The sequence below is a fragment of the Tenebrio molitor genome, chromosome 1 (genome assembly GCF_963966145.1).
Source record: "Tenebrio molitor chromosome 1, icTenMoli1.1, whole genome shotgun sequence".
NCBI lineage: Eukaryota > Metazoa > Arthropoda > Insecta > Coleoptera > Tenebrionidae > Tenebrio > Tenebrio molitor.
The window spans coordinates 41,046,907-41,102,435 of record NC_091046.1 but is presented as its reverse complement, the minus strand read 5'-3'; the positions used below and the strand labels follow the sequence as shown (position 1 = coordinate 41,102,435).

The following is a 55,529-nucleotide window of genomic DNA, read 5'->3' as shown; positions in this document are numbered from 1 at the left end:
CCGTGTGGAAGACTGTACTGGAAACACATGGGCGGCGCGTCTCGTTTCCCCGTTTGCTAATTTAGCTGTCATTAGTGCTAATACAAATTGATCTAATTGATGAGAGCATAACTTGAGGAATCAATTTTTAATGGGCGCTGGTGATGGTTTAATCGATACCACAAACTGGACAAGCCAGTTGATCTTCGATGTTTTTTCGAAGATAATTGGTCGAGGTTTGTCAAGTTTGCTGCTGGGGAATAATAAACTGGTAGTTTACATCTAAGGCGGTAACAAGGTGAGAGTTATAAATTATTTAGCTGCCATCCGAGCTTAGGAAGAATTTTTAATTAAAAATATTATATGTATTGATGTTATTTCTTTGTAATGTAATCATAATCATGAAAGCAATGACTTTATTCAACATGCTGCTTTGTACAGTCGGTAATGAATTGTTTTTTGTAAGGACTAAAAAAAATATAAATTTAAAAAAGCAATTATTTTTTAATAAATACTTAGTACATAATGTAATTTTTAAAAAAATAATATTTTTTTCCAATTCAGTTACGAAAAGCAACCATTGTGATATGTCATTTTAGTTGTCAAACGTGCTACATTTAATAACTAGTCAAAAAAGTGACATTATATTATCACTAGTGTTAAAAAGTGATATTAGTATTATTATCCCGGAAAACGATTGAAACAGCAGATTTAAACAGGATTTTAATTAGAATGTATGCTTTTCGTAACTAAATTAGAAAAAATCTTGTATGAAACACGTAGGAAAATGTCTATTTTTTTGCACACGACATGTTGGACCACTCGTTAACACTCGTGGTCCAATTGTCATGTCGTGCAAAAAAGACGCTCATTTTGCAACTCGTCGCATAAATAGCTATTTTACTTTCTATGCATAAAAAGTAATTTTTTGTAAAGTATATTTTATAAATGCCTTTCAAAAAATATATTATATCGGGTGTTCATTTAAATTTATCCTCAAAGTTTTCGATGAAAAGTCCGTCTGCCGAATTAAAACACAAACAACGCAAAAAGTGAGGTTAGATATAAGCAGCTGATCCATGATCTGATCTGTAATCCCTGGTGCCTTCACAATCGACTCTTCAACGCCTACTTTCAGGACAAACTTAAATGAACACCCGATATACCTATAGGTATGTCCGCCACTGGATGGAATATAAACATGTAATCTGCACCAAAAGATGGCAATTTAGAAATACAAATTAACATTGATTTTTGTCCAAAATGAACGACGTAAATTTAAAAAGATTTTTCCTTATTTTACATTCGCACGTAATAACAAATGATGTTGTTTATTAAATTTTAAAAACGTTCGTGAGCTCAGAAATTTTTTTGGAAATGAGTTCACATTCTCGTGAGTGATTTATCGAGAGTTTGACATGCACGAGGAATATTTTGGTGAAATATTTTCCTGAAAAAATATAAAACTCTAAAAAATAAATTTATGAATACCAAAACACATTCTTAATAAATTTTTTGTAGTACATTTCGTCTTTTTCTTTACATACTTAGTCCAATCAGATAATTAGATATCAAATTTAAATTTCAGACAGTGGAGTGTATTCATGCACTAGTGCAATATCATGATGCACTAATCACTAGTGCATGAATATTCATCTTCATTTATTTATCATTGGCTGAAATTCAAATCTGATTGGATTAAAGTTTTTCAAGGCAAAAATCATTAATATAATCACGTGTATGTCAAATGCAGTTCAGAAAATTTTCGAAAAGTCGGTTGTGAACGCACCACTCGTCGTCGCCGATCTGCAGAGTAAAAATACAAACAACGGAAAAAGTGAGGTTAGATTTAATGAACTGATCTGTGATCTGTAATCTGTGGTGCATTCGCAATCGACTCTTCAACACCAACTTCCAGGAGAAATTTAACTGAACACCCTATATAATAATAAATAAAACACTTTCTCAACACAGAGTTTCTATGAATGCATGGACAAAATCTAACTAAAAAAAATAATACAAATATTATTTAGGAGAAATGGATATGTACTTTATCACGTATTTATCTACATAATATTTTGTATTTCTTCCTTAGACAAAATTAAATTTCACGTATATAATATTAATGGAAAAAGTTAAACTACTGTCAATCATTTAATAAAGTTTCTGTGTCAGGAGGTAAAAGAATTTCCATCATGAATCTCGAAGGAGTAGGTGGTACATTATTAATATCTACCGACAATGTCTACAAACTTAGCTACCGACATCCAGAAAAAATGCTTTGAGACGAAATTATTACCTAATGTATTCTGGAATGCTATTCTTATGACAGAAATTCCTTCATTTTATCTGTTATACATTATTGCAAAGTTTTATTTCAGAAAAGAACATCTAATAAGTGGAAGAATGTTACTTGTCTTCTAGTCTTACATATTAATCTTAGTAGAACTTGTTGGGAATTCTCTTAAGAAAGTAATAAAAAATCCTGCTTAACTTCATATACAATAGAATTATCTGAAAAAGAATTCGAACTGCTTTCGCAGAAGTCGTCAAAGACTTCTGGCACGTGAGGAAATTGGAAGAATCTGTCACAAAATGTGACAAACACTTTTCTACTTATCATCACTTTTCAACATTCTCTTCCTCATCCACTGCTAATTGAAAATCAAACTCTAATTGTAATTATCAGATCTTTGACAGCAGATTTTAAATTTGTCTACAATTTTGTCCAGACCTGAATCCTCTAGAAGTCTAGAACATCCTAATATCTGTTGTTTCTCATTTTTGCATTATTACATCGTAATATTTGTTTTTTCTCATTTTAAAAATCGGTAGTAGCAGTGACAGATATGACAGGATCATTGTTTGCCGTCCTTGTTATTCTCTATCTCCGACTTTAGCGTCTGCTGAATAGATAATTGCACATTCTCCTTTCTGCGAACTCGTCCAGTGGCGTGTCCGGCATTTCTCCGCTCGCACGCCACTGCTCCGTCGAATTTTTCGCGGCAGCTCACTCGACACCATTACAACATGGCCCCCGCGCTCCCATTGGTCTCCCAAATTATCTCCGACTCGTACATTTCGCAGATAATTTTGAAATAGTGCATCGCGCCGTAAACTAAATTAAGCCCGTGCAGCCTGTCATTCCTCCACTTTCCAACAGTATTTTCGGCATGCAACGACTCAACCGTGAATTTTCTCCCGACGAGATTTATTCGCGCCTTCGGAATCGACGCGTCGTAAATTATACATCGAGCGGGCTTTCTCCGCACAAAAAACAGTTTGGTGGCACGCCCGGTGGCACTTCATTCCACGCCACTGATAAAATTTATATTAATGCCGATCCCCGCGCGGCCTTGACAACGAGACGCACCACAAATAAAAAGTCAGATTGTATCTTATCCCACTCAAGGTCTGTAGGGTTTGTGGAACTCCTCGGTGCTGAGCCATAAGGGCGATTCTTGAAGAGCGCGGCTCTTGGTTCTCTTTAGTTCCGCCAGCCCCGGCTTCATCGACTTATTCACTGTCTGTGCGTACGTTGACAAACCCGCAAGAACGGAGACCACACGATAACGCAATTACTACGTTCATGGACCGAGGACTCATTACTGCCCTAATTTGGGTACCGAAAAGCTGACGATTAGGTACGGTCAGTACCGATTTTATGAACGTACCAGCCATAAATGGACAAAACCAGACACAGTTATTAGTTATGCAATAGATAAGACAGAAAATATGTATAGAGCGTTCAAAAAGTTTGTGGCTCTGTTTTTGTTTCTGTTAACGTACTGCGTAGCTTCAGTAGTTCATTAGACGATAGATGTAAAACGTTATTTTTATCAACCAACAGTCAATTGTGCGAATGATTGTTTTTGCAAGAAACAGTCTTTTTCAGAACTGAGCAACGACACTTCCTCGTTTTCTTAATACTGAATAATGCTTTTTATTTTTTAAGTTAATGATTTAACTGAGATCGAAGCGAGATTATGTAAGGATATGAAGATTTTATCAATTGAAAATACGACCTACGTTTCGAAATGAGAGAAAATCATAACCTGTTTTCGCACAACATTTTTTGAACGCCCGTTATATGGAGTGGTATGAAAATTTTCAAATAAATTATAAAAGTAATTATGGTAATAAAGAAATTATGGTAATTTCCTCATATTACGTGAAGTTGCTAATAATATTTTCATGTTTCTGTGCCTTTCAAAGAATACATTTTTTAAATAATATCAGTTTATAAAAATAATGTTTTTTCGTGTAAAAATATATATTTTATGTCACCTTTGTGACTTAAGTTGCATTTCAAAGTATGTGTTAGTTTCAAGAGGCTTTCAATAAAAATATAGTTAAAGAGAATGAATTAATGCACATAAACCAGTGAAGAAAAATAAGAAAAGCAAAATGCAAATCACAATAACAATTAAAATACAGAGAATAACACAGGAGCAAATTTCAATGGACTTGATATGATGTTGAATCACTGATTAAAAAGAAAATTTAGGAAGGGAACTAAAACGTAGGAATAACTTTTGAAAGATTTAAAAACGCAGTGGTGCGTTCACAATCGACTTTTCAACGCCAATTTTGAGAATAAATTTAAATGAACGCCCGATATAAAAAAAATTACGTTTGGAACGCAAAGATCAGTTAATATTACTACAAAAAAGTATTTAAAAAAATTGTCAAAAAAATTGTAGCAGAATGTATTTTAATGGAAATCCTTCTTGTTATTGCTGTAACTGAAGAAAATTTGAAGAAGTAGCCAGATTGTTGATTGAGTTTGTTTTAAGTGGTTTTTAAAGGATTTAGATTTAAGTGATTTTATAAGGAATCAATTCATTAAAGGAATGATAAGAAAGGTAATAAATAATAATGATCGTAAAGTGGTTTAATTGCGATTTTTTGTACATTTTTGAATGGTTTAAAAAGGAATTTAAAAAACAAAGAATTGGGTAGAAGACATGATGAAATGCATCAACAAAAACGGACAAACATTAAAACATACAAGAGGTAGAAAAGAGAAGAAAATGACCAATTGCGATTATGATAATAGAGTACTCAAGAAGTTCCTTCACATTTTTAAGAAAATTTTTAATCAGAAGAATAAAAAGAATGTTTTTAGTTATTTTAATTATTTCTTGTTTTCCTTTTTCATCTTTTGTCGTTATTTGTGGAAGACTGAATATGTAAATATTATTAGCTCAAAAAAAAAAACATTTTCCTTGAGGAATTTTTATACTTCGCATTTTATGGAAAATGATCGGATAAAAAAGCTCTTGTGTAATTACAGACGATTATTTCCCACATACATCAAACGTGCGTGTTCAGTCAATCAGAGCGCTTGCTTTCATCCAATCAAAAATTTTTATCGCGATAAAAACGTCCTACTACTCCTGTCAGATTGTTTTTAATAATTGCGTTTTTAATAACTGTATTATAAATAAATAATTAACGTTAAAGTTTGTATTCAGCCAAAAATAACACGACCTTTGATTGAAAAATGTATCCTATAAAAAAATTAGATCTTGTTATTTTATCTTCGATAAAAATTCCTTGACCTGATTTTCACATGCCGACACAGGAGGTGTGACAATTTTCACCTTGTGGTTGTTATTTTCTTAATATAAAAATAGTAAACTTCAGGAAAAGCTTACCATCAGGTCTTTCCAATAAAAAAGAATGACAAAAAGTGAGCGTAGCTTCCTCAGCTGTCTAATATTTCGAGTCAATATCAGAGGAATAATATAAAATGAAGGAAACTTCTAATTTGTCATTTATTACAACAAATGAAGGTATGGTGAAAATGAGGTTATGTATTTATAGGATTTGTTAATTAAGATGACGACTTACGTTTGAAAGAGATAGAACATCACGGCCTGCTTGACTACAAATTTATTTGAACGTTCGTTATTACTTCGAATTTCTAAATTTAACATAACAGAAGGTCAAGTGGCAACATTTTATGGTACAAAAGGTCTTATGAAAAAAGAGTAAAAGAATAATATTTTCCGATTTCTTCTTGTTGTGCAAGATCTATTACCATTTAATTTAATTTATGGTTTATTTCCCGGAACAAGATCTATGTATTGTAATGTCTTATTATTCAACAATGATGAGTGGTGCTTTTCAGTGTCGGTCTGGAAGAATAAATTCCTTAGGACATATCGTTATAAAATTCAAAATTACTGTAAATAGATCTTAGGTGATGGTTTGGGGTTGAGGCGACCTTGTCTATACCACACTCGAATACCTACATTTCCCGGTTTAATAGAGTGATAAAACCGCGTCGAAGGACAAAGGGTGGAGGATGTGCATAACAATAAGGAAAAAATCGAATTCTAAACATACCAAGCCAAGGTGTGTTTATGCTAAGCACGAGCGATTGAATTTATCTTGATCCGATAGAAACTAGGTTTTAGCTTTTATCTCCGCATGAAAACAATCACACAGTAATGCTAATGCACATTAAATATTTCATAAAGCGTTTCCCGACACATATTCATTTAGAAATGGACGTGCATCATTAAATCCGAAATCGTGACGTGCGTCAACGTCTGTTCTCTTTTCAACAACAGAGACAATGTCGGAAATTACGATCAAAATAATAGACTTACGGAACAAGTTTATTTCATTGTGGAAGTGCGACGTTTATGACAATATCACCGATTTATGAACGAATTCTGATAAATCCAACTCAACCACACCAATGGACCAGTCCATTATTTCGCCATCCACATTGTGCCCTTTCTTCTCGCAAATTGGGCAATGATCAATTTGCGTGCAAAGACAATAACATTTTTTTTGTATTGGTTTTTTGGGCAAGGGGGACGTCCGCGCAAAATTTATGTTGATGGTTCTTTTGTGCGAAGACTTGTAATGGTTTTATGGTCGATGCGTTGCTAATTAAAGCCAACCCATCATTTGCCACGCCTGTGTGTTACAATTTGGATAATTTAATCTGAAATGTCAGTGTTTAATTACCTAATTGGAACTGATGGAAAAAATCAGAAAGCGCAGAGGCGCCATCCAAAACACTGCTCCAACAAATTGAAATCTGATTCGATAAATTTGATTTATTACTCTCAATCATTATTTATTTACTGTTGAATTCAACAGTCAAACCAAATCATGTCGTTTAATTTACGACAAGAAGCCTGTACGCCTGTGAATGACGTCATTTTTTTAACACCCGCAGTGTTAGATGTAACTGGTAATTTCTGAACACATTTAGAAACAAGATTTTTTGCCCACACATAAATTCGGTGTTATCAGGTACGCCATGTTTATTGCTGACGTGGTATCACTTATCATTTGCAAAATACATTTTTCCACCCATTTTGATACTCTTCCGTTCCATTTTAATATGTATTTAAAAACCTTTTAGCGCCAACGAAAGTTTTTATTGCTGTTAGCCCACCCATCTAATAATGACGTAATTACGATTGATTCAATTTAAATTAAATTAATTGCGAGTAATAAGTTCATTATATTTGAGCGATTCTGCTGCAGCATAAATCTATTTCTACCTTGAAATTACATTTCGTTGGCGTTTGTGAAATCAGTTCACTGTACATAATTTACTGTGTAATTTAATTAAATTAGAAACTACGGTGCATTTCAGAAATGAAATAGTACAAAATGAAAATAAATGTTGGCTGATGGCTGTCGGTAAGTGTGTTATTTTATTAAATGGAGTGGGTAAAGTGGCGGCAAATAAAAGCAAATATTAGATCACGTGGTTGTGTAAAATATTAATTTACGCATTGTATTGGCGTTGTTGAAATTAAAAATTAACCAATTAACATTTATTAATCTAATGGATAATGTAACTGGCAACTGAATGTAATTTTCGTTGTTTGGATAACAGCTAGTAATAACTGTTGTAGTTATTACGATAGAATAGATAGAATAAATTGAATAACCTGAAACCGCCATATTGTTTATCAGTTGGTGAGTATCTAGACTTTTGTCAAATTGTCAATTGTCAATTAAGTCAAATTTGTGAAACTGTCTTTGTTTCACAACTTCTGCTCTATTTTTGTTAAAAACAGTTTTTATTTCAAGACTAACCGAGATCCAGGATTACAAAACGGGTTTATTCAACTGAACAAAAGGCATTTACGACGAAAGTTATTTTTGCAACGGGTGCAAGATCAACAGCGAGTGGGTTGTTACTAGCTAAATGTAACATATTATGCCAGACATGCGTTCCTAGAATTTTTCAAAGCACACATATTTTTATTTGGACACTCGATACGCATACTCGATACCTTATCAAGAATGTCTTTAACTAGCACACGGAGAGAAAAGTGTGTCACTTAGCTAAATGTAACATATTATGCTGGACATACGTTCGTAGAATTTTTCATTTTACCGACCACTCTTTGTTATTAAGGTTATACAATCAAGTAATAACAACTTTATCTAGTATCGGTACGTAATGTCAAATTTTATGACACTCATTTGAATATCGTAATGACATTCAGGCGCGAGCAATGAATTTTGGCCATCAATGTCATTTTATTGTTGGTATTGTCACAAATTAAAATATCAATATCAATAATACATGGAATTGTTACTGTACTGTTTCTTTTGTACCTGAACAGACCCTAAATAATTATTTCTCACGAAAATAAAAATTAAACGTGATCGTATCGTGTAATAGGTCGTAATAGGTACTCGATGGGGCATCCAACTCGGCCACGGCCTTGGTGAATTATTTTTTTCTTACTTATATCGTGATAAATAATAATTATTTATGCAACATGTGTATAAAGCACTACTTTCTTTACAAGTGGGAAGTTTATACACACCAGTGCAGTGGATGTTGCTATTCCAGGTGTAAAAGCAGTGCGTATGCATAATTTTTTGTAATATTGTCTGTGTAAAATAAAAATACTAGGAAAAAATAAGTAACAAAACTTCGAAGTATGAATGAGTTGGCTGTCATTGTGTAACTTACGTAATCGCTCTGAATGAAAAAAAGGTATTGTCATGTTGAAATATGTGCATTCTTTCACAATTACATATTTCCATAAAATTAGTGAAAGTGATAATGAAGCTCTGTCAGACATTCCACCAGAAAGAAACTCTTTTTGTATTATTATTTTTGAACCAAATTAAGCAAAACTTGGTTAATTGCAATTACTTATTATACAGGGTCATTATAAATTATTGTTCCATCGCAGTAAGCGTTGGTGACGTAGTCAAATGTGCCGAAAACCTCATAACATGAGTGAGACTAGTATCGCCGATAGGTGGCGCTACCGGCGGTAGTATAAATCTGTCTACTAATTTGTCTAACGTTGCGAGGCTGCCGGCACATATGGGTTTTCAACGCCAACTGCGATGGGACAATCATTTATAACGACCCTGTATTACAGTGTGTAATATAGTTCCCCAAACTGTAAAATGAAAGATTTCATCTACATATTATGAATACATAACATAAAACTTTATGACATTTATTTGGTACTCGTTACCACACGAGTGTAGTAAAGTGACACTTAAGAAAAAGTCCACTTTAGACGCATGATATTGATCAATAACCAACTACATTTTTAATGGTGGTGTAACAACATATTTATTATTATTTTCAATATATTAAATTAAGCATGATTTGCAATATCAATTAGTTCCATTACCGATATTTCTATTTTAGATGCATACATTTGTCCATAATTCCAGCGCTGGTAAATGGAAATGTCAAAATAATTAGGTCAAGCCACTTTTAACTTCGTCGACGTTAATTCGTCAAAACTATATTTGCAGGACGTTAACATCAGTTTGCACTTAATTATTATTACTATTTTATAAGACCTAATTTAACTTAACCTAACATGTAATCTCCTCTTAATTTTATACACTTGATACACCGGCCACAAAGTACATAATTTCATACTTTGTAAAAAGTTATTCACTTTACAATACAGTCATTATCACTTCATTCGAAGAAAGCTTCTTCCCTCTCAAATATTTTTAGAGCTTTGTAACTACATATACGAATGTCTATTCAAACCCTAGTTCATTAATTTTTCACAACACAACCAAAGAGTTGTGGGCAGGTGCATTGTCCTGTAAAGAGACACCTTTGGTAACTTTTTCCACAATTATTATCAGGAAGCTTCAAGAATAATACACTCCTATCACAATTTTTTCTTTTTCTGTTGCTTTCATTGTATTGTAAAGATGAATCGACGTTTCATCCACGCGTTTCAAAAACAAACATCATTTTGTACCCAAATCTTGATGCACAATATGAAAGACAAGGTCATACGATATGTTCAAAGTGTCTAAGCTTAATTTGATCCTTCACAATCATGTCATGCGTAACATCGATATTCCGTGGAGTGGACACAGAAATAGATCTTCCAGAACGGCGACCGCCTATATCTTCTCCTCCTTCACTTTTTATAGCGGCGTAGGAAGGACATTGGTCCTTTAATACATTAAATACATCTGCATAATCGTTAACAGACAAAGCTATAAAAAATAGGAGTATATATAGTATTTTATTGCGGACCAATACTTATAACTACCAACTTTTGGTAAGTACTTCCTAAGCTGGTGTCATTTTAAGCAATTTCTACAAGGTGATCAACAATAAAACAAATGAAGCATGAACCATGCTACCTCATCTTTTGTTTTATCGAAACGTCTGTCTTAGCTTGATCGTATAGATTTGTATACTTGCTATGCACAGTCGTTTTACTGGTTGCCTACCTCTCAAAAAATCTATTAATTATTAATTATGCTTTATCTTCAACGGTAAAATCTATTTTACCACTTATTCTGGGATAGTTGTTGCTTATATAATTACAGCTTAGAATTGACGTTTCTTTGACAGTTCACCGTAAAATCTGCTTACTGCAGTGGCGTCGCGTTTGGAAATAAAACTGGTAAGGTGTTAAAAAACGAATACATAAAATTTATCTACCACTATATTGGAATTGGTATTCCAATTTTAAAACTTGATACAACTACATTTTGTGATTTATTACATGTACGGTATTGTGTTGTTTTTTGATAAAATAGAACTACAGTACGTAAAAAAAAACCAGAATTGCTGTAATAATTTTACGATAAGTTCCCGTACGTCAGCTTTGGACAAGCGTAATTTCCGTGCTAATATACTAATATGTATTCCACTTTGCGATAACAAAAATGAAGTAATTTACGACAACACATTTACTTAACCTCAAGTTTACAACAAACACTATTGAGTTTCTGCATTAGAAAGAAGTCCCACGTTTGTACACACGAAACACTATACTATCTACACGATTATGAATTTTTCCGACTCGTATTTTATGAGTATAATAACATCGACAACATGCAAGGCGTTGGCTGAACCGTCAGGAGTTACCTTCATATTCCTTACAAAATACCAATCGTGTCTTTATACGTACCATAAGATAATTGCCTATTTTCATATTGTAAAGGTTACCGCCACACAATGGCTGAAAGGTAAAGGAGTAAACATTCTAAATTGCATTTTCATAAACGCCTCGTTCGATTGTTGTGCTGTGTGCCGAAGGTCCATCTTGTCGACAAACAGGAAACGGTGCAAATTGCAAATGCAAAATTGCAATTCAATTTCGCCCGATTGCTCCGGTTGGTAGCGTAGCCATAAATTTTCACGGCGTTCTTTGAAACGCTTTCTATTAACTTTTCAACGTGTGTCAATAAATTATGTAAACAGAAGGAGAAAAATGATGAATGTAAGCAAAGGAGTGAGATGCGTGTCGCCTATCAATTTCAGGAAATCCATAACAAGACGTAAACCGTCCCATTATGGAGTAGCCAGAGGTCGCCGTTTACGCAAGTTGGCTTTAATTAAATTTTGCATCGGTGCAATTAGTTCCGGCCCATAAAACAATTTAGGTGTTACACTGTGAGAAAAGATAACAACAAGACCTTGCACCGAGAGTAATTAATTCCAGTGCGATCATAAACCGCTTAACGACAATAACTGTTGGGATTTTGTTAAAATACGCCGTCCCCAATAAAAAACGCATTAATGCGGCCCCCTCCGATTTTACGGTTTTCAGAACAAAGCCTAATTAAGGTAATGACGGTTTCCATTGTGCCCTTTCGTGCCAGAACCGATTCCTGATTTCTTAATTAGGCTCTCACGAGCCCGTTCAATAATCTTATTTTGGAAAATCTGTCGCCCTCCCAAATCCTGTTAACAGCTGAGGGAGCGCGTCCTCCTGGAATGCGGACCTTATGTGGGAAACGCATTCGCGCCAATTAAATTAAGAGGGTCCGAAGAGGGGTGCTGCATTGGAAATCATGATAATGTTGCGGAGTCATATTCGCCGAATCGAGGCGAACATCGTGCGTTTCACCACCGAGGACGTTTTGCACCAGGATAATTGAAATGGAGCGCCGGACTCGCCCCATCTATATTTCACGGCTCGTTCCTTGTTCAAGGCTCTTTTTGATTTAATTGTGACAGAAGTGATGTTCATTGAAGCAGTAAATCCTTCATATACATAATGTCATAATGACATTCTTTAATCTTTACCGCACAAGTGTGGTAAAGTACACTTTATTTTTGTCATCATTTCGCTGATATCAAAGTTGCAATAATATTTCTCGGTCTGTATTTTCTATACTTTCGCAGTGGTGACAGAAGCGTAACAAAAATAAAAAATGTATTCAGTCTACTGTAACTTCGCATTATGATACTTGACGTGTTATTTAGCTCAGCCGATGGCCTCGTAGGACAATTTTCCCACATTATATCGTAACTGTTCTTTCATTCCACTTTACACACATGATATTGATTAAAAAACAACTATGTATGTATGTACTTAATTTGACATTCTTTACGGCACGAGGGTGGTAAAGCGACATTTTTCCTTGATCGTGTGTATTTTCGCAGTGATGACAGAAATAATAAATGTTTTCAGTCTATTACTTTGGTTCGTGTAATACAATAATTATTTCTGATGATAGTAATTGAGAGTCGATAATAAAACGTACGATATTCGTATCGTAACTTCATATTACGATTCTCGATCGATTTCTATTTCCCGGATTTCACCACGGAGACATTCTGCGCCCCAATAATTGAAATATAGCGGTGGTTTGCGCCCCCAGCTCGCCCCATCTACATTTCACGACTCATCCCTTGTTCGAGTCTCTTTTTAATTTAATTGTGACAGAAGTGATGTTTACTGAAGGCGAAATCGTTCGATCTCACCGACCCAAATTGCATCAATTTTAGTGTGCATGCGGTTGACATTTGGGTTGGCCGGAAAAATTGGGCGAGGCTCCGGAATTGGGTCCCGCTCTGAGCGGACTCCGGTATTTAACTAATGGGGGTAATTATTATTATCTCATCGTAGCACATATTAATCTTGTTTGCATTTTATTTAGACAATGTTAATAAGTTATTTGAGGCCTTGGCCTGGCGTGGTTTAAATATAGAAACTGGTTGCGATTCTTGTGTAGACAAAAAGGTTACAAGTGACTAAGCTCTCGGTGGAAAATTCGCCAATTCCAGATTTTTCTTCTCTTTTGTACGAATGCACATTAAATGGAATTTTAAAAGCTTCCCAGAGAGGGAGAGGTTTTGTCTGTGGCACTGTAGGAAGTGCGTGATTGGTAACGAGATGCGTCTTTGTAGCACCCTTCACAACTTTTATCTCTTAAGATTCTTTGATATTGTCAGGTGATAAAGCGACGATAAAGTTTACTTAAAGGAAAATTGTTAGCTTTGAAACTCGAAAGTCTTGGGTATTGATTTTCATTTGTGTCGGACTTTCAAATTAGTGTTTATCCAAAGTTGTTACATTTTGTGGGTTTTGTGGACGTCTGGTGTGAATATAAAATGAGACAGGTGCTTGCTCCTGGTCAAGGTATTCATTTTGGAGTTATCGATTTACAATAAAATATGGAACAGATTTTACCTTACCCAGGTTATCGATTACTTTTAATTCAAACGAATGTAATTGTTTATAATTTCATTTGGATCCCTAATCTTCGACAATTTATTATTCGTTTAATGATTTACCACATTTCAACTAAATACCCAGGTTTTAATCTCGATACCTCAACCCTAGATACTCGTAAAAAAATCCTTAAAAGATGTTGTCAATTCTTTCTGCGCTGATTGTAGCGCCACCCTTGCCTGCTTGCAAGAACCTTCCCGACAACCCTCTTAAAAACAGAATTAACAATAATCTATTATCAAAAACACCTGAAAATAATTTTCTACATTTTGTAATAGCCTGGCCCATAAATTTTATGAAGGTAGTAAAATTTTTATCCGTCTTAAAAACATACATTTGGGAATATTAAATTGAGGCAGTTAATTAAATGGCAAAAATGATATAATACAAGGAAGATACTGAAAAATAAACAGACATGTTCGTTATTGTTAAAACATTAATGTTTTACTATTATCACGAGTAAATAAATGTTATGAGATGCACAATGACGTAAAAGAAATTCCTTGAGAAAACAAGAAATAACAACAGAAAAAGAAAATGATGGAATTGAATGATTGCTAAGAAAACGGTTCAATAGAACTGTAATTAGCAAATTCATGTTCATTTTAGTCTGTGGTTATGTATCTAGGTGTTGGATTTTCTCATGGGCTATGAGTCATGTCTGCGCAAACGACGAATATCGGTCTCAAGTAGGCGCTACAAACCGGCCGGAAAACATCGTCATTCCTTACGTTAGCGTCGTCTCTCTCTTTCGTTTATTTGCATCTAAAGTAGTCGACGTTTTCAGTTTTCATTTACAGATTTTTCATTGGTTTATCGCTCCGCCTTCGCGCAGATATTTCCAAGGTCACAGCCCATGTGAGAATCCAATACTTCTAATAACGTAAATCTACTCCACAAGCTTTCTGTGTTTTCTTTGGCGGAAGTTTTTTTAAAGCGTAGACATAATTTAATTTACTTGATTGGAGCTCTTCAGAACATCGACAAATCCACCGTTTTTGAACAAAATACCAACAGATTTATTTGCAAACAATTTCAGCTCTGATAAGCCACTCATTCGCATGGGCTCCTCTTCCAAAAACAGTTTTTTATCGGTCTGTTAATCACTCTTAATTACGCAATCGTTGCGATTTTTACAATTTCATTTTTCCGACCTCTCACGCCTGCCTGAACGAATTCAGAATGAACACAAAAGAAGATTAAACTTGTAATCATCTTTATGCTTATCATGTGTTAAATACAAATAACGTAAATCCCATTGTACACAAAAAACCATGAAAAACTAATCTATTTAAATTGAAAATTCCATACCCGTACACAGTTTACGTCCAGCTGGTGTGAATAAAGAATGAATTCCTGAGCTCCTCGACAAACTCCCACGATTTTCAGTAAATGCATTTCGTGATTCGTGATGATTTTTATCTAATAATAAGTTTTAGCAGAAACGAAAATAAGATCTTGATTACAAATATTATATTTTTCGATGTTATCGCGAGACAACGAAGCTCAGAGGGACGAGTTGAGCCTAATAAGAGAGAAATTTTTAAAATGTAATCTTCGTGTTCCAAAAGAACGACCATGTGTTACAGTTCTTGTTAGTAAGTTGAAGCAAAAAAAATCTGTTAACTTATTAATTTACTTTAATTTGTGTAATTTTCTTTAATAACGTTGTTAATATAATTTTTGGTCAATTAGGTAGCATTATGTGAATGCACCATTACCGGCTAATGCCCGTACAGCTATTATGTAAGGAATAACAATAAAGTAACAGTTTTAGCGAGTGAGGACAAAGCTGACCGCAAAACAAGAAGAGAAAAGCACAAAAATTGAATAAAATAAACGAGTCGCTGCTTGGCGGTTTTTCTTTACGATTTTCGTCTTCTCCCCAAGGTAAAGCTGTTATGCAGACGTTAATTTAATGTTTAACAGTCGACCAATTTAAATTTTAACGACTCCACATCACTGGTATTAATATGCAATTGGATGTGCTTGATGATTCTTAATTATGGGTGTGTCTTAATCAGGGGCGTCACAGCTGAAGGTCAAGAGGGGACAGGACGCCCCTCCACACTGGAAAATGATTTTTCGATTTTTCCGGAAAATCTGAATCCATCGTCGAGCGTTCAACTTGGTCCGGCGTCCCCTACTCGCACTAATTAGCTAATTGGGGGCAATTGCTTCTAATAATAATTTAATTAGAGGCAACAATGAAGTTGCGCCACAAATTTCAACGGCTCAGTGTTCAACCTGGATTCGTTACGTCCTGTGCCATATTCATATTCGATAAAATAAAATCAATTCCAATTTAATCCTCTCCTTGAACTATTTTTTGCGGCCGCGTGCGCGTTGCATCGTTTGGCGGACAGATGGCGCCAGAGTGGACGATCCGGGGAAAAGTAGTGCGGTTCGAAGCGCCAAAGTTCAAATGATTCGAAGCAGTTTCCTGTAACGTCACCATAACGCAATCAATACATTGGGGTCAGCAAATATTTTCGAGGTATAAATAAAGTGTCGAAATGCGTTTACATTTGCTAGTTAACCAAATCGCAGGTTAGTGTCAGTCAGTGTGGTCGTGTGGCAGGAGGGTGTCGTTTTGGTGGCTTGTTTGGTGGAACAGTCGGCGAAAAATCCTGGCCTGCTGCGAATCTAAATGGTTAATTTAAATCAGCATGAAAATGGCGGAAAAGTCTGTAATGCTGACGTTTCAAAATAATTGTGAGTCTATTAATAGCAATTGTGTCGAGGTTATAAACGAGGCAGACGAAAAAAATCCCAATAATGACATAACAGAGATAGCAACAAATACAAATAAGCCGGAAGACGAACCAAACGGCGGAATGACAGGTGACGCAACGCAAGAGGACGCTGTTGAGAAATTTTTAGCGGGAGAAAGCAAAACCGATTTCAACGACGACCTCCTCCTGGAGAACATCGAAGCCGACGGTATCGACTTCAAAAGCGACAATGTCATCATGGACTGCCCGGACCTGGAAAAGCCGGAGTTCTTCGAGGGCGCCGACGAGGACGACGCCGACGACGACAAGGTCGAGACGCTGATGTCGCCGGGAAATTCGATCGAGGAGGAAGCGGAAAACTCGCAATGGTGAGTTGCTATTTATAATTTGCGCTATTGTTCGCCCAATTGCGCAAAAGAGCTGCAAGACGACATGCCATGTGCATGACGAACCTGTTAAGACGCTTTTTCCTACCACATGGCGCACCACTGCAGTTTCTCAAATCGTTCATCGTGATAGACGCGAAGGCCGAACCAACATTTCCTCAGGAATGGCGACCCTGACCCGGCATTCTTCGCCACACAGCTCCTGATGGAAAGTTTTTGTTGGGCACAAATTAAATAATCTTGTTTATTGGATCAACAAGACGAAGAGTCTTGTCACTCGTAATGCTTCAATTTTAAAGCTTCTCAGCTTGACGTCTTCTAAATCAACGACAGACGGTTGGTGGTACCTGTTCGGCTCAAAGAAAAAAATTTGCATACATCTCTTCTCCAATCTCTTACCATTAGATACGCTCCATTAAGCGGACGCGATAAGTTACCACGAGATTTATTGTCCTGCTGCAGAAAGCTACTTCCATTTCATTTTTGACAAGACTCTTTATCACGTTTTATTCACGCCGGTTCCAGTTGATGTTCGCGTTTGCACAATCCAAGGTAGTTTTCTTGTGCCATTACTGCCGTCACATAAAGGCACTAAATATAAGTCTCAGCACCCATATTTGTTCAATACTAATGATTATTTCTGTCGACGTCTTGAAATATAGCGTTGCACGCCTTCTACAGCGAACTCCAGCAGTTCTCGATTTATTAATCATTTTTCTGCCTTCTAATGGCAGATTAAGCCGTTGTGATGGTCTCACTATTCAGAATAGATATGGAGTATAATGAGAAGACCAAGGTCTTTTGGTTTTTATCGACACGACATCGTGAAAATATTTCTGGATTTTTGACCGTCAACTTTGTCACCACAAGGTTTGGAGGTTTTGCTGCGTTTTATTTGGTTTGCAGTTTTGCCAGAAAGCTGACCTTGGTGCATACTTAATTACACCCGAAATTAGGGATTCATGTATTTTGCAATTTAAGAGGCCATACTGGGCACAGGCATTGACACGTGCAATTGTGTTGTTTACAACAAATTGCCGGCGTTTTGTTATTTGTTTACCGCAGGACATACGTTTTTTATTTCAGCATTGTGTTTTTTTTTCTAATATTACATTCAGTTAAGTTCTCGAAGAAAGTAAATCGCCCACAATAACAATTCTTTTATTCCTCATGAAAATTTCAGTTTTAGGAAAATCACTTTTCCCATGTTAATTCCTGTCGTCTTAAAGTTATTTCGTTCCATTTCATTTTTGATTTAATGTTGGTACAGAATTGAAAAAAAGATTGATGTGATCGCGGGAGAACATTGAAGGAAGCTTTACAAAGTTTTTAAGATTAAACGATGATGATAAATGATACTCGGAGAGCGCCTCATCTCAATACTTCGTTCTTAAAATACGAGAAGCGTTACTTATCGATTTTGATTTGGAATAAATAAATTTCAAAAATAAATCAATTTTAGTAAGCGATACTGTTTTTATTTTTGTGAAAGGCCATGAAAGCGTCAGTTTTGGTGAGAAAAAAATGCCATTATATAGTTATTGATCCCGGGGAAAACCACAGTCATGAATATTACCAACAGGATGGCACGACTCCGTACATTGCCCATCTTCCGAGAAAATATGTAAATCGGGTATTTCTTGTTAGACGCATCGATAAACGAAGCTCCATAAGATGACTTCTGAGGTTTCTAATTAACATACGCAATAGGCCACAGAGTTTGCAAAGTGCATTATTCGAGTATGCACGTAACAAAAATTTTGGTAAATGTTAAAAGCAGCCTTGAAAAGCTTTAAGAAATTTCCAAGAACCGTGACCTCATTGTCGGTCAAACAATAGGAACATTTTAAATGTCTCTTCCAACAAATTATTTTGTGGAAGCCCCAAGGACTCGCCGGAATTTTCGTAGAAAAAAACAAATTATTCACATCTGTAAAGTGGTTTCAATGGGTTCAAAAGTGATCATTTTTCGACAAAATCATGAAAAAATTTACTGTTTTTGGACACAACAAAGTTGATAAAAAAAAAATGAAAAACTTTAGGAAGGCTTTTACACGGCTTGGTTTGTCTGGTTCATATTTGAAAGGAAGAAAACCGTAAAACACGCTTGGGTAATGGATGTAAAGCAAAGGAAACCCACTGTTTTAGGTGTCCCGCAGGGTTCTGTTTTCGGTCTACCTTTATTTCCATTTTTATTACGGATGCGATATACACACTTTCGAATGCTTTTACAAGAAATCTTGCGCTGTTTAATGTGAGAAAATGAATATCTAATCTTAAAGATTGTTTTACAGCATCTCTTTCTAATCACTTCAAAATCGACAGTTCTATCATGAGATGATACGTTCTTGATTGAAATGTATTGTTTTCTTTTTTTATTTAATGTTCTTTTGTCGTGTTTACTTACCCCTAATTAAATTTGCTCTGTGGGTTCTCAGTTCTCACTGACAAGGCAAACAAAATGTATTTTTTTCTAAGAACAGGTCAAGGTTTAACTTTCCAGAACTTTTATTAAGCGAAATGTGACACTTGATCTTGAGAGAAGTTGAATTATAAAAAGTTTGAATTCTCATCTCTTCGACTTGTTATGTCAAATGCAAAAGTTATGTGAGTGAGAGAGGGGTTCAGGGTTACAAATTCCCGCTCTCCTGGGACCTATATTCTGTCTGATACGGTTTTTGAACTAAAAAAAAGCCACATGAGACACCTCATATAAATATCCATAATCATAAACACCGTTCACGTTGTTTTGGCATAATGCAAGGCCATGATTTATTTTTTAACGTTGGACACACTGTTTGATTTCCGTCACTGAAGTGCCTGACATGCGGACTTATCAAAATGAACAAAACATGTTGCTAAATTATCCGCGATGAGTATTCTTCTATTGCAAACTAGTAAAACTGACAACAGTGCACTAGACATTGGCGCTATTTATAACCTAATTCAACAAACAGCAACAAAATTTCCATGGCCTCCCATTATGCCAAAACAACGTGAATGCATTTTACACAAAAAAGCCTAAAAAACTATCGTTTATCGAGACATAAAATAGGAATCGAAAGTAGTAATTACTGAAATATCCGTGAGGCGCTAGTGTATAATTTCCTAGTACCGCGTGAGCAACTGTTTGAGTTGGCAATGAAACCATGGAGATTTTTTTGCGTCCATGTTGGCTAAATTTGTCACATAACCGGAAGTGACGTGAATTTGATAAATCGCCGAAAATTAGGTTATGTATGAAGCGAAGCAACTGTTTATTGAAAAATGAGGAGGTTTTAAAAACAAACAAATTAGAGCGAGGAAAAGGCATTTAATTTAAAGGTGCTGCTCCAAAAATCAGTAAAAGATTATAAAAACCAAGACGTTTACAGTTGAGTTTTATGTCAGCTGTCAATAATTACAACAAAACAAATGGAAATTGGTACAATTCACAGTCTTGCCAATTTTAAGTACATTTTTTTATTGTCAATTTAAACAGTACCTAATTGTTGCTCACGCGGTATTTTTGGAGATTTGTAAAATTTTTGAAAAATTATTTCCTCACTCTAGTGTACTGCAATTCTTCAATAGATTCGTAATAGTTGTTCCCGCATTGCCAGAATTACAGAGGAAAACCGCAAATTTTATTTCAACATGTTCCAAGCCTTTATTAATAATATGAATATGTACAGGGTGCGTCCTAAAAAACGCCGCAAGCCATATCTCCGTTATTTATGGCTCGATTTAAATAAAACAAAAACTGGAATAAATCATTTTAAAAACACTATAGGCACGATGTAGATAACTTTTTTTTCAAACAGTCATTCAAGGTCAGATGATAGTCAACTTTGTTTTTTTAAATAGCTTGGTATATTTTTTTATTATGATTTTGAAAGAGATTATTTTTCTGAATCCAACGATATGCCCCATGTTAGAATAAATAAATAAAATAGCATTATTGGAAATTTTTTGTTCGAAAATAATCAAGTATACTATGGAAAACAATCCTAAACGCAATATTTATTACACGTTCTGTCATATTATTATTATTTTTTTTTAATCTTCAGAAAGTATTGTTACTGCGTTTAGTTGTTTTCCATACTATATCTGATTTTTTTTCGAAGAAAAAATTTCCAATAATGCTAATTTATTTATTTATTTTCGCGGTTACTGTTAAATGCATTTTAACAAGTGGCATATCGTTGGATTGAGAAAAATAATCTCTCAAAATCGGAATAAAAAAATATACTAAGCTATTTGAAAAAACAAAGTTGACATTCATCTGACCTTGAATGACTTTTTGAAAAAAAATTAGTCTGTATTGTGCTTATAGTGTTTTTAAATTAATTTATGACAGTTTTTGTTTTACTTAAATCGAGCCATAAATAACAGAGATATGGCTTGCGGCGTTTTTTAGGACGCACCCTGTATATGAAGGCTGGTATTTGGAAATTTACTCTTGGTGATGTGACCTAGGCATTGAGATTTGACCAAATTTTCTGAAAAAAATAAATGCAATTTTGTTTATAAATAAAAAAGTACCTATCGCATAATCAATATTTAGTCTGCATTCGACATTTTTTCGAATCCTTTTAAACTCATAAACTTGGAAAAATGTGGCGTGACTTGTAAAGCAAAAGTCGGTCATCTTATCGGCGATACTACAAAACAAAACAAAAAAAAATTCGATTTAACAGGAGTAGACAACTTTTACGAAAAGCCTTTTTGGAAGTTGCATATCCTGTTCATAAATAATAAGCATCAAAAGACGAGAATTTGTTTACCCACATAAGTAGAACAGACAAAATGCAACAAAAGTAAATTTAATTAACCAAAATTATTTAATTACATATTAATTATAGAATGATTGATTGGTAACATTTATTTTCTTCTACAGCTACGTGCTACGAGGAAAATATGTCTTATACCTTCAACCACTTATGAATCAATTAATTGAAATTGATAGTTACTAATTAATTAAATGCAAGGAAAAAGCTTGTTATAAAATTTGCTTTATTTTCCATTCTCATTTTAAAACAGGTCTCACAGGTCTCATAATTTTAGGAATAAATAATTTTGATCTGGCGCAAAGAACGAGATTACTAACGCGCTCGCCCCGGTTTATTTCCGGCGTTTAATTTTTTTTGCGAATATTCGATTATCGCTCCCGCGAATTCAGACTTTGCTGACGTCATAGCGGTAGATATAACAACGGGACAAGGGTAAACGCGAGAGGGTGTCTTTTGTAACGCATCGCCGAAATCCCGCACGCCACAACGACCCCAACGCCCCTGTCCTTAGAGTCGCAATCGGCGAATTGCGGAGGAAAAGGGGGCGATGGGGCGGCGTGCAGGCAACGAATGCACCATCGAATGTCTAATCGGGTGCAGTGCGAAAAAGACCTTCCGATCGAGTATGCCCAAGTGTTTGGTAAAAACCTGCGGCAACTACTACGGCAAGACACGTGGTGGTTATAAGGTGATTTATCACATGTTGCCATCGAACCCCAAGCTTCACGCGAGGTGGGTGGACCTGTGCAGAAATAAGAAAAACGTGAAAGTGAACGCGTACGCTCGCGTGTGCAGCGACCACTTTTCAGAAGGCTGTTATCAAAGAGATTTGCAACACGAACTGCTGGGACTGCCGCTGCGGAGAAAACTAAAACCGGACGCCGTCCCCGACCTGAACCTGCCGCCGAGGCAGCCGGCCGAGGACGACGGCAGGTCCTGGAGGCTGCCCATGCGGTCCAGCATCCGCATCGCCCAGCGGAAGTCGATGGAGTTCGTCACCCTGGACGGGAGCAACTCCGAGAAGTTCGCCGACAAGGTCAGATTCATGGCCAGGCTGCTGCTCAAGTTCCAAAGAAACGAAAAGCCGGTCGTGGCTTTGCCCACCTACGATTTCGAATTGTCTTTGGACAAAATCCAGGAACTCCAAGCGGCGGATCCGAGGTAAGGCGGCGAAAACCCCGACCGACTGTGTCACTTCCAACTGCGAGAAATGACATTTAGAGGTCGCCGATACGAATGCAACGTGCGATTTTGTCCCAGTGTTGGCCTCGTGCCACTTTAGTTCGATGAAGCCGGGTTCAAGGTTTCCGCAGGATGTCGTGTCCTGCCGTCGCGACCTTGACAAAAATATTTTGTGTCTGGTTGTTTGTTGCAGCCTGCCATGCACTCGACTAATTTGCATATGCTGACACTAACAATGATCGCACAATGGCCACGCGAGGATTGAAAATGGCCGGGCAGGGGTGGAAATGGGGAAATTGCACGTTGCGAGGCGGGAAGGTATATTATTAGTGTTTCGCGGTTCGGAGCTGATGAAGGTCTGCGGCGTGGCAATTCTGATGCACGTTGGTCGACGACCAACGAGGTGATAATCGATTCGGGGAAAGACCGATTGATGGCTTGATTTGGCGGTATATTTGACGTTTGGGTGCACAGGGAACTCATCAATTGCTATAAGTGGCGGCAACTTCGGTCGATGCACCGTCTTACACCTCACTGAACTGACGCAAATTCTTAAAATTGCTAAATGAGGGCAATTTCCACTGATACGGCATCGTTTAGATAACACCTAACTGTTACGGGTAGCTGTTCTAAGTTCATTAACATTTGCCCAATAAAGCAATTTTTTTTAATTGTTTGTTTGAAGATTGAACAGCTTTAAGAAGTGGATAAGTTAAATTTAACGACAAGAGAAATAATTTTATATTAAAGTAACAAAGAATCCAAAAAATGTGCTGATAAATTGAGTAAAAACAATGAACAAGAGATAGTAAAAAAATTATTCAGAAAAAAAGGAGTTTTAATTAAGAAAAATCGAAAAATACAAATATATTCTAGAAGCAAAAGTTTTGCGAAGAAAGAATAAAAAAATAAAAGGACGCCAATCCTGCGAACAATCATTTACTATCTGACCAATCCCTGTGAATTGTTCTTAATAGGCACCACCCTATTCGGTAGCTGGGTTCTAAAAAACAAAAAAATAAGGAAAACAATACGATTTGAATTACACTTCAATATGTTAATACATGTTTTATTTTGATTTTATTTTTGCCAATAAAGCTTTATAACAAATTGGAATGATTTAGTTTATTTTCTCCTGGACTTCGAATTACATAACTCCATGTTGGGGAACTTATAAAATATTGCTCTTGGAAGATCCTCCCTCTGTCCCAAAATATGTACTTGTCACATCTCACGTGTTTTGTTTTGATTACATATTACGAATTTTAATCCAATTCACCAAATGAGTGCATCATACAAAGTGTCTATAAAAGAATTGTGAGGTTCCATAATTTTATTGGTCGGGCCGTTGAAGCCGTCAAATCAGATGTCAACTGTCAAATATAAAATTATGAAATTTTAGCGTCAGTTGTGCATTCGACGTCTTAGTTGTTTTCCTTGTGATTTTCTTCAGTTTTTCTATATTCTAATTACTTTTCCTCTTACAACAGTATTGATTAAGAACCTATTATTAATGGAACAACATAACCTCTGTTTTTCTATTTGGTACCACAATATGCTACAGAGCGGCAAAAATAAAATACATATATTTCAATTCCACAGGACTCTTGATATACAACGTGTAACAGAAATAAGTACATTAATTTTAACTGGTAATAGAACTCGTCAAAAGGAACAACTTTTCTATCTACCATTTTGCCGAAAAACGATGTTTAATTAAAAAAAAAAATTGGAGAGATTTTTCACTAAAATAACCATACGCCACTAAATACTGCAATGGCTAATTGAGATCAGCGCTAATATGAAAAAAAACATCCATTTTCATCCAGAAAACGTGTTTTAACGCCGAAATCGAAATTCAAAGAAATCTACCCGTATGGCAAAAAATCCACTTCGTAAGAATCTGGTTGTTTCACGTTTTTAGGTAGCTTAGTTTTGGAGATATGAACGGTTTTAGGAAAATCTTTCCTATTTTTTTAAGGATGAACTGGAGTAACATTGAAAAATGGCGAAATTTGCTTAAAATTGGTACAATAGTCCTTTCATCCATTCTAAAGTACTGTGCCAAATGTAAAAAAAATTGGTCGAGGAATTTTAAAGTTATTACCTTTTAAAGTTTCGGGATATTTTACACGTGTTCTTATGAGAAATGGAGCAATGGTCGCATAAAAATTGATAAAAAACATATTTCAAAAAGGCCAATTTTTCTTAAATTTTTCACACATAAAGTATCGATATCGTAGAATTTTCTAATGAATTTACAAAAAAAATTGGTGGAGGATTTTCCTTGTAATCGCTAATTACATGTGGAAAAACACGGTTTTTGAGGTTATGTATCTGTTTTAATTTCAATAAAAGTGAACAAAATGCATATAATTGACGTCGGTATGCAACATTACACTCATATCGCACGTTTTACTGCAGTTACGTTAAGAACTTTAACAGAAATCAATGAAAATTGAAATTCAGTGTGCTCTTGTTTACTTTCACGTACAGTCTTAGTCGAAAGATTGTAAAATCACATGTAAGTAATTATCTAAATATCAAGAAAATAAACACAAAATTTACTTGCAACTCATTACAATTCGTTTCCAAAAATTAAAAACTATTTTTTCAAATATTGATTTCTCGTAATAAACGTTTCATAGCATTATAAGAATTCCGCAACTTTTTGCTGAGATTGTTACTCCAGTTCATCCTTAAGCCACTACGCAACGTTTTTCGCCGAAATGGCAGAGAGAAAAGTTGTTCCTTTTGATGAGTTCTATTACCAGTTAAAATTAATGTACTTATTTCAGAAACACCTGTATGTGCGTTCTTTTATAGACACTTTGTATTAAACTACCACTAAAATTTGGAAAATCTAATTGCACAATTTTATTTGGTTCTCTTCTTTAATGTAAACTGGTTAACGTTTTGTGAAAAAATTAATATTTTGATGGTACACCCGCTGTAACTGGATAGTGTCAATTATCTTGTGCAAAATGAGTAAATAAAAAAATGTGAAATAGAAAAATATACCCGACGTGAAATTCTCCAATTTCTTCTGCAGCACTTTGCAAATGGCCGATTGCGACATGGCGTTGAGTGCTGCTTCAAAAAAAAATGACGTTAATCGCCGCACAATTTCCCATTTGTGAAAGCAAGCAAAGGAATTAAAAGCCTGTGGTAGCGTGTGATACATTGTGGATGCTCTAAAGTCTGGGAGATGTGGAAGGAAGAAGAAATATTATTCACCGAATTTCGAAACATTGCTGAATGTACCGCTTTTAATCAATTAGGACCTGAAAAATTGGACACTATTTTCTTGACGTTGCAAGTGTATATGCAAGAAGCAATGTTGTGTGGTGGATGCAGTGGTTACAAAATTGACCACATGAATAAAAGAAGAAATTAAGATGAAATGGTCTCCTCCCAGGGGGTACTAAATGTAAACCGGAAGCTATCTTAATGGCCAACAATCATCTTAATGGCGGCGCAAATATCTAAAAAGTCAATTTTTTTAGTTGTTTCTTAAATGTACATCCGTATTAATAATAATGTTGCTATCGTATTGGCTTTAATTTCCAAATTTTCACACAATGTGACAACTATTTTGAGACAGAGTATCATTTTAATGCCATCAGCTTTGAGCTTAGTAGCAAGAATCGATAGTTTGGTCTCTGGAGTAGACGAGTAGTACAGTTGCTGACACAGAATTTTAGACGTCAAATTTATGTCAATTCAAAAAATGTCAATATAAGCCACGCTTTATTGTCATTATGATTAACGTTTAAAACTATTTGACATTTGAAAGTTTCTTTTTGGCATGTCAGTATGATAAAAATTACAAAAAAAGAAAGTGAGGTTAGTTGCATCTAAAGCCAGTTTTACATTTTTATGTCAATCGAATGACAAATCGTCCAAGATCCCGTGTCCGCAATACTACGGTTGCGGGACAGTAAAAACTGGGACAAAAATGACAACTGTTCAAATTCAAATTTGGCAAATTTGCAGCGTTTAATTCAGGCTTGCTAACAAATATGATGACGTAAGACAAAAATGCCACAAAACAGTATTTTTGCTAACGTTTATCTGGTTAGCAATTGCTCGTATGGTAAACCCTCCATCCGGGCGTTGTCTAATTAGTGTTTTTGGAATTCAGTTAGATTCGGCATTACAGCTGACAAGATAACTGTCAACAGTGATTGTAAAAATCAGTTTTATTTTGACTTTATCTTGACAATTAAAAGCTTGATACAAATGTAAGAAATTTTGCGTGTCCCAGTTTTTTTTTGTCCACCAACGGTACATAGAAAAGAATGATGTTTTTTGGACTTTGGATACAGATTTTGGCTGGAGTTCGGATGAGACGTTTGTAAAATATATAATAATCCGTGTATTTAGTAATATTTTAGGAGACTTATTTCCTGAAAAAAAATCGCAGAAGAATGCATTTATGCATACGACAGTACACTATTATTATTTCTTAATAGCTTTAGGGCCAGGTTACAGAAGTGAGAGATTAACCGAACACGTGATCAGATTGAACCAATCGAAGTTTCGGATTCACGGGTTAATCGCGCATTAAAATTTAATTCTCTTTCTATAAACTGGCCCCCAATCTTTTTTTTTTTAATTTTGTCCAGTCAGATCTATGCCAAGTTGAATTTCAACCAATGACAAGCACAATTTCTCGTTTGGAATTAGTGAGGGTTAATAGCTATTTGTGCAATAAGTTAGGAAATGTAATTTTTTCCGTATTAGGCATGCCGTGTACGAAAAAAAATGGATTTCCTAGGTATTGCACACATAATAGTTTTTAACATTTACAGTTACGACGTTTCTCTCATAAGTAATACATAACATCATTTGGACTGTCCAGCTCCAGAAGCTTTATTCTATATATTTTAAAGAATTTATTTGAACGGTCTCTGTATTTTTTGAGACAGACAATTTATTAGCTGATAACAAAATGAGTTCAGGAAAAGTCGACAGCAAAAGTCGTCTTCAGGTCTTATCAAAATAATAACACATCTTAATGAAGGCCATGATGTGTCTGGATCCATCGAGCGAGGGCATTTGACGACGTGAATCACATACATAATTTTATTAGGAATATTGGAAAGCTAGGGTGTTACAATGAATTAATTCATACTTGAAGAACAGAACTCAAATTGTAGTGCCAAGAACAGAAAATAGTAAAATTATCAAAAGATAAAATGATTGTGACAAAAGGTGTACCGCAGGAATCAATTTTAGGTCCGTTACTGTATCTGATATTTACCGACGATTTTGTTCTACGCATACAGCGGTAAGGAGACGGTACAATTTGCCGATGATGCAAGTATTCTTATTCATGGGAATGCTATCTTTGTGGAATTATAGACGCATCAGTTGTGAGTGGCCTGAAGGAGGTGCACCGCTGGTTCAATGTAAATGATCGGAAGATAAATGTGGATAACCACGAATCGTTCATTTTAGTTTCAGAAATGATCAGCAACATTCAAGCTTAAAGACACCTGTTCTTAGAATTACACATTGACTCCATACTTGCCGAAAGCGTATCAGTTATTTACATAATTAGTGGGATAAAAGCAATATTACAGGACTTGAGTCTGAAGTTTGCAGATGATGAGGGCGTTAGCCCGAGTTCATCTGTAATCACACGAGTTTCCTGCAATATGCTTTAGCCCACCTGTTATGTACAAAATTTTATCTAAGACCGCCCCAAATTAAAAAAATAAATCTTATCTATTGATTTTCGCCAGTGAAATAAATGAGTTTCATTACCGCACTCAGTGGGATAAGAATTTACTTATCCCACTGAGTGAGGTAATGGAACTCATTTATCCCACTGAGTGCGGTAATGAAAATGCGTGAGGTAATGAAGTTCTTATCCCACTCAAAATTAGTGGGATAAGTATCATTTATCCCACGGGATTAGATAAAGATAATATATCTATGCTAGTCGCATATTATAGATCCCTGGGCCTAGAGCCCGGTAAGGCATTATTTTTTGGAAAACTAGATACTTATGGTTCAGTAGTCCTTTTCCTAAGTAGTGCAAGTTATTCTACACTGACGAAACACACTTTATTTTAAGCAGATAGAGAAATTGACTAACAGAGATTTCTCCAGTTACGTTTGAATCACTCCTTTATTTTTTTCCTATTAGTCATTTATTTATTATTTTTCTCAACTCAAATGTTTAGTTTTTTGGAAAAAAATAAAACACTTATACTAAGTCTGAAACATGGCAAAGTGTTTATTAAGACTCCAAAATATTTACACTTTGTGACTTTCTTTCATCACAGCGTCACAATTTTTTTCATATGACTCAAGAATCGCCTGTTGTGATCCATCTTCCACTCATATTTTCCTCAGTGGAGTAATGCTTTCAAAAGGGGAACAAAATTCGATTTATTCCACTCTTGAAATACCCCATTCCTTGCCAATAAATCCCTTAACGAACCGGCGAAAACAAAAACCCTCGAAACCGGATTGCTACAAATGTGTCCGTTTGATTGTTTTGAGAATTCCTGTGTAACAATTCAATTCCCACATTACCAATTTTCCATTTATGGCGTCCAAATTCCGTAATGCTTCACCCCATCCCCTTGGCAAATAACATTTTTTCCTATTACTACCCCGAGCTAGTTTGATCAATACTGCACCGAATTGTGGGGTTAGTTCAGTATTCTCATGTCTCCGCAAACCTTGACTGCCAAAATGAAACGAAATTTAGAATTTCAGATGTGCATTGTTTCCACTTGTCTTTTATTTGCCGATGCCATTTTCTTGAGGCTCTGTTCTTGATGACTGTTCTCGAGGGACACATGTGTTTACAGATCAGCAGATTTAGTGCAATGGGCGATATCTGGTAGAGCTTTCATCAATCAGGCCTCGAGATTTCTCAAGTGTATTCAGTCGTTTGTTTTCGGTCGATGGAAATAAAAGAGTTTCTTCCGTCCATTGAATCAGAATTGCTAATTGCCCTTCCCATAATAGCAGAAAGCTTTTATTGATTTGCATCGAAATTGTTATTATTCTGTCATAGAACAGTACAGTTACTGTGCAACATTGTGGCAAAGTTTTATTATCAATAATTATTATTAATTTGTCGATAAGCGTTAATAGTAAATTATAGTGTCTCAGCATTAAACGTGTACGAACGTACGAACGTAATAATAACTTTTTTTACCAATGTCATATTACATGATGGCCTTACACATGTCACCACTAGTGTAACAGTTGCCTTAACATTTCATAATTAATAATTAATTGAAAAAAGTACCTCTGGAAATTTCTGTTTGTGAAATAGTTATGTACATTAGAGAAATATACAAAACAACGTTTTTAGCTGTGTTATCTAAATATTTAATTTTGTTTTACTCTCATGGGTTCTACTCAAATAAGTTATAATCATATAAGTTTTGTAATTAGTTTTTAAATAACAAATTAATTCCGTAAAAAAGAAGCAAAGTGAAGTACATACACGGAACTCTAATTGTAGATTATATCGCGCGTTCAAATGAAATCCTGGGCTGAGTAGGCGTTGGAAAAATTAAACCGTCTAGAACAGTGTAAAGTTTGAATTTCCCGCCGTTTGACACGAATGACATTTGTTTATGTTTAATCGCAACATAATTAAACATGTTTGTTTTCAGCAAAGGGTGCCCTTAGATATTTGCTTCGAGAATAGGAATCGTTACGTTATTCTATTTTTGATGTAAAACATTGCAAAGAAAGAAAAAATGAAAAAATTTTTGGCTCTAAATTTTAGGTTAGCTGTCAACATGCTCCAATTAATCTACGCTTTAAAAAAGCACAACAATTGACGGTTTCCAACGCCTTCCCAGCCCAGGATTTCATTTGAACACTCGATATCATTAAGAGTAGAAGTCAGTCTTTTTGTGCAGAGATTGAGGAACGAGACGGTGTTGAGGTCGACAACTGGGCGAAGCACAAAAAAGCCTTCTACTGTGAATGATATATGCTATTTTATCTTCAATGGGATCATAAAAAAAGTCGGACATGAACTGCCTGTAGACATTTCAACTCCTAGGATTTGAAGCTTTTCAAGTCCGGTTACAAAAAAAGCCACTTCAATCTATAAAAGGGGACACGGCATCGAGGCCGGTTGATTTGTTATTATGGATATTTTTATTAAGTGTTTATAATTCTGTTGAAAGCGGTATTTATGATTATCATTTATTTTTCTGCGCCCACTTTTTACACGACATGCAGGTCAGAATTTGTGCATACGTCATTCTCATTACCGATTACAGACAATACTGAAATCAAGTAACGAAGTGTTAAAGTTCGAAAAGCTCGTTTTCCCGGGCGTCCACCCATCCAAACATTGAGCGCAGTCGATGTTGCTTCACCTCACTGATCGAATAATGAGAATATTTTCATTGTTGTAGGACCGCCGAATTTTTTTTTGCATTTTTAATATAAAAAAGTGAAACATGAATAAGATGTGAAATAACTCGATAATTGTACTTTTTTTTTCTTCGGTAAAAAGCTCACGTAACGCAGTATCAAAGAAACTTTGTGAATGGCGTTGTACAAACTTCAAACGAAACTTCCTGGGAACAGATAATCGTTAGTAAAACTGTTGGCAGTAGTTATTTTGTCCGAAACTTTTCGAAAATACAACATTTCGCGCAGGTCTTGGCCCTGGTGGGATCTAGGCCACCGATTCCGCCTGTGTAATTTGCGGACCAACAAAACCCTGAAACGCAATTACTCGAGATCGCTCCTGCGGCGAATTTTTAGGCGACTCAGACACAACAGACGTCTGTCGTTAGCAGACATCACAACAACAGTGTGTTGACGAAGCCAGCTCGATGATAATTGATGAATCAGGCGCAATTCGTGGACCATTTGCATCATCTGTTGTCGAGAAAACGAATTCTTCAAATTACCTCGGCAGGAGCCGAATCGCGATCCTAATTTCCCTAAACGATCATCAACCAGGACCAATTCCCGTCGTAACGATCCTTCAGCCTTCACGCACCTGCCGCCCATCACTCACCCTTTCCCGGACGAAAGTGAAACACTGTCAGCGGATTTTAATACACATTCCCGGGTCCCATTGAGCGTGACAAGTGAAAGATGATTAATCGCCAATTCGCGATAGGTCCTGGAAGTGACGGTGGTGGGGATGACGTTAACCTTTGCTGGTTCGAATAGGGCGGCGGGAGCACACGTGGGGTGTGAGGTTGAGGGCTGAGGATGTATTGATCGAGATGTGGCCCCAGACTGCAACAGCTCCGGCGTGACTCAGCAGACCCTAATTGCCGTCCAACGGACATCTTTGCGGGGCATCTGCGGATCTGGGTTCGTTCACCCTGGTGTCAAAGAAGTAATGGGTTATCAGAAGGTTTTACCGCGGCAAAGCGTCCATTTTGTTGGGAGCTTGTGGGGGTTTTTCAAAGCGAGGGGTTATCGAGAAGAGGTGAAGCGAAAAGAGAAAACTAAAAAAAGAATCCACGTGGAATATAGACGCAGCGATAATCGTATCAAAAATTACAAAAGCGATTCACTGGGTTATTTCGTGTGTTTATTAAATCCATCTAGGCCACCAAGTAGAGGACATCGCTGGCTCGTTACCACAGTCTAATCTAGACTCTATTGATATTGTGATAAAAAGTCGCTTTCATTTCATAATGTTTTCTTAGCTTGAAGTTTGCGAAACCATTCATGGTATAAAGATTACCACCTGAAGGTATATGTATGGACTGACATCGTTAGGTATCGAGACTTCTTATTACCGCTCTTCAATAAATTCCACCAGGAGAAAAAAGTATACTGAGTTAGATTTGAAAAAATCTTTTTTCCGTCTAAATTTACTGAGTTTTCATTCGCCTAAATCGTCTTGAAACAGTGAATTCCATGCCTAGGCAAGAAAATCGTAACAGGAATTTTTCATGAAGGATTGTAGGTTGGTGGCACTGACATGTGGAATTAATGACAAATTCAAGAAAAATTCTGTTTCACTGTCTTGATAGTTATTTGTATCACAAGGCCAGAAATTGTCATTTTGCAAGTGCGGATATGGTTTGTGGTCCGAGGCGTCAGCCGAGGCTCCACACGTGCAAATTAACGTAGGTAGTTAAATGTCAAAAACACAAGCACTAAGTCTTAATTGATTTTTGAATTTGAAATTTTAATCATTTTTCGTAATAGCCGATGTTGCCAATGGGAGAAAAATAAATTCCCTGTCCGGTAATATTTTCACAAAAAATATTTTTTTGCTTGAAAAAAATTGTCGGCCGAAAAATGGTTGTGTATCACACGGTCAGAAACTGTCATTGCCTCGGCTGACGCCTCGAACCACAAACCGTCCTCGCGCTTGCAAAATGACAGTTTCTGGCCTTGTGATACAAATAACTATTGTTCAGTTATTTTTATTATTTTTCTTTGGAAGTTTGCATAACTGAGGACTCCCCAGAAAAGTGTCCACTTTTTTGGGGACATCGTGGAACACGATAAGAACCTCTTAATTTTGGTTTTGAATTGTTAGAAGCAATTTAGATTAAATCCAGAAATGGATAAGCAAGAAGTTAAAACAAAATTGAATTTGTTTCGGTTTATGTTATTTTTATGATAACACACCGGAGCTTACAAAATTTTAGGTGTTGTCATAAAGCGCAACATAAACATTTTAATTTGTCAATGTCAATAGTAAGTGAAAGTAGAAACTTGGTTTTTGTATATTCAGTTAAATATGTAAATAAATAAATTTCTTCTGTCTAAATATTTGTATTACTTAATTGTTTATGCGACTCCAGAATAAAATGTCAAAATATTTACTGATCTTGTCTTAGTTCCCCTTTAGAATCGTTCCTTCAAAAGGTGGAAACTCGAAATTTAGTTAGGAGAAATTCAAAACTAAAAAAAAATATTTATTTTAATTTTTAAGCTACATATTTTTAATTTCATTTTCTACCTAAATTTAGATAGAAATTTGCATTCCTCAGGTAAAGGTACAAACTCGAAATTTACAATACATAGTAAGAAAAACATATGTAAAAAACGAGTACACCGAAGTGTTTTTTTTTGGTCCAAATATTTCCTAATTTTCAAAATTTAATTTAAGTTTAAGATTAATTTTTTTTATTTAAAAACATCCAAAAGTTGTCTAAGCTGAAAAAATTATTCAAACATCAGAGAAAAACCATTAGAATGGTCGTACATTTTCTATCTGTCACATACAAAATTTCAAAATAACCTAAAATGCACTCACGTTGTTTTGGCATAATGGGAGGCCATGGAAATTTTGCATTTAATTTGATTGTAAAGCTGTCTATTGAATTAGGTTATGTTTTTATAAGTTTGAGGTTATAAATAGCGTCAATGTCTAGTACATTGTTGTCAGTTTTACTAGTTTGCAATAGAAGAATACTCAGCAACATGTTATGTTCATTTTTATGGGTCCACATGTCAGATACTTTAATGCCGGAAATGGAACAGTGCGTCCAACGTTAAAAAAATAAATCATGGCGTCCCATTATGTCAAAACAACGTGAACGGTATTTATTTTGAATAAACTTACTATATTTAATATCCAAGTGATGAAACAATAACTCACTTTATGCCAGATTTTGAGTTTTGCTAAACAAAATTTTGGAATTTTTTGGTAAAGTAAAAATTTTAAAGAGAGTTTTGAAAAATTTTGTCAACAGAGTTCAGTTCTACATGATTACACAGGTTGAAACACCGTAATGAAGAGTTATCGTATCGTATCACCATGTGGAAAATTATGACATTTAATAAAGTACAAATAAAAACAAGGACCGTTTATGATTTTTATCTCCACATTAATACTCGCCTAGTGTTTTAATATTATCGATATTTTATTATGTTTTTATTTTGAAATGATTTATATAAGGTTGTTTATCTCGTGTCAGGTTTTATCAGATCTAGGAACTGAAAATATTTATTTAAAAGGAAACCGTGAAGGAATTTTTTAGTACCCCACCACGTCCAGTTTTAACAGATAGCCCATTTCGGGACCCTCTTGTCGCCGCTCGCCACGTTAATGCGGAGTTTATGCACCCGAGCAGGGTCAGAAATGCAATTTGCATATTTTCGAGCAGCCACCTATCTCGTGCAGTTCCCACCAGAGCCGACCGGGGCGCCACCGCATCTCGCCGTTCCCTGCACGCCAATCAATGACCCTTTGACCTTTCCTGTGCGACCATGCGGCCCTTCCAGAGGTGACACATCGGGAACGCTTGGGGTGAGTCTGGATCCGGGAGCATCTCCAATCTAATTGCACAAAATCGATCATCTAGCTAGGCGGTGGCGGATAGACGCTCGTGACGTCACCGGTGCTCATTTGGTGGGGCGCGGCGCTTGGTCCAAGCTTGAGCTGAACCAGTGCGTATCCGCGGTCCCTCGGAGTAAACCGCAACAGAGGATCGGTGTTCTTGTAGTGAGTTGCAGTGTGTGCGGCGGTTGCAAGGGTCACGTGCTGCTCCGGGTTTAAAAGCGTGAGGTTCTCTTGGGTTTCCCCTTCTGCCCCGATTCGATCGACGCAAATATCGAAGACGGTTTCGATTCGGCCGGAAGTTGCTACAGTATCCGCTCAAATAGTGGCGCGCCCTGTCGGTCGCCTCGGGGAAGGGAATGGAAACGCGGACGTCTAGGAATTTTCAAAGGAATTTCTTAAACAACAGCTCGACTGCGCCTGATGTATAATAACGACATTTTTGTTTAATTGTGCCAAAAATAAATCGTGCCAAGGCGTTAATCACGCGAAGTCGTCGTCTGGAGGGCATATTTTTAAAGCACGCCCATTTTCGAAAAGCACTGAAGGTCAGGGGTCACCTCGTAAGGGCTGCTGGACAACCGACCTTGTTTGTCCACTCCGGGGTTCAGGGTTCGAATCGTTTGTTCCAAACTGGCGGACTTGACAAATCTATCGATAAAAAAATATTTGCACTGACTAATATTTATGCGCACAAACATTTCTAAGGTACATTTATTATCAAGAGAACCAAAAATTAACTCTTGTAAATATTTATTATTCTTGGCGCGGGATAAATCGGTTCGATACCAAGCACGAAAATACGAGGTGAGGTCAAAATTAAAAAAAAAAGCTTCAAGAACGTGGTGAAAAATTGTTTTAGACGTAGTGAAGAAAATAGAGGGTGCAGTTTGTAGAAAATTTTTGATTTTTTTTCAATAAGTTGGCTAATTTTTGTTAATGGGTTTTTGTCTGATGCATCCTGTATGGTTTCAGAGGGTTTTTCTGGGACATTGTAATACTCACCTAAGGTATTATTTGCCCCAAAACGTGAGTCTACAGACCTTCTGAAATAAGTACCAAGGACCAGTACTGTTATTGTGAACAATTTTCTTATCAGTAGGCTACGACTAATGACGTTTATAGTCTGAAACCATCGTGCAGCGAGCACCAAAAGACCGCGTGGTACTACCATGACAGTACCTTTTGGTCGAATTCGTGCAATCGTGATAAAATGATTTCGTGGATTGTTATTGTCAAAATTGTGCAACGTGTCTCCAATTTGCGTCTGTCGAGATAAGCGCGTTGGGAGCGACAGCAAAGCGCAAGACACCTCTTGTACCACTTCTTGCGCAAGTCGTGCCCCATTTGCTTCGCCCCTCGCACAGATACTACCTTCCCATTTTACCGAGATTAGCAATGAACCACTTATCAGGTAGCCGACGAGATTACGAGTGACGTAATCGTCGTGGTAAATTGGAACAGACGACCTAGTTCCTTATCAGGTTTACTCTTTGGCCAACACGACCCGATTACGCTTAGGTGAGAGCGGAAGGCTGTCGGATGACACGTAATTCCGTCCGGTTCTCGATTGCGTGGGAAGAATGACGCCGTGACAAAACGCACGTCCTTTTCCAGGCGCGTTGCCCAAGGGAACCCCATTGCGAATTTCTTGAGCGTAAAGAGTTGATGTGAGCGGACGCGATGCCTCAGTGCGCTGTGGTGGGTTGCAACAGTTCCCATCGGAAGACGAAAGGCGGCTCCATCCGGTACCACCGCTTTCCGGGCGACTCCGCCACCAGGGCTCGCTGGGTGCAGGCTTGCGGGAAGTACGTGCAGAATTGCTCCACGGCGAGGATTTGCTCGCGACACTTCACCGACGACAGCTACGAGAGGGATGTCCAGCACGAGCTGCTGGGACTGCCGACGCGCTGTCGCCTGAAAAAGGGGGCCACTCCGGATAGGAACCTCCCGATGGATTTTCTCAAAGAGGAGACGCTTCCGGATAGCGCTATCGCGATTTTGTTGGCCGTGGGGTTGGTGCCCACGGCCAAGATGCCCAGGCAGATTTCAGGAGGGCTTCCACAAGAGTAAGTGCCGGGAGGCAGGGCGGGATTTTTGTACATGCGGTTTATCTCTAAGATTTGATAAATTATCTCATATGTCCTCTACAGAGTGAGTCAGCGAAGTCGAATTGTCTGACACATCTCCACGTTTTCTTTCAGTACTCTCATAACTGGTGTTGCTTTTGCGTTAAAAGCGTTTTCCGGACGTCTAGAAGAGTGTTTTGTTTTTGCAATAGCTTTATATCCTGTACTTTTATACTTCCGGAGGATTCTATAAAAAATATCGTTTGGTTATTTTGTTGCAAGTAAGTTATTGAATATCCTCTGTAAATTTATTTGAGCAAGAAGGAAAACAGATTTCAAGCGATTCAATAGAAATAATATGGGTCAAGGTATTTATTGCTTGTACTAAGATCAAAAAACCACCAACGCTCCATCCTAACCTAAAATTACAACCGGCAACGCTGTTTAGGGAAAAATGAAAAAACAGGGATTTTCGTTACGTCATTGGTAGTCAGTAATGTCAGTTTATCACAAATTAACTAAACCTGCAATTCTTCGTTTGCCGATCATTTTTATCAACATTTTTGGATTTGAAAACATCAATTCGACTTTATATTTTTATTTTTTACGTCCATGCAAGTCAGCCATATAAATAATAATTTAGACAACTTAATTCGACAAGGGACGGTTTTTTCATTTTGACAGACTAAAATTTAAAATATAAATAAATATCTTTTTGGATTTTGTTTACTCCGTCACAATTCATTGGGTTTTCTTTTGAAAATCAATGTCAAAACAAATTTGTGGTTAAACGGTTTATTATTATTATTAGTATTTGTTTTTTGTTTCTTTTTACTTAAACAATTACCACGAAGTTCATTCTGTACAAATAACCCTTGAATTGGAAAAAAATTACTCAGTTTTGTTCTACGAATTGTCTTAACATTTTGACATATCAGTAAGTGCTAAGTACGTAGAAAGGACTTTCATTTCCTAATATTCACCGAAAGCTTTTGGCTTGACATGCAAGTGACAACAACAAAACAATGTATCGCGCATTCAAATGAAATCCTGGGCTGAGTAGGGGTTGGAAAAATTAAACCGATTAGAACAGTGTAAAGTTTGAATTTCCCTCCGTTTGATACGAATGACATTTGTTTATGTTTAATTCGGACATAATTGAAGTAATTGAACATGTTTGTTTTCAGTAAAGGGTGCCCTTAGATATTTGCTTCGAGAATAGGAACCGTTAAGTTATTCTATTTTGAATGTAAAACACTGCAAAGAAAGCAAAAAAGAAAGATTTTTTTGGCTCTAAATTTTAGGTTAGCTGTCAACATGCTCCAATTAATCTACGCTTTAAAAAAGCACAACAATTGACGGTTTCCAACGCCTTCCCAGCCCAGGATTTCATTTGAACGCGCGATATAATCATTTTGCTCAATACACCAAGTCTCAGAAAAGCACTACACCTCCATTTACTTTACAAATTAGCCCATAATGCAGGTGTAGCTTATCTACTTGTATTGCTGACAACTTGAAGACTGTTGTGTATATTTATTTTGAAAAGTGCTCATTTATATTTGTCAGCCACATCAAAGAGCAATTCCGGATAAACACATGTCTTTGCGATCACTTCTACGTGTCGAGCACACTCCTTTACAAACTCTAAAGCCAATTTGTAGTATTTACTGTTCAGCGTGTAAACCTCTTTGTTTAGCCGCTTTCTCACAAAATGAAAACTTTCTTGACATAATTGGTACGGACATCTGCCCAACTAAATAATTTTCTTATCAAGCAGAAACTCACAATGTGCAATTCCCGCCATTTTACTCGGGACAGTCGAGACATTTCTAATCGTGGGTATGAATGACACGCGATGTGGAAACACGTGTTATAAATTTTATTATGAATGCAGTAATTTATTGAGCTCAATTTGTTATAACAGTACTAATAACAATCGGCCTAGTAGTGTGAAAAGTGGGTAAGGTTTGACGTCAGAACCGTCAATTTTGATTTTGATCGAGGTTAGGACAAGTCCAAGAGCTCACTAGGTTTTGGTGGCATCCCACATCTCGGAGATTGGTGGTGGGTTTTTTTTTTCCGGAAAAAAACATCAACAAGACATTAATTTTGTATTTTTCATTGTCGCAAAACACATGTGCAAGTACTTATTTATTTATGTACCTGTTGATGTCTGGAGTGGTTGGATCAAAGGCTGGGCTCAACATAGCTCACTTAAAATGTCAAAATTGCTTTGTTTATCGTTTTTATTACTCATCGATCCCCGATTAGTTCCTCACTCGAGAACATTTCTTAATTTTTGTCTCTGCCACGTATTTTTGATTTGTTTTTTGTCTGTCAGTACTGTTTAAACCCAGACTGAGATTCTGTTGTGTGCGAGGTTCGTGAACCTGGTCGCGCCAAAGGATAGGAAACTTTTGTTCAGTGTCGTCATCTCCTTTGTCAATTTGTTCCCCACCCAATCTCGGAAATTGCTAAACAAATTTTGGCGTAATCCCGAAAGCATCCGGCTCGGAGATAAAAGTGAGTGGAAAAACTCCGGCGAGCTTCCGAAAGCCGCGAATTCCTCGGCGTCGCTGCAGTCGGCCCGCTGGAGGTCAGTTCCGAGAAGAGTTAATTCGGGGTTAAGACGGTTCTTCCCGGGCCGGCGCAGGCGGCCGATTATTCCATTCGCTCCGTGGGTATCCGCCATTTATTTACATCGGCGTAGGAGTTTCGCAAGCCGAATTCGAAGCGAGCGACCGGCTTTCTAAGTCCCCCTCTACGGTTCGGGCTATAGTTCATTTGCCCGAGGGTCCGTGACCGCGCGGTACCGACCTACTTCTCAGTACGCTGATATGTTCGCAGTGCTGCGAGTCTTTGTGTGGGTCTCCCGCGTTGTCTCCCTTCGGACCAGACTGACGCACGTGTCGCCCAACCGACTCCAACGCCGCCACCGTCTAGAGCGAGCGCTGCGCGAATGAGTTCCGGTGCAGAGGTCACCTCGCCCCGAAGGTAGCCCCGAATGATAACCGCGAATGCGACGGAAGCACACTTGCAACAGTTATCATTTGTAAACAAACACTTTATCGCAATCAGTTTGCGCTTAATCGAACCGTTTCACTTGCAGCCTCACTAAAATGCAGATCATGGAGGACGTGAGGGAAGGTTGCAGCGTCCAGCCGTCGTCCCCGGGACACGCCGAAGAACGCCTCAACTCCGACGACAAGCAGACCGTCGAACCCGAAGAGAACGGGTTCGAGGAGGAAGGCTCCGTCGGCAGCAACCAAGTGGAAGAGGCGCCGAAGAAGGACGCCGACAGCGAGGAAGCCAAGGAAGACAAACCTGCCGCAGAAGTGGAAAACGGCGAAACCGTCAAGGGGGAGAACAATCTGGAAGCGAACAACGTGAACGAGGAGAGCTGCAGCAACACCAGCTCGGAGGAGGCTCCCACCAAGCGGAAGTCGGAGAGCCAAGACTCGGCCAACAAGAGGTTGCGGATGGACATCCAAGACAACTTCATTTCTCGGGACAAGATCTTAAACGAGTTCATCGAGATGGCGGATTGCGGTTCGGTGGAACAGCTCCAGATGCAGACCGAGCAGATCCTTGCGGAAATCAGAACGCTGAACGAGCTTGCCAAAGAGAAGGAGCGCGAGTGGAACAACATCATCCACTTGAAGAAGATGAAGGAGGAGTTGCTGTTGCGGATGCAGCGCCGCAAACAAGTGATGTTGGTGAACAGCGACAAGAACGAAAACGGTGAAGTTCTCTTCGGTGAATCTCAAACTGACTGTGTAGGTGAACGACTGAAGAATTCCTCGAACCAAAGCATCCTCAAGGCGAATCTGACAAACCCCAACAAGACACTCAGAGTGCCCGGTTCGGGTGCCAACAAGCACCGGAACATCCTCCCCAAGCCCCAACAGTATTCGCAAGAAATGAACGGATCTCTCGACTACAGACAAAACAAGCAGAGGCCGGTCCTCGACGTGCAATCCATCATCGCCGACTACAGACAGCGACACCCCGAGATCGTTCCCCGAAGGGGGCGCCGAATACGCAACTCGCACCCCGACGGCAAGAACTCCAACAATCACATTCTCAACTTCTCCTCGTTGGCGTTGGGCTCCGGCTCCCAAGTGCACCACAACGTTCAAGGCCTGGACGTCAACAGCGAGTTGGGAATACTCCTGAACGCGATGGATGCGGTAAGTGTAGCGTGTTGGTGGAACCATCGATAAAGATTTGCTTGCAGAGTCGGAACGATTCTTCGAGACCCTCAAGTGCGGAGTCTTCCACCCCTCACGAACCCTCGTTCAAAGACATGCTGGTGCAGTTCGCTAAACTGTCTCAAAGTGAACGCCACGAGCTCATCCAGAACGCGATCAAGCCGCCGCCGCCGTACCCGGAGGTGACGGTGCATCCCGTTCCCACCACCAACACAGTCGCTCCAACAAACTCTTTACTCCACGGCATCTTGACAAAGGTGGGTGGCAATTCTTGTACAAGTCCATTTTTTTTAAATCAGCTGTCAAAGTGTTGTCAAGTTGGTATGAGCAATTGAAAGTGCATTTCACAATATAGGTTGGCAACGTCGAGCCGTGCAAGGTCACCGGCGCTGTCATTGCGCATAACTGTCGTTTGCGTTGAAAAATTAACACACAAAATTTGAAAAGGTGCCTTCGAAGTTCACAGAGAGTGAAAAAATGGCCTTGATTCGGTACTGCGAAAAGTTGAAAGGTGACAACCCTGAATTGAGTAAAAAGGCGATTTGTGAGGAAGCTTCAAACATATTCAATGTATCGTATTAAATACCTACTGTCTAAATTCTCATTTATTTCCGTAAACACTTTTCTAAAATAGATACGCTGGACGTCTGCAATCATATGTGATGGCTTTAAAACGACAAAATGTATTATTCAACCTTGAAAAAATTAATGTTTTCTTCATTGTTTAAACTGCAACTGTGTTTCATTACAAAAAATCGTCGTGTTCCAAAGTCCACTTCAATGTACCTAAACGAAAGTACCTACATGCTCTACAGAATACTCTTTAAATACAAGTATGTACCTACGTAAACCTACATTTCATTGAAACCTTAAACACTGACTACGTTCGACATAACCTCAATTTTGACGTGGGGGGAATTGTTATACAGTTGGTCGGAAAGTACAGGTTTTAGGGTAACACAGTCTGGTCTTTTACAAAGTTTTGACACTGACAGCTGATTTAAAAAAAAATAGAGTATAGTCTCACTAATCTCACGACGCACTTGCAGAGCCCCTCCAAAGCAAACACGAAGACTTCGTTCAGTCCCACCTTGGCTCGGCTTCTCACAGCTCCGGAAAGAGGAAACTCGCACTCCCCCACGACTGCAGCCATCGCAAATAATCTCAACAATGCAGCTAACATGTCCATCTCGGAGATACTTTCGACCAGCAAGGTACTGATTTAGATCGATGCGGTCTTGATGTTGGTGTGATTTGTTTTGCAGGCCAGGAACGAGATAACCATAACCCCGGTGGGGACTCAGTACGAGGCACCTCACAAAGGCAAAGCGGCACAGGTGAGGGTGAAATGTGGTTCACCACGAGGTCTGAGTGTTGTTTTAGGACGAGGACGAAGCCGAGGACAGTGCTGACAGACTGGTGATCGACGAGAGCAGCGAAGTGCTCGACGGCAGAGGAAGAGGCGACAACAGTTCGGACGCGGGGGACGAAGTACCCCAGTGCCAAGGATGCAACCAGAAATCAGCTCTCTTCGTGTGTGCGGGTTGTGGCAATCAGTGGTACTGCAGCAGGGACTGTCAGGTAGATGAGGTGATCGTTGTCGAGAGTGTTTTACCAGTGGGTTGTTGCAGGTGTCCGCATGGGATGAACATTCAGAAGTTTGCTCTGGTTAAAATTCGAAAACGGACTATTTTTATACTTGCATGGTAACAAAGTTATTTATTCTCTAAGAATTGAAATTTGCACCAAACAATTTGGTACCTGTATTTAAAAGAAAACTTGATGCAATGAGATTATAGCATTCCTTTGAAGAAGATTCTTGCCTTGAATTCGTAGTGCTCTAGCTATGATTACTGTCACTGCATCAATGTGGCTTATTTTCATTATAGTAGAACCAAAGATATCCAAAGCTTGAGAATTCGTTTCTAAATGCATTTCGCTATAAGTAGTGTTACGGTTGAAGTTACAGCATTTAAATCAAACGACACCTCTGTCTGAAAATTGTTATTTTGTACAAGAGAATATATACGTATTTATTAAAAAGAGAATGCCAAAATATTTCAAAACAAAATCGTTATTTCCATCGTCCCGATTACTTTACGATTTCGTAATCGATTTGATTCGCGTTAAGTCCACCTTATGTTACCTATAGGTAGTTGATTATCTTCCTATTTATGAATTTGTACTAGTCAACTAAGTTGTAGTTACCCAATGAGTTTTGCAATGTTCGTTTTATGTGTTGTGTAAGTGCCATTTATGTAAGGGTTGTGTAATTTTTTTATGTTTCTATCATTATGTTAGGTTAAGCAGGATTCTGTAAGATAAACACTGTGATATCCAACAATGGATCAACGATACTTAATTTAAATTAAAGCCAGTATCTTTCATAAACAAACGGTTGTTTTACTGCGTCACCCTCATTCCCACGACCACCACCACACCCCATAACAAGCAATCGTTTCACCTCATCTCTGCACACGTTCGCAAGATTTCTAATTTGTTTAATTTTAACGCGAATACCGTCGGGCGTTTGTTTACACTGCGATAAATAATTATAATTTATGTTATTTACTTTGGACTTACGAGCAATTAACTTAGCGCTATAGCGTGAGTAATCGTGTCGATAATTATCATGTTAGATTTTATTTATTTAAAAATTAAATGTAACGGGACGAGTAAACAGTCAGTTATTTATTTGTTTAGCTATTTGAGTTGGGTCGGATATTTGGGGCAGCTGGGCTGGATCCGGCCCTGGGTCTCGCGTTCCCCCACCACGAAGCGTTCGATCGGCGGATGGGGCAACAAACTTCGTGCATATTCAGCCGAGGTCGTGATCGTTCGTTCGATCTCGGTCGCTTTGAAGCAGTTCAATCGAGTAGTCCGCTGTCAATCGCAAACCAGTTTGTTTACCTTTATTGTTAGCATGAATCGGCTAAACACCGAAAAATTGATCAGTTTAGTGAGCAATTACCCCCTCCTGTACGACGCCAAACACAGGGACTACGGGGATTTGCACAAAAGGGACGCCATTTGGCAGCAAATTGCCGGCGAAATGGGCGTGAAAGGTAGATAGCTTATCGGCCGGGGCTACGAATTCAAGCCGCCATTTCGAGCCGCTTCTGACGCCATCTTGTTTCAGCCGACGTGTGCAAAGCCAAATGGAATATTCTGCGCGGGGGCTACCGGAGGGCCTTGCGGAACCGCGAGTCCGGCTGCACGTACAGCCACAGGAAGTGGCGCTTCGAGGACGACCTGAGCTTCCTGAAGGACTGCGTGATGGAGAGGCGGCGGCACACGACCCGCCGCGAGAAGGGCAACCCGGAACACGCCGAAAACGCTGGCTCGGACAACGATGAAGAGTTCACCATCATCAAGGAGGAACCCGCCGAAGTGGTGTACGAGACGTTGAGCGACAACGTGCAGGACGACGAGTGGACCAGCTCGTGCGGCTCGGTGGGGGCGGCGGAAGTAATGAAGCTCGCCAATCACGGGCACAGTTTCGACCAGAAAAATGACAGCGGAGTCGAAGACGGCTTGAAGCAGTTCTTCTTGTCTCTGGCCGACACCGTGAAGACTCTGCCGCCGCTGGTACAAGCACACGTCAAAGCGGAAGTTTTCAGAGCTGTCAATTCTGCAGAAGTCAAGTTTTTGCAAGAGAAGAACAGGTCCAAGGAGGAAAGCGAAGCGATGAAGTCCTAATCGGGACTCACTTGTACAGTTGTTTGTTTTAATTTAATTGGACTTGTGATTGTGGCACGCCCCTGTCCACTCCCGAAAGCTTCCGGGACGAGCTTAAAATAACCTTCCGACCAGAATCTATCTTTATCTATCGCAGACCATCCAGTGCGCATGGGTGGCCATGTTGTCAACTGTCAAAGCTTCGTCCAAACCTTGACATGAACGCCTCGCAAATCGAAAAACTGATCAATCTGGTGAGTTGCTACCCGCAACTCTACAACTCCAACAATGTGGAGTACGCGGATCAGCACAAGAGAGACCGAATCTGGAGTGTCATCGGACAAGAACTGAGCCTATCTCGTGAGTAGGACTCTCGTGGTGTTCACTCTCCATTCGGTGATTTTCAGCGGAGCTTTGCCGAGCCAAGTGGACGATCTTGCGGTCGGGCTACCGCAAAGCTCTCCGGAACAATCAAGGCGAGCTGGCCAACAGCCGCAAGAAGTGGAGGTTCGAGGACAGCATGAGCTTCCTCAAGGACTACATACAGAAGAGAGGGGCGCGGAGGGTGTTCGAGGTGAGGAAGGACGCGCCCGAGGACGACGAGGTGAAAGCGGAGCGCGAAGAGCAAGAGGACGACAGGACGAGCTCCTGCGACTCTTTGACGATAGCGGAGGTGCTGAAGATGACAACGAGACAAGCGAGCGACGAGGACGGGGACGCCGTCACGCATTTTTTCTTGAGCATGGCGGAGACCGTCAAGACGCTGCCTCCTCTCGTCCAAGCCCGGATCAAAGCAGATGTGTTCAGTTGCGTCAGCGCCGCCGAAATAAAATATTTACAGCGGCGGGAGAAGACTTAACGTTGTTGTATCTGTTTGGATAAAATAAAGAGAGTGTTGGTATTTTTTGGGCGTGATTGAGGTCATCCTTTGATGCGTGGACGTTTTTGTGCCACGAAAAATCAATTCAATTGATTAGACAATCCTGACATGCAGTGCTATGACTGTAAAACTAGATGGAGCACTGATAAGGCGGAAAAGGGGACACACCTGATGGATGTGGGCTAGGGTCAAGGTGTTGTCTTGGTTACAACCCCAACTTGTTTACACGGCATGGCGCGCGTGGTTACATTGCGGGGGGAATGTTTTGTACGGTTGTGAAATTTTTATTGGCGGCCCGGCTTAAATGGAAAATAGCGCGGTTTATTCTAACTTTAGTTGATGACGGACGGTTAAAGAACAATTTAAATTGGTTGATGCGCCTCATTTCCTCGTCTCTGTGATGCGAATTACGAAAGAATAAGATACGAGCTTGCAGTTATTGTCTACATGAGTTCGGCCAAACCGATCGAGAAAGGAATCTGCGAGCTGGGTGAGTTTTGCTTTTGAATTGAACTGAAATTAAAAATAAATCAAAAATGCAAAATTATTTTGATAATTATGATTGATCGTACATTTTTTGAACGCTCGTTACATCAAATATATTTTTTTATAAGAAATAATGATTAATGACATTTCCTGTAAATAAAACAAATCTTAAATATTTTTTCGTTCCATTCGTAGAATAAAAATATTGAAAAAAATTGCTTATTGAAGTGTAGAATTGTATTTTTATTGTTATTATTGCCACTACGTAATTTTTTAGCTTCTGAAGAAATCTAGGATTCGGTTTCTTTGGTACAACAAATAAAACTAATCTACCAAAACCTTTTAAATAAAAATGGCAACATTTTGTAATGATTAATAAAATCTTCCAAACATTTTTAATTTCAGTTTATAAAATAAAAAGCAAGTATGTAGTTCTAGTTTGGAGTTGGCAGTGGTTTATAACGTCCTTATCGTTACTTAATCTACATTACCTAAAATTGAACTTAGGAATATGAACCAAACGTCACCTGTGTTGTAGACATACGGTAAAAAATACACAATCCCAATGGATTAGTTTCTGAACGCCCGTTATTATTAGGTAGGTACACATTTCTATTATGCAATTTTTTCAAGATCGTCAGGTCTTCCCATTTGTTTTCTTTCATGTAAAGCATTAAATTAAGTGTTTTTTTTTTTAATAAAGTTAGTAAGTTACCATAAATAGAAAAAAAACCTAAATGTGTATCTATCTTTTTTGGATTTTTGGAATAAAAAAAGTGAGACGTACAGTTGGCTTCAAAAAAAACGGGAAATGAAATTTGACCTAATGTGAATTGGAAATTTAATTTGTCAATTTGTGTCCGTTTGACAGTAGTATTTCTGACACATAAGTGCAGTTTTTTTAACCTAAATTCTAAAAGGCCGTTTCAAACTATAAAAATTTAATTAAATCTGACAGAACTTTTTCTGGCAGTTCCCGTTTTTTTTGAAGCCAACCGTACATTCGCGAGCAATAAATTGTGGTCGTCAAGGTCATTCTTTGGGGCACCCGAAAGTGCTCTAATGTGAAACGGGCATAACCTCTAATAAATTCTATTTGTCTTGTCAAGATCTTGTCAACTTTTTGGAAATCCCAACTGTGTTGTCACCCTAGCTTCTGACACATCCGTCTCTCTCCGTTTAAAATAAAACTTTGACAATTTTTTTTTTATTGACGTTTTATTGACATTGGCCGTAATGAAGCAGGCAAAATTTTGTGACAGTAGCGGGAAATTTCAAAATGACCTTGACGACCAAGATTTAATGCTCGCGACTGTACGTACTCTAAGGGCCAGTTTATAAAAAGAAAGTTAAATATTTAATTCGAATTAAATTTTAATGCGCGATTAACCCATAAATTCGAAACTTCCATTGGTTCAATCTGATCACGTGTTCAGTTAATCTCGCATTTGATTACGATTAACTTAATTTCGCTTCTGTAAACTGGCCCTTAATGTTATTATTATCCCCATTATGTAATTATTATGTATTATGTAATTTCTGAAAAAAAAAAAATTGAATTCATTTTCTTTTGGAGATAAAATTGTGCTGTACATTTTTTTTACATTATGAAGTTTGTGGGAATATGTACAATGTTTGTCGAATTTTCAGCAGCATGAAAGCTTTTGTTGATCAAAAGTTCATTGTTTTCCTTTCCATTTCGTTTCGCTTTAGTTATTCAACGAACCAATTCGAACCGGGACAGGAAAACTAATCAAAATACCGAGGTTCATCGTACAAACAACGTCCTTTCTATTATTCACTCCTTCCGAAAACAACCCTCGATGCCCTCATTTTCGTCAACATCGTAGATTTTCCCTTTCGCAACGGCATTTCCATCGATTGAAACAATGCATTGTCTCTAAACGACCTTCGATTGCCCCTACTGTTGCAATTAGGTCAAACAAAAAAGAAAAGCCAACAAACATTGTCACGTCAAACATGAATTATAACATTTAACAACGTTACGTATCGTGGGAGAGCCCGGATAGCGCACATGTAATCAGAACATTTCTAATCACGTCAAAAACAAAAAGGATGTAAAACCACTATCTCCATCAACATTTGAGTCTCTTACGAATTGTTGTGGTCGAAATGCGTTGTTCGTTTTGCAGCTGGCGGACGAAATGGGGGCGAAAGTCAGCGCCGGTGAGAAAATACGACCCCGCGAGGTGAGTCCATTAGTTTTGAGTAAATTTTTGCGGGTGTGACTCGAGGGTGTGACTTTGTAAAAAGTCGCACCCTCCGTGCAAAATGTTTCGAGTGAGGGAGTTTGTATGACGCTCGTGCAGGTTTATTCAAATTTCTAGTGAAAAGTGATTTTTAGATCAGCGAGGTGAAGAAGGTCTACGACAGGTCTGAATCGGAAAGCAGCGATGATTTCAAGAGCAAGCCGCGGTCCACGACCGACGTGTGCTTCCTCATTTTCCTGAGCCTGTTCCTGACAGTCCTGGTGAGATCTCGACACCGTCGTCGCGACTCCACTAACATACATTTCAGCTCTTTCTGCTGGGTTACTGCATCTTCAACGGTGACATCTTCCGCATCGTTAACGGCTACGACAACTGCGGAAATGTGTGCGGGAGGCGAAACGCGATCAATCCGGAGATAAAAGACGAGATTTGTCAGGAGTCTTCTACTTTGACAGAACCGTGAGTCTTTCGGTTTTAGCTTGTGGGGTGCTAAATTGGAGGAATGTCTCGACAGGTTCCACATAATGCTCAAGACCAACGACTCGTCTGTCGTGGAAAGGAGATGCGTTGCAGACTGCAAGGACTACCCAGGATAGTAAGTTGTAGACTTGGTCCTATCGACAATTTAATTTGCTGCAGTGTCGTTGCACGCAAGATATAAAATATGAATTTGCTTTTCTTATTGAATTCTACGTGTCCAGACAAAGTTATCGACCGGTTTGCGTTTTTCAGTCGGAGATTCTTCCACAGATGTGTTCCCATCAAGAACAGCACAATAGTCAATAAGTTCTTTTCCAAAACTGGAATTAAAAACTTCTTTCAGGAGGTGTCAGAAGATTTTCATTTGTGCTGGCGGGAGTTTCTGTACCTTTGTCTCATTTCTTTAGGTAAGTTAAGTCATTAACAGAAAAAAAAAAACAGAAGGAAACAGTACAGAGAAGCAAAAACACAAAAATTATTTGAATTACAGATATACTTATCGTTTTTACAATTTCCCAAACAGTTTTGTCATAAGCGGGGCACGGCAACGAGGCCGTATTTAATTACGCAGCTTTACTGAATTAAATTGCACATTTACGTAAACCTCAGTTATCATCATTGATATTTCTATCAAGTAATAAAACAACAAAGTGGCAGTTTCATGGCGGCCACCCATCCAAATGTAACCGCTTCCACCATTGCTTAACTTCTCCGAGCAAAAGATAATTTGTTTTGAGGTGGTAGGATAACTGTTTTATTAAACAGGAGGCACGGCATCGAGGCCGGATTTACTTAGCATTTCGGATATTGCTATTATGTAATGATAATTTCTTTGGAAGCATTATTTTTTATTATCATTAATTTTGCTATAGTGATAGAATGATCATCGTGCTTTCATTGTAGTGAGGCCGCTGTATTATCATTATAATTAAATTTTATCATTAATCATTATCATCATGTCATGATCATCATTATCACCATTGGTATATTTTCATAGTAGTGGGACCGCTGTGTTATTACTATTATTATTATCATTATCAACATGTCATGAACATCATTATCACCATTGTTATGCTTTCATAGTCAAGGGGTCGCTGTAGTATAATAATAATAATTATTATTATCATCATTATCATCACATCATGATCATCATTATCATCATGTTATGATCATAATTATCACCATTATCACTCATTTGTCAGTTAACTGGGGTCCCTCTTGACCCTGTGAATCATTATTATTATTTTAAGTAATTTTTACCTTTTGCAGCTTTCTCTCTTCTGATCCTGATCTTATTCCGCTTCCTGGTGGGATTTGTGGTGTGGGTGGTACTGATCGGTGTCGTTTTGGCTTGCTGCATCGGCACAGTGATTTTGTGGTAATTTTGCAACACACTTGATGCAAAAAAATTGTTTGATGTAATGCAGGATCATGTGGCACCAGTCGAAACAAGTGACGGATTATCTCCCGGAGAGATTAATTCCGGACGTGGACGCCAGAAAAACTGGAACCTATCTGGCATTCGCCATTGCCGCCAGTGTAGTCACACTCCTTGTCATTCTAATCATCGTCGTGATGCGAAAACGCATAGAACTGGTGGTCCAGCTGTTCAAAGAAGCCGGAAAAGCCATGACCGCGATGCCTCTTCTTCTGCTTCAACCCCTACTGGTACCACTCTAACTGTTCCATTATGTTCATGACTCCACTGTACTCTTTTGAAGACATTTCTCTCGCTGGGAGTGGTCATAGCTCTTTGGTTTTACTTCTGTTTGTGGATCGAGAGCTCAGGTCATCTTACTCCGAAGCAACCACACGTCTACCAGTACCAGAAAGACGGTTGGATGAAGCTCACCCGATGGTACAACTTGTTGGCCATGTTGTGGATGTGCCAGTTCGTCATCGGGTGCCAACACATGGTCCTAGCTGGTGCCATATCCGACTGGTACTTCAACAGGTACCAAATACTCTAGTGACCAGTCGTGTGACTGAGTGAGATTTTGCAGAAACAAAAACGCTCTGGGTACTCCTATCTTGAGAAGTGGGTACAACCTGGTCCGGTACCACCTAGGTTCAGTCGCTTTGGGTTCTTTTCTCATAGCTGTGGTCCAGTTTGCGCGAGTTGTACTCAAGTGTGCCGAAAAGTACCTTCACAGTCATCGAGGGAAGTGTGTAGATTGCGCTTTGAAGTGCTGTCAGTGCTGTTTGTACTGCTTCGAGAAGATACTGAAGTACATGAGTCGCAACGCTTACATCGAGATTGGTAAAACATTTCTTGTAAAGGAATCTGAACGCAGCTTTCCTGGTTTCAGCCATGTACGGATACTCCTTTTGTCAAGCTGGACGCCAAGCGTTTAAGCTTCTTGTATCGAATGTTCTTCGAGTGACCGCTATCAATTCTGTTGGAGACTTTGTTCTTTTCTTAGGCAAAGTACTAGTGGTTGCGGCGACGGTCTTGATAGGAGTGAAAATGTTACAGGTTCGTTTCCTAACATCTGTCAACACAAAAATTCGGTTTTTGGTTGCAGCACAAAGAGGGACTGCAACACATGTGGGTTCCCTTGACTCTCGCCGGATTGTTTGCATACTTTGTCTCCCACTGTTTCATGACTGTCTACGAGGTAAAGTCTTGAGACAGATTGTACTCGTAATCTACACTGACAACTCAAACATTGTAGATGGCCATCGACACCATATTTCTCTGCTTCTGTGAAGACTGCGAGCAGAATGACGGCATCACTAAGCCTTACTATATGTCCAGAGGTCTGATGGAGTTTGTTGAAAATTCGAAGAAAGTGCTGGAGGCTTACGAGAGCAGACAGAGAGGGAGCCAAGCTTGGCAACAGAAAGTTCCGACTGTCAGCGACTCAGTCGACAAGACCACGATATAAAAGATCTTGTTCTAAATATACCTAAGTGTAGTTTTAACGCACAGCGTTGAGTGATATTTTTTAATCTTGGTGACAAATGCACAATTTTTGTATATCTTATAAATAAATAAGTGTGATTGTAGTGTCGATTTTATTTAAAAGATAAAGTTTTTGATGGTGCTGGTGATGCATCAAAAATCAAAAGAATGTTAAGAATTCAAATCACTGTTCAATATTAATACTTTTCATAAAAAGTGACCTCGAAACAACAAAATTTATTTATCAATGTTAAGTACAAGGTTGAAACCGAATATCAAACGCATTGTAAAAAACACAAAGCGAAGTAAAAGGTCTGTATTTCAACACGAAATTTGTATGGCTGAAATCAATATTCGTACATACATATTTTATGCTGAGTTAGTGGAAATAATTTGAATTGAATGACAGCAAAAAATAATTTCAGTTTCAGGAACAATTACGTAATTTTCAGGTGGAAGCGAGTCATTTTTATTTCAGCATGACTCGGATTTTAAGTAAAATAATCCAGTTGATCTTTTTTATTATGTAACTGATTCATTCGATGGACCTCGTTTGACCTTAGACAATTTATGTCATTATTGGATCTTTATGTTAAAATGACAATACATATTATTTATAGCAAATATTCATACGTTTCTCTCGACTAAGGGTCGGTTTCGGGAAACAAATTTAACCGGCCAGTTAGTTAACTGTCTGATAAATACAAAAATCATGCAATATGATTGGTTACTTTCTAACGTTTCCATAGCAACGCTTGATTTAACCAGTTGGTTATTGGGCCGTTTCAGAAACCGGCCATAAATGTATTAATTTATTTCCTAAATTATAGCATTTACTCGTATTCTAAAGTGACGCATTTAAAACACATTTATTAAGTTTTCCAGATTATGACTGAATAAAAATTTATTCATTTGTATTGGTTTGTTTCCTTAAAAGAGTGTCTAGAGAATTCTGGCAGGGTCAGCCAATACGCGCGAATATCCCAAAGTCGACAAGTGTTTCAATTGTTGTTTGCCTTCCATTATAAAATTTCCCAGAATTTTAAAATTCTTACTTTTGATTTAAAAACGGCTCAAAAGGTGCAAAATAGAAAAAAATAGTAGCAAAAAACTCGTTTAATAAGGCGTTCATTCCATTCGTCCTTTGTAGAACCTGCGCTTCGCGACTCGTTTCATAAACTTGGACTCATGAAATAATAAATTCGTTTTTTAATATACTATTTTCAGCCTCCGTTTAGAAACACTGATTTTTCATTCGTCTAAATCGTCTGGAAACTGGCATTTCCCTGCCTAAGCAAGAAAATCGACACAGGAATTTTTAATAAAAGATTTTAGGTTGGCAGCACAAAATGTCAGTGTCATGCGGCATTTTTGTACAATTTTTTAAGTGTAAAATATTGATGGCGGGCAAATTTGTATCCTTTATCGCAAGCTGTACATTGTGAATAGCAGTAGGGGCCGAGGGGGGTAACAAGCGAAAGGTTAGGAATAACAGCAACGACGACGACGCTTTTGAATATTTGAGGAATTGGTTGATTTTTGTCGTGACCATATGTGACAGTCGCTTCTTGAATCCTTTATGTTGCCAATGGAAGAAAAATAAATTCCCTATCTTGTAATTTTTTAACAAAAATGATTATATTTTGCTTTAAATAAATTGTCGCCCGAAAAATTTTTGTGTATTACACGCCTAGAAAATGTTTTGCAAGTGTTCGCACTTGTGGGCCTCGGCTAACGCCTCTGCTCCATAAACCGTGCTTGCACTTGCAAAAAAGCATTTTCTAGCCTTGTGATAAGTACAAATAACTATCATTGATTTATTGGATAAAATAGGGAAACGGAAAAATAAAGAAAAACAAGTGCATTTTTCCATTGCTGCTTCAGTTTTCAAAATAAAAAATTTATTAGGGCTATTAGGCTATTTAAAGCGATTCTTGAAAATTTCAAATCCGATAAGAATAATTTCCAAGAGTCTGAAATGCAAGGAAATCGATCATTTGATTCTACATTGTCAAGTACTTATTTTGTGTAACTTATCAACATTTTAGGAAAGCAACAGTATGCCAATTGCTTTTGAGTTAATTACACTTGAGATTGTTTAATTAAAGAAATAGCAACATAAAACTCGTACTGAACTCACTAATTTTTTAATGAAATTTTTATAATGTATTGTTTCACGAAAATAATACGCTGCGACACGCTCAGATTTTCTCCGCATGCCTATTCTAAAGCAAATTTAAACAGAATGAGTTTAAGAAAGGCGTTTTTTAACTATTTATTATCTTATCAAAATATGATAAGAAAACGTGTTGTCAATAAAATACTAGAAAAAACAAAGTTTTGCAAACGATATAGATGCCCGCAAATACGGTGAAATTCTTTATTTAAATTTAATATAAATTAAACTCATCGATACCAATATGTAAAAAATTGAATTCAACATTTGATGTCTGTTTGCAAACATGACATGAACTCTACTCGGCATTACTTCAAACGAAACAAGGATATCTATAGATATAATCGCGCATTATGAAAAAAGAATTCACCTTGAAGAAAACATTTGTTTTCCAGACAGACAACTGCACAAAAAACTGACGGACTGTATGAGTTTCTACGACTTTATCACGTTGGAATAAATTTAGCTGATAAACTTTGTGTTTTAATTACTATTATGTAGTAAGAAACACTTATTTACTTCCAGTTTACACAATATTGACAATTTAATGACAGATAAATTTCTTTAACAAACCGTTTCTTCTATTTTTTTGCCAGAACTATTTAGAATTAAGAGTTTAAGATTCAGTTCAAACATTTTGTTTTGCAACGAATGATCATTAACAGTAGCTTATGTAAAATTTGCTTTGCAGCGTTTAACAATTAACCGGTTCAGTAAAGGTCAGCATAATCTCCGAGCAAATTTAGTTAGGATCATTAAAAAATATGATCCGAATAAGTTCTTGAAAATCTGTTACGGTGAGTGAAGCTTGAATTTATGTTTTTGGTTCAGATTCAGAACATTTGAACATTTGAGATTTAGGAAGAAACAGGCAGATCCAGGATGAAAGGGGATAGGAGAAATATTTTGTCCCGAAAAACTTTTGTCGATTAACCCTTTGTGTAAAGTGGAGATAAAAGGTTTCATCAAAAATCTCTTCTAATATTTTAATGATTTAAAATCTTGGTACTTACCTACTTAACTGAGGACAAATATGGCTACTGTTTAAGCCTTCTTAACATTGTCGTTACTTAACACATTTCATTTTAAATTCAAATATGTAGTTTAATTATGACTGACACTGTATA

The 55,529-nt window shown here is 37.7% G+C and overlaps 4 protein-coding genes across 9 annotated transcripts; all 4 read left to right on the top strand.

The window, feature by feature from the left end:
- Positions 1-16,307: 16,307 nt before the first annotated feature.
- LOC138130160 (uncharacterized) lies at positions 16,308-43,961 on the top strand. Of its 6 annotated transcripts, none has more exons than XM_069046572.1 (8): positions 16,308-16,443; positions 16,497-17,049; positions 40,465-41,545; positions 41,593-41,823; positions 42,616-42,780; positions 42,832-42,903; positions 42,950-43,147; positions 43,198-43,961. In XM_069046572.1, exons 2-8 carry the CDS (start codon positions 16,616-16,618, stop codon positions 43,237-43,239), a joined length of 2,223 nt encoding a protein of 740 aa, XP_068902673.1. In that variant the 5' UTR covers positions 16,308-16,443; positions 16,497-16,615; the 3' UTR covers positions 43,240-43,961. The 6 variants fall into 6 exon arrangements, with proteins under 6 accessions (XP_068902673.1, XP_068902664.1, XP_068902656.1 ...); XM_069046588.1 differs by lacking the exons at positions 16,308-16,443; positions 16,497-17,049 and adding exons at positions 35,384-35,506; positions 36,901-37,352; XM_069046595.1 differs by lacking the exons at positions 16,308-16,443; positions 16,497-17,049 and adding exons at positions 35,393-35,511; positions 36,901-37,352.
- A 350-nt stretch (positions 43,962-44,311) lies between these two features.
- LOC138130203 (uncharacterized) lies at positions 44,312-45,265 on the top strand. The gene is made up of 2 exons (XM_069046618.1): positions 44,312-44,631; positions 44,706-45,265. Exons 1-2 carry the CDS (start codon positions 44,490-44,492, stop codon positions 45,263-45,265), a joined length of 702 nt encoding a protein of 233 aa, XP_068902719.1. The 5' UTR covers positions 44,312-44,489.
- Positions 45,266-45,462: 197 nt separating this feature from the next.
- Positions 45,463-46,145, top strand: LOC138130208 (uncharacterized). Its single transcript, XM_069046628.1, has 2 exons — positions 45,463-45,604; positions 45,652-46,145. Exons 1-2 carry the CDS (start codon positions 45,463-45,465, stop codon positions 46,101-46,103), a joined length of 594 nt encoding a protein of 197 aa, XP_068902729.1. The 3' UTR covers positions 46,104-46,145.
- Positions 46,146-46,291: 146 nt separating this feature from the next.
- LOC138130195 (choline transporter-like protein 1) lies at positions 46,292-52,330 on the top strand. Its single transcript, XM_069046606.1, has 13 exons — positions 46,292-46,614; positions 48,764-48,820; positions 48,976-49,101; positions 49,149-49,300; positions 49,356-49,436; positions 49,574-49,728; positions 50,591-50,699; positions 50,749-50,989; positions 51,043-51,275; positions 51,325-51,581; positions 51,631-51,797; positions 51,847-51,939; positions 51,997-52,330. The coding sequence occupies exons 2-13, from the start codon at positions 48,776-48,778 to the stop codon at positions 52,207-52,209; spliced, it is 1,872 nt and encodes a 623-aa protein (XP_068902707.1). The 5' UTR covers positions 46,292-46,614; positions 48,764-48,775; the 3' UTR covers positions 52,210-52,330.
- Positions 52,331-55,529: the final 3,199 nt, after the last annotated feature.

Bases quoted from the DNA above. Each gene is read 5' to 3' on its own strand.
- LOC138130160 (XM_069046555.1), top strand. From the start codon at position 22,387: ATGGGGCGGCGTGCAGGCAACGAATGCACCATCGAATGTCTAATCGGG. The intron at 41,824-42,615 runs GTGGGTGGCAAT...ACGCACTTGCAG, and splicing joins TCCACGGCATCTTGACAAAG to AGCCCCTCCAAAGCAAACAC. The intron at 42,904-42,949 runs GTGAGGGTGAAA...GTGTTGTTTTAG, and splicing joins ACAAAGGCAAAGCGGCACAG to GACGAGGACGAAGCCGAGGA.
- LOC138130208 (XM_069046628.1), top strand. From the start codon at position 45,463: ATGAACGCCTCGCAAATCGAAAAACTGATCAATCTGGTGAGTTGCTAC. The intron at 45,605-45,651 runs GTGAGTAGGACT...GGTGATTTTCAG, and splicing joins ACAAGAACTGAGCCTATCTC to CGGAGCTTTGCCGAGCCAAG.
- LOC138130203 (XM_069046618.1), top strand. From the start codon at position 44,490: ATGAATCGGCTAAACACCGAAAAATTGATCAGTTTAGTGAGCAATTAC. The intron at 44,632-44,705 runs GTAGATAGCTTA...ATCTTGTTTCAG, and splicing joins CGGCGAAATGGGCGTGAAAG to CCGACGTGTGCAAAGCCAAA.
- LOC138130195 (XM_069046606.1), top strand. From the start codon at position 48,776: ATGGGGGCGAAAGTCAGCGCCGGTGAGAAAATACGACCCCGCGAG. The intron at 51,582-51,630 runs GTAAAACATTTC...TCCTGGTTTCAG, and splicing joins CAACGCTTACATCGAGATTG to CCATGTACGGATACTCCTTT. The intron at 51,798-51,846 runs GTTCGTTTCCTA...TTTTGGTTGCAG, and splicing joins TAGGAGTGAAAATGTTACAG to CACAAAGAGGGACTGCAACA.